The sequence below is a fragment of the Eschrichtius robustus genome, chromosome 4 (genome assembly GCF_028021215.1).
Source record: "Eschrichtius robustus isolate mEscRob2 chromosome 4, mEscRob2.pri, whole genome shotgun sequence".
Classification (NCBI taxonomy): domain Eukaryota; kingdom Metazoa; phylum Chordata; class Mammalia; order Artiodactyla; family Eschrichtiidae; genus Eschrichtius; species Eschrichtius robustus.
In genome coordinates this window covers 151,605,774-151,673,618 of record NC_090827.1, presented here as the reverse complement: position 1 = coordinate 151,673,618, position 67,845 = coordinate 151,605,774, and the positions used below count along the sequence as shown (strand labels likewise).

General features: G+C 59.4%; 3 protein-coding genes and 1 pseudogene across 10 annotated transcripts; 1 reads left to right on the top strand and 3 right to left on the bottom strand.

The window, feature by feature from the left end:
* Window positions 1–7,839: 7,839 nt before the first annotated feature.
* Window positions 7,840–23,407, top strand: FGFR3 (fibroblast growth factor receptor 3). 6 transcript variants are annotated; one of them, XM_068543590.1, is made up of 18 exons: window positions 7,840–7,916; window positions 8,286–8,496; window positions 13,945–14,211; window positions 14,370–14,423; window positions 16,075–16,244; window positions 16,328–16,451; window positions 16,528–16,718; window positions 18,357–18,501; window positions 18,947–19,137; window positions 19,488–19,633; window positions 19,984–20,105; window positions 20,182–20,292; window positions 20,366–20,556; window positions 20,653–20,775; window positions 20,855–20,925; window positions 21,135–21,272; window positions 21,434–21,539; window positions 21,661–23,407. In XM_068543590.1, the coding sequence occupies exons 2-18, from the start codon at window positions 8,385–8,387 to the stop codon at window positions 21,805–21,807; spliced, it is 2,409 nt and encodes an 802-aa protein (XP_068399691.1). In that variant the 5' UTR covers window positions 7,840–7,916; window positions 8,286–8,384; the 3' UTR covers window positions 21,808–23,407. The 6 variants fall into 6 exon arrangements, with proteins under 6 accessions (XP_068399691.1, XP_068399690.1, XP_068399693.1 ...); XM_068543589.1 differs by having other exon boundaries at window positions 19,485–19,633; XM_068543592.1 differs by lacking the exon at window positions 18,357–18,501 and adding an exon at window positions 17,526–17,676.
* Window positions 23,408–29,177: 5,770 nt separating this feature from the next.
* LETM1 (leucine zipper and EF-hand containing transmembrane protein 1) lies at window positions 29,178–61,291 on the bottom strand. Of its 3 annotated transcripts, none has more exons than XM_068543584.1 (14): window positions 61,009–61,291; window positions 56,994–57,054; window positions 50,792–51,203; window positions 46,623–46,766; window positions 45,812–45,949; window positions 44,950–45,153; window positions 38,342–38,461; window positions 36,855–36,986; window positions 36,388–36,537; window positions 35,817–35,951; window positions 32,683–32,817; window positions 31,606–31,796; window positions 30,423–30,561; window positions 29,178–29,467 (listed from the first exon to the last, which is right to left on the bottom strand). In XM_068543584.1, the coding sequence occupies exons 1-14, from the start codon at window positions 61,085–61,087 to the stop codon at window positions 29,318–29,320; spliced, it is 2,190 nt and encodes a 729-aa protein (XP_068399685.1). In that variant the 5' UTR covers window positions 61,088–61,291; the 3' UTR covers window positions 29,178–29,317. The 3 variants fall into 3 exon arrangements, with proteins under 3 accessions (XP_068399685.1, XP_068399686.1, XP_068399687.1); XM_068543585.1 differs by having other exon boundaries at window positions 35,817–35,948; XM_068543586.1 differs by lacking the exon at window positions 50,792–51,203 and having other exon boundaries at window positions 61,009–61,211.
* On the bottom strand, window positions 41,211–42,239 carry LOC137763914 (ADP-sugar pyrophosphatase). Its single transcript, XM_068542357.1, has 2 exons — window positions 41,625–42,239; window positions 41,211–41,494 (listed from the first exon to the last, which is right to left on the bottom strand). Exons 1-2 carry the CDS (start codon window positions 42,118–42,120, stop codon window positions 41,331–41,333), a joined length of 660 nt encoding a protein of 219 aa, XP_068398458.1. The 5' UTR covers window positions 42,121–42,239; the 3' UTR covers window positions 41,211–41,330.
* Window positions 61,292–66,919: 5,628 nt separating the features above from the next.
* Window positions 66,920–67,400, bottom strand: LOC137763913 (small ribosomal subunit protein uS12-like; annotated as a pseudogene).
* Between the last annotated feature and the right edge of the window lie 445 nt (window positions 67,401–67,845).

Genomic DNA, 67,845 nt, shown 5'->3' with positions numbered 1-67,845 from the left:
TCTGATCCCGTTTCCCAGGCTTGGCCTGGCCCTCGGTGCCGGGGCAGGCGGGCGGGTGGCACTGGCAGGAGGAGCTAGCTGGGCTGGTCGGCAACGTAGAGGCCCGGGGCCCACGGGAGCTTGACGGGGGCACCCACTGGCTCGACGGGTTGAGGGCTCAGACCCAGGCTGCTCCCTGGGGAACCGTGCACGCGCGCGCACGCACACACGCACACACGTGCACACACGCACGTGCACACACATACACACACGCACACACACGCACACACACACACTCGCATGCAGATGTGTGCGAGCGTCCGTGTGCATGTGGGCAAAGCCCTGAAGGCTCCAGGCCACAGGGGGAGGACCTGTGTGGTAGGGGACACTCCTGCCTCACTCAGGCCACCTCCAGGCCCACCTGTGTCCTACCCTTGCGCCTCGACCTCCTGCTGTGGTCACCCACTGTGCTGCCCACCCGGTCTTCTACCTGGGGGTGAACCGACCCATGGTCCACAGATCAAGCCCTGTGGCCTCCACTACCGACGCTGCAGGGCGCTTCCCTGCCACCCGCTCCTGGAGGCCAGTCATGGCTAGTCAGAGACCGGGACCCTCGGGGGTTGTGGATTTGGGGCTACGCCAGAGAGCCACAGGGGCCTGGAAGACCTCCAAAGATGTCCCGGAGGAGGGGCGGGATGGGCAAGGAGGCGGCAGGGCCACTGTGGGAGCAAAGGGCTGGGGGGCGGGGAGGGGGAGGGTGGGGAATGGTGGCATGGGAAGGGAGCCCTGGCCCGATAAGCCCCCTTGATCCGCGCTGAGGCAACACAGACCCTCCTCCTGAGAACCTTGGCCTGGGGACGCTGGGGCTCCAGCTTCTGGAGGGCTCCCCACCCCCACCCACTCTAGCCCTGGGCTGACCCTGGCCCAGAAGGTGACTGGTCCTCAGGGCAGGGATGCTGGAGGCTGGGGTGGGGTTTGCCTGAGCCAAGATGCCGCAGGGACCCCACGGAGTGGGCCTGGCAGCGGGAGGGGAGCCCGGGCTGTTCCCCTCCCACCTCGGAGCTTCCTGGTCCTCACCTGGCCCACGAGGCCACCCCCACCCTGACCTCACGGGATCCAGCCCTCTCTGGCCCCGCCTCTTGCTCAGCTCCCACCCACTTTCACCCTGAGCCTGCTGGGTGGTCCTGTCTGACCTGGGTTACAGACCAGGGTGGGCACAGGTATGGACACGGCTCTGTGGGGGGCGGTGGTCCGCGTCCCCCGTGTCTCGGGAGCTACCCTGACCACAGCCTCAAGTCCCTGCAGGGCAGGCCAGCCGGACAATAAAGCTGTCAGCGGCCTCGGGCTCTGGGGCAGGCACGCAGGGGAGGGGGGCTTCGGGAGGCCCCTCAAAGACGTCTCTATTAGGGGGCTGCAGAGCCTGCCCTGCCCGGGGCCTCTGAGAGCTGGGAGGAGTGGACCAGCATGGGCAGAAGTGGCCCTCAGGCTCAGGGCAGGCAGGGGACTTACTGTCCACCAGGGCTCCCTGTCGGCCCCTAGGAGGGCGGGCCCATTAGGCAGAGGAGCAAACCGAGGCTGGGGCCTGGGTGGTGACTAGGTGTCAGGGCACCTGCTCTCCCTGCCCTGAAAGACCTCCCTCTGAGGGGGCTGCCCTCGGTACCACTCTGCCCCAGGCCCTGAGCAGACCCTCGGCAGACAGCGCTGGGATAGACCCCTCGTGCGGTGCTCCAGGACGCTGCACCTGTGTCCCCATCTGCAAGACAGGGCAATGCTGACGGCTTGGGCGACTTTGAGGCTTAACTCCACATGCCACCCCAGTGGCCACGTGTGCCCAGGCTTCCAGGCATCAGGGTTTGGGGAAGCTCAAGGCCTGGGGGTACCCAGAGAAGCGCCAATTTCCCGGGAGGATGGGACTAGAGCAGCCTTCCTGAAGGAGTGCGGTCTCGGGCCATCACTCTGCCCACGCTACCCAAGACCCCACACGAACTACAGTCTCTCTCCTTAAAGCCCCAGCAGCTGGGCTCGGGGAGAGGTCCCCAGGGACCAGCCACTCCCCATCTCTCCTTCCAGGGGGCTGGAGGTGGGAGATGGGGTAACATGGGGGTCCTGGATCCGGATCAGCAGAGCCCAGCCAAGGCCTTCTCTCCCAGATCCCCCAGAGCCAAGCACCCCGCTCTGGGATGCCCAGGACCCCCACGGGCCCACATCCCCCCACCCCCGTGCCCCCTCTGAGCACTTTCCCAGCACCCTCGGAGCGGGCACTATTAGTGTCCCTGGACAGATGGGAGACCCAGGCCCTGGGTGAGCGGCCACTTGCCCAAGACCGTAGAACTGGGCTGCAGGGCTGCTGGGCCTGATCCAGGATTCTGCCCCAGACACCAGGCTTTGACCTTTCACCCCCAGCCCACCCCCAGGCCAAGAGCTGCTACGGCCTCCAGCCCGACTGCTCAGCGTCAGTGGTGTCAGCTGGGCCTCGGGGCAGCCTGGAGTGTCCACCAGGCTGCGTTCTCCTGAGCAGAGGGCCCAGCCAGTGGCGGTGGAGTGATCGTGGCTCATGGTGGGCTGGCTGAGGGGTGCACACGGAGAGTGGGACCCCTGACAGGGGCTGCTCGGCGAGCCGGTGGTCTCTGCCCAGTGTCAGCAAGTTCGCTCTGCAAACAGCCCCTCCTCCACGCAGCTCTGCGCAGCCTGTGAGCCCGCATCCGGCGGCCCTCCCTCCGACTGCGGGGCACCTGCCTGAGGCTGGAGGGTCCAGCCCGCTCTCTGGGTGCCCTACACACTGCAGAGAACACCCACCTCTCCCAAGCTCAGCAGAAACCTCCCCAGGACAGGGCAGCTGCACCTGGTCACAGTGTCCCTGGGCAGGCCATGTGCCTCAGTGTCCCTACCTGTCAAATGGGGCTGATGACGGGGCTGGTGTGAGCGTCCGGCCCCTGCGGGTTCTTTGTCAGGAGCCACCATCACCTGAAAATTCAATCTTTCTGTTCCCAGACCCACAGGATGTGGGTCGCCCCAACCTGAGCCTTGGGGGGATGCCCTGGCCCCAGCGTGGGCTGGATGGTGTCTCCAGCCTCCAGCCAGCAGACGCTGAGGCCCCCACTATCCACTGGACCCAGCTGGTCACTCTGACCCCGCAGGCTCTGGCGGGAAGCATGGCTGAGGTTTGTCCACGGGTGACCCGTGCAGGGGCTAGCAGGGGCAAAGCGCAGGGGCTCGAGGCCCCGGGGAGGGCATCTGGCTGAGGCTCAGGGCACAGCTCGCTGGGGTTCCTGGAGCAGGTGACACCCACCCGGAAGGGTCAGCAGGACCCAGAGGAAGGGGCATTCCAAGAAGGGTAGAAGGCTGCTCAATGGCGGGGAGGAGGGCATGACGTGGGGTTGGCCTGGTGGCCTAGGCCTGGATTCCTGATTCAGCCGGAACCTGTGGAGTCAGCCTTGTTTATTCTTGGCAGGAAGGCTGGTGCTGAGGGGTGGGGATGGGGGGGGCGGGTAAAGCCTTTTCAAAAAATAATAATCATAAAAACGCTCATTTAGAAGGCTCCCAAGATGTGCTGAACTCCAAAAGGGTCCTGGAAAAAATGCTGAGAAGGTTTAAGTGTAAATGGACCCAAAACACCATAATTAAATTTCCCTTAAATTTACCAGAGTTTGGGGTCAAAGAAAAAATAAAACTTAGGGAAAATACACTTGAGGTTTCAGGCAAATGCCAAGTGCTTAGGAAAATAGATTTCTGAGCTGCTCAGCGGCTACCGGCCTGGCCCCCGCCAGCCCCGGGAGCTGTAGAGGCCTTAACCCCTCCCTGGCCAGCGGTGGCCGCCTCTCCACTGCCCTCATTCCCAGGCCCACCCCCTTGGGGGCCTCCCCCACACCCTGGCTGGCCCTCCCCACCCAGACTCTCCCCCCACCAGCACCTCCTGCCCTTCTGCACTGAGGAGCAGCCCTCTGTGCCAGGCTCCAGGCCGGGAGGTGGGCCCCCTCCCTCCAGCCTGGGGTGGTGCCCAGGAGAAGCCTGAGCTTTCATCCCCACCTCCCCCACACCACCACTCTCCTGTGTCTACAGACAGCACTGGTCTCCTTTTTTTGCTCAGCTGGGAGCAACCACATTTTCCAAACCTAAAGTCAGGATTTGAGGTCTAGCGATCTGAGTGAACCAAGGGGCAAAAAGGCCAGAATGTTTGGACTGGGGCTGTCAGAGCGCATCTGAGAAGACAGGCTCCCGACAGCACATGATTCATGGTCTTGCCCTTTTTGCTCAGCCTGCCAGGAAGCTCAGAGCTAAAATTAAGGCTCTTGTACAGCAGTTAGTGTTGGCCAACGGACCTCGGAATATTTTCTCTTCTCCGTGTTCTTTAAAATTTCTGTTATAATGAGCAAATCAATCGTGCTTTTTCTTTTAATCCTCCTCAGATTTTCTGAGAACGAATCTAAAAAGCAGAAATTACCCACAATCCACAACAGTCATGGTGTCTCTCAAATCTGCTCATTCTTCTTTGGGGGGAGGGGGCCGCCAGCTCAGCCCAGTTCAGCCGGGGGTCCTCTTCCTCCACCCCTTGGTGACATGCCCTGGTCCCTGGGGCCCAACCCCTGGACCCTGACAGTAGGCAGGGGTAGCAGTGGTTTCCAGAGAAGGTGGGGACATGTGTTGGGAGATGGGGAGCTCCAAGAAGACCAAGCAGCCCCCACTGGGGGTCCCAAGAGCCTCCTGGAGAAGTGGACTGGGTACAGGAGACCTGAAGCCCCCCTGGGGCCTGAGTCTCCCCCATCCCTGCCCTGAGGCTTGTGGCAGGGCAGAGAGAAGCTCCCACCACCAGCCCCTCCCTGGGCCAGGCACTCCATCCTGAGTCCCTGATGGGGGCTGAGCAGGAAGCTCTGGCCAGGGCTCCCCCTGCCCCGGTTCCCAGGCCTGGCTCTGGCCTCAATGGGCACCCATCGGGCACCGTGGCAGCCGTGGCCTGCCAGGAGTGCTGAGGATGGCAGGCAGGGTGGAGACTCACGTCCACACCAGGAACATCCCCATTGCTGAGTGCACCTCCCCGCCGTGATCCCAGCAGCCCAGGCCTGGAAAGGGAGGTAAGGAGGGGCGGATGCAGGGCTGGCTGTTGACAGCCTGCTGTGATCCCAGCGCCCAGGGCACATAGCAGCCCCCGCTCACCAGCACAAGCCCCAGCAAGCCGGGCCGCCCAGCTCTGACTCACCGACCAGGCTGGGCTGGGCTGGGCTGGGCTGCCCGTCAGACCCCCACTCTTGCCTCGCCCTCAGCCTCACCTTCACTCCCCGTGCTGCGGTCCTTGGGAGATGGGGTGGGAGTTCGGGGGGGAGTGGCGGGGGGTGTCAACACCACACCTCGGGCTCCAGTGGGCCCGAGGAGTGCCTACCGCACCGGGGTGCCAGGAGGACTGAGCCAGGCCATTCCAGAAGGGTCTTGGGGGAAGTGCTCTGTCAAGAGGGCCATGATGAAATAGTGGCTACTAACGGCTACTTTAGAGGCAGCTTCGCCCAACTCTGGGAAACAGGGCGCAGGCGCACTGAACGACGGCTCGCCCCGCGTCTGGGGAAGGCCCCGCGGAACAACTGGCTCCAGCTGAACGGGCTGACTTGAAAACAGTAACTGTGAACAATAAAATTATTTTGTCAAGAATAATAAAACTGCCTTCAAGCAATTCCCTCCCCCCAGTGGCGAAGGTGGGACAAAATGGGCAGCGACTCCTCCGGGGTTCACAAGAGGCAGTGCTCAGACCCTCTGGAAGTAATTGGGCAGAGTCAGCAGCCGAGAGCCGTGCAAATGCGCCTGAACTTCGACCTAAATGCCACCAGACAGTGCCACTGGAAACAGGCCGTCGTGAAGGGGACACTTCAAACTGTGGGCGGCACCAAAGAAACCAGCCACTGTGGGGTGTATGAAGGGCAGGATTGGGGTCCTCCAAAAGGGAGATCCATGTCCTGACCCCCAGAACCTGGGAACGTGACCTTATTTGGAAAGAGAGCCTTCTGCAGTCATTATATTAAGCTCTTGAGATCAGGAGATCAGCTTGGATTATCTGGGTGGCCCTACATCAGATGACAAGTGTCCTTATAAAACAGAAGAGAAGCCATGTGACCATGGGGGCAGAGATTGGAGCGATGCGACCACAAGCCAAGGGATCCAGGAACCACAAGAGGCAGGAAGAGGCGGGAAGGATCCTCCCCTAGAGCCTGGAGCGGGGCCGGGGGGGGGGGGTGGGGGGTGAGCAGGTGGGAGGAATGGCCCCACCTAGATTTCAGACTGCTGGCCTCAGAACGTGGGAAGACTAAATTTCAGGCAACTAGTTTGTGGAAATTCGTGACAACAGCCCTAGGAAAGGAATCCAGGGTGTCTAGTACCCAGGGGTCAACCGAGGCCTGTCACTGGAGGAAGAGGGGGGCTCACGCCCACCCTTCAGGAACAGTGGAAGTGCCCGTCTCCCTCTCCTGCCCATTGGCCAGACCCACACAGAAGCTGATGATACCCCTGGCCAGTCTGGGGGACATGGGTTTGACCAGAGCAGGCAACGAGGGCAGCATACAGCAGAGGCGCTCATCTGTCGGGTGGGCACAGAGGAATGGGAACGTCCAGGGTCCTGAGGTCTAGCCTCAGAGGCTGGGGTGTCTCCAGGCTGCACCTGGAGCTGTGGGATGGCAGGAGCAGCAGTTCACAGAGGGGCTTTCATTGTCCATTTCCCTGATGAGCAAACTGAGTCCAAGAAGCCACAAGCCCGGTGGGCCAGAGGCAGTTGGCTGGGGCAGCCCAGAGCCAAGCCAGGTCACCCTCTCCCCTGTCTGGCTCCTGCAGGTCCCCGCCCCCCTGGGCTTGCCTGAAAGTGGGAGAAGAGCTCTCTTCCTTGTGAAGGGGGACACAGAAGCCACAGCCACATTGGGTCCTCCTGCCCTGCAGTGCCGCAGGACCCTGCACATCCCTGGCAGCTCAGGCTCTGCCACCAGCTCCCCCCTCGGCCTTCCTCCGATCCCTAGGGTCGGCATCCCCCACCCAGGGCCCCCCAGCGCTGCTCTCCATTCTGATGTCTGGCGAGTACCCCATCTCCAACCTTTTTCCTCCTGGGGTGGTGGGGGTAAGTGAGCCTCTCTGGCGAGGCACTCACGCAGCTGAGCTCCGCGTGTGCAACAGGCGCTTAATAAACGCAGGGGCGAGCTCGCAGCTCCCGGAGTCCCCTAGCGTTTCAACCCCAGGCGGGCAGGCAGAAGTGTCCTTCGTCCCCAGGCTTTCTGTGCTGCTCACGCCTCCGGGCTCAGCCTGTGCAGCTCCTTCTCTGTGAAGCCTCCCTGACACGTTTCACCCACAGAGACCACCCCTCTCTACACCGCCCCCTCCTTCCTAGCCTTCCGGGGCCTGAGCCCCTGGTGGGCGGCCGGGTGCTAACCGGGACTGCGCGCTGTGCAAATAGAAGCCTGCGCTCGGGCTCTCTGTGCGCCCGCCCCGCGCGGGGCCGCCCTCAGCGCCGGGCCCAGCGGTGCGACAGGGGGCCTCGCCACGGAGCCGGGCTCCCACGCCCTCCGAGACCGCCGGGCGCCCCCGTCCCGCCCCGCCCCCTCTAATCCCCTCCGCGGGCAGAGGCGAGGCAAGCCGCGGCCCCGCCCCCGGACCGCCCCAGGGGAGGGGCGTGTCCCCGCGCCCGAACGGGCCAGAGCGGGCGTGGCCGGGGCGGGGCGGGGCGGGGCGGGGCGGGGCGGGGCGGGCGCAGGCCGGCCCCCACTGGCTGCCGCGCGCCGGGCAGCCCGGGCTCAGTGCGCGGTGGCGGCGGCGGCGGCGGCGCGGGCAGCTGGCGCCGCGCGGTCCAGCTCGGCCGGGCGCACGGACGCACCGCCGAGCCGACGGCCGGAGGGACGGGGCGCAGGCGCTGGGCCGGCGGGCAGCGAGCGCGAGCCAGAGCCGCGCTCAGTGAGTCGGGCGCTCGCGGCTGCCAGGTCGGTGCGTGGGGACCCGGCGGGCGCAAGGGGTCCAGGCGGGCGCGCGGCAGGTCCAGAGCGCGCGGCGGGCTCGGATCCCGAGTGGTCTCTGCGGCGGGGCCCGGCCGGGGCGCGGGCTTCCAGCTCTGGAAAGTTTGCAGCCGCCGCCGCCGCCGCCCTGGGAGGGCTCTGCAGCAGCCAGGGAGGGAAGGGGGAGGGAGGGACCGCGGCGGGGAGGCCGCGGCCGGCGCCAGGCGGCCCGGGAGCCCTGGGCGGCGGCGGCGGGCGGGGCGGACGGGGATCGGAGGGGCCGGGGCGTAGGAGCCCTGCCACCGCCGCCTCCGCCCCTGCGCGCCCGAGTAACGAGTTGCCTGCCTCCTCCAACAGACTCCCGAGTGGCGCCCTCCCGCCGGTGCCAGAACCGGGCCATGGGGGGCAGCATGCTGGCGCGCGCCGCCTGAGGACGTCGTAACACCCGCCCCAGCTATGGGCGCCCCGGCTTGCGCCCTCGCGTTCTTTGTGGCCGTGGCAGTCGTGATGACCGGCGCCGTCTCCGGGTCCCCGGGCATGGAGCAGCGCGTCGTGCGGAGAGCAGCAGGTACGGAAGGACCCGACGGGTACTGGGGAGGGGCATGGGGTCCCGGCAGGCAGAAGCGTCGGGGCCGGGGAACGGGCGCCTGGGTGGGTGTGGGGCGCCGGAGATCTGAGTGGGCCCCAGGGCTTGCTCTGGGCTGGCATAGCGGGGCCAGCGTCCGGGTTTCTGCCGCCCTCCCTCCCCGGGGATCGGGGCCAGAGCTGGCGCGGCAGTTTGTGGGGCGCCTGGAGCCGCAGGGCTGCCACCCAAGTGCGAGGCTGCGACGGCGAGCCGGGCACCGCGGTGGAGTCCGCAACCCCCGCCCCCAGCGGTTCCCCAGTGGGGCGCAGCCTGCGCCCGGGCGCTGTCGGGAGGGCTCGGGGACTGCGTTTCCACGATTCCCATTGTTCCGCGGGTTCCGCGCTGACGGACAGTTTCTGCTGTTGGTGCCTCTCCCCCAACCCCCTTCGGGCCCCAGTTCACGGCCAGCTTCAGCCAAAGCAAGAGGTTGGACTTTGCAGGGAGAGTATGAGAGTGCGTCAGCCCGGGGCCGGGCCCCAGCCCCTCAGTGGCCTGCATGACCAGGTGACACCTAGTGCCTCCGTTTCCCCCCACCCAGCTCTCATGCCCTGTGAGTTAAGATGACTGCCCCCAGGGGTGCGCACCGAACGCCAGGCGGGGGCCGGGAGGTGAGAGGGCGGATGTCCGAGCAATGTGGAGCCGCGGAACCCCGCTGGCGGTCAAGGTCCAGCGGGACGTCGAGGGTCTGCGAGGAGGGCCCGTAGAGCGTGGGCAGGGGCGGGGCGGGGCGGGAGCGCATCTTGGCACCGGGCCCTGCCCCGCACACGCGCAGGGCCCTCGAGGTGCAGCGCGCGCTGCCCCCCGCTGCGCCCGGCCGAGCGCTTCGGGTGCCCACGCCCCGCACACGCCGCCAGGTTAACGGCCGGGCAGAGAGGGGAGGCCGGGTAGGAGACCGTAGGGAGCCCGCCCCCTGGAGACCGCCAACTCCGGGGTGCTGGCGAGGACCGGCGCGGGCGAGGGGGCTGCGCGCACCCCTGTCCCCAGCCCGGCGGCCGCGCGGAGGGAGGCCTTCGCCCGGTGAGCTCACGCCCCACCCGGGCGAGACCCGAACAGCCGCTCCTTTGTACCTCGGCGCGGCCACAGACCGCGCATTGATGGCGGCCGGGCCTCGCGGGGAGGTGTGAGTCGAGCGGCTGCGGGCGCGCAGTGCCAGGGAGGCGGCGGCCGCGGGCTGGACGGAGGCAGATGGCTGCCCGCCCCTCCCTGCGTCCCCCGCGCCCCTTCCTCCGGCGGCGGCTGCGGCCTCCCGGAACAATGTCATTTTTTTATGAATGAAAGTGGGCCCGGCGCTTGAATGTGCGTGTCATTCAGCGGCGTGACAGAGGCCGTCGGGAGGTCAGGGCGCGCTTTTAGCGCTTGCTAGGGCGGCCCCCGCTTCCAGGGGCGCAGAATAGGCGGCCACGGGGGGAGCCCCGAATTAGCATTCGCATTCAGATAAAGATATTACTCCCTACGGCCGGGGAATGTCAACTAGCCCCGGGGGAGGGGGCGGTGGGCGGAGCTCCAGACCTCCCGGACCCCCTGCGGCGCGGAGGTGGGGCAGTGGCCCCCTCCTTCCCCGCCTCGGGGAACTGGCAGCGACCCCACCAGATGCGGGCCTGGGGTAGAGCGTCCTGAAGACCCCCCCCAGGGGCTGGGGTGCCCGCGCACCGGGGCCCCTGTCCCCGCAGTAAAGTTGGTGAAACAGGTAGTGAGTTGATAGGTCAATAAACCTAATCCGGTTCCTGAAGGAGCTGGGCCACCGGCCAGGCAGTAAAAATACAAAGGCCTCGTGAAATTTACAAAGGTCCCAGCCTGGCACTTTCCTGGGGAACATAAATTACGGAGCCGGAGCTGGCAGGGGTCACGGACACTAGGGAAGGTGTCCGCTGCTGGACGGCCCTGGCCACCCCAGGCCCCGCCAGGGCAGCCTCCGTCTCCACAGGAAGCCACTGGTGGGGGCCCCTAACAGGCAGGAAGGTTGATGGGGACCCACCCAGCCAGGAGGGGTCTCTGGGGGGGGGTGCAGGGCACTTCCCAGGAAGGCACTGGCTGCACCCTCCCCCACCTGCTCCTCATCAGGGCTGGACTTTGAGCCCCACGGGCCTCTGGGTGGTTCATTAACCTGGGCTGAGCCTGAGGCTGGACTTCTGGCCTCTGAGCCCCTGCACGGAGCCAAGGATGCCCCCGCCCCCCCAGGCCGTCAAGTCCCATTTGGGGCCCTATCTGGGGCCTGGTGCGCCCCATTTTACAGTTGAACCTAGAGAGGAGCTAGGGGTCTCCTTGAGGAGGTAGGCCGGGCGTCTGCTCAGGCACTGGTTTGGGGCAGCGGGTGGCCAGGCCGGCCTGAGTGATTTACAAGTGAATGAACGGTGAGGAGCCTCTTCAGGCTGGGGGACCCGGGCGGGGGGCGGGGGGGGGAGGCTCCCTGACCCCAGGCCCTGCTGGGCCCGAGGCTGCTGGCTGCCCACCCTGGTTCTGGTTGCTTTCCTGCAGCCTCAGTTTCCTCGCCTGTGCAGGATAACAGAAGGGTTGTTGGAGGATTAGGCTGGATAATCCTGTAAGTCCTCATTAGCCCGCCAGGCCTCCGGATCCCACCCCTTTCTTTTTCTCACTTTGTTACGAAACTTTTCATATTGTTTCCGGGTGGAGAGGTGACTGGGGAGGCGGGAAGGCCATGACTTCAGAGTCCCTTTGGGGCGCCCCTCCCGGCTACTTAAAGCATGTACCTGGCATCAGAGAGCTTCACGCACATCCAGAACCAGAGGGCTTTGCTCTTCCTCTGTCGTCAGCTCCAGGCGGCTCCTTTGAATTGGGTCTGGATTTGATGCTTGTTCCCTGGGGTCTCCTCCAGGCCCCTCTCATGGAGGGTGGCCCAACCGCTGCACACCCCATATGCATTGAGTGGGTCTCAACTGTAGTGACCCCAAACGGGGAGCGAGTTTCCCCCAGCAGGGGTAAAAGCCCTCCGGAGCAGACTGGCTCCTCTCCGGCTGCGGCCTGGTGGACATCAATCCTGGGGTGTAGCCCCGGGGCAGGGGGGGTGTCTCGCGCCCCCTATTTTCACCGGCTCCAGTGCTTTAACTGCTTCTGGTGGCCCCCGTGGCCCGCCAGTGGGGAAAACTGAGTCACGGGGCCCGTGAGTGGCAGAGTCAGGAGGATTCTGGGCCTGGGGGACGTGCCCGAAGGCCCGGCTTGGCCCCTCCAGGACACAGTACCCCTTGGCGGCCCCCTCACCGAGCTCAGGCCTTTGGCGGGGGTGCAGGCTGGAACAGGTGCTGTGGGACCCACAGGGGCGGACATTCCGCCTCTTCCCACCCCCGCATGGCACGTGGGCACCCACCATGGCACAGAGGACATTTGTCTTCCGACGTGTGTGGCCCCAGTGCCTGTGTGGGTGTGGACGGGCCCCCTTTTGTTGATCAAGAAAGCCTCCTTCCTGAGGCCATTGTGGTGGGAGCTGAGTAGCCCACAGCATGTGCCCTCACCGCCCCCTAGGCAGAGTGTCCCCTCGGGCCCTGCCCATCACTCTGTGTCCCCCCGCCTGATGCCACCGCCGCCCCCTCCTTGGCGTTGCCTGGTCTCCCCCGGGTCCTCTGTGGCGCAGAGTGGATTGGATCTGCAGGAAGTGGAGGTGCTACTGCCGTCCGTGCCCTGGTCCGGAGGTCCCTGGCCTCTACGGCCACCTAGTGGGTCAGGGTGCTGGGCAGGTCAGGGGCCGGCCCTCGGCAGAGTGCAGGGCCCTCTGCGCCCCAACACCGGCCAGTGGCTGCTGGCCCCGGGGGCCGTGCTGGGTCCTCCCAGCCCCCTGCTGGACCAGGTTGAAGCGAATACTTGTGTGGATGGCTTGACCTGCCTTCGCCACCCAGACCAAACTGGAACCAACCACTGTTGCCCTTGGGCCGGGGCCTGGGGCTGAGGCGGCCACAGCCAGCCTGTTCTCGGCCTTCTGGGGGGCCTCAGCCGGCTCCCGGCACTGGGTGGTCCCCACATAACACTGTGGCCAGGACTGGGGGTCTGGAAGTCAGGCCAGGAGCCCCCTGACTGTGGGGACCCTGGGGATGCAGACCCCATGGGCACTTCAGGGACCCTTCTGGTGGGCGCCGAGCTTGTGGAACCTCCTGAGGTGGGGGGCAGAATGGGGTCCGTCTCAGGAGCCAGGGACTGGCGTGGCCAGAATGGGCAGCTGGGCCCTCGAATCTAGGCCGTGCGTCGGCAGAATGACAAGTAACGGTGTGACCAACCCAGCTGGGTCTGCGTGGTGGGACCACCCACCCCTGTCCCGGGCCCAAAGCCCAGGCTGCCTGCCTGCGCCCTGCATTGTCTGGCTCTGGCAGGGAGACCTGGGGGGCTGGTCAGCCCCTGGGTCTCAGGCCTTGTTGGCCCCTTGGGATCTGGGCAGCCACTGGTCAGGGGAGGGCGCAGGGGCCACAGTGGACATCCACCCTCGGCAAGGACCCTCCACCCCAACTTCTCGGCACCTGCGGGGAGAGGTGGGCCGGGCCTCCTCAGCCTGGCCTGACGGTCCCTGCTCTGGCCTCTCCGCCAGCCGAGTCTGCAGTCTTCCTCCCCTCGCCTGTGTCCTCATCTGTAAGATGAGGGGTCCTAGGTCCCCTCACCCCACTGGCCTGTGAGGCCCCACTGGCCAGAACTGGTACCATGTCTGTATTTCTAGTCTCTTTCTGGGTATATGTTCTCTCTAATTTACTGCTGAGGCGTAGTCTGAGTTGGGGTTCAGGCTGTTCATGCCCCTGAGAGCCCCCACTCCGGGCTGGCCTTGCCTGCATCAGCGTGGAGCTGTTCTGAAAGGCTGGGGGGTGTTGTCTGACTGCGGCGCTCCCTTCTGGTGCTGGGCAGGTCCCGAACTGGTTTTGAAGCCAAGATGAGGGGTGGGGGGCACCAAGTGGGAACCCCCTCCGGGGATGAATTGTCTTGTCACTACCCCGGTCATTCCCACCTCTGAGCCTCTGTTTTAGCTGAGGTCGGCCAAACACAGCACGCCCACCTCCTGCTTTGCTGCTGCCCATGAGGTTGGAGCGGATGTTGCATTTCTAAATCACTGAAAAGAATCAAAGGAAAATTGGACACTCTGACGTTGGAGTGTTCAGTGTCCCCAGACAGTGCCGGACTGGAGCGGCCCCTCCCGTTTCCTCGCGTGTCCTCTACGTAAGCGCCACCACGGCAGGGTCGTCCTCGGGACGGAGACCTGTTGGCACTCCGAACAGTGCCCGCGCCCCGGCCCTGTGGGACGGTCGGCAGGACCACGGGCTCTTCCCTCCCCTGGGGCCACCTCAGCCCCACCCAGGCCCCAGACGGCCCCCGGCACGTGCGGTGCCACAGTGCGGGGTGCGGAGCGCCCGGCGCCCCTGGTTTGGGGAGCGCCTGCCTCATGGGCCCCCATCTTGCCCGCAGAGGTCCCAGGCCCTGAGCCTGGCCAGCAGGAGCTGGTCTTTGGCAGCGGGGACACCGTGGAGCTGAGCTGCCACTTGCCCGCGGGGGCTCCCTCAGGGCCCACGGTCTGGGTGAAGGACGGCGTGGCGCTGGCGCCCTCAGACCGCATCCTGGTGGGGCCGCAGCGGCTGCAGGTGCTCAACGCCTCCCATGAGGACGCCGGGGCCTACAGCTGCCGCCAGCGCCTCTCCCAGAGCGTCCTGTGCCGCTTCACCGTGCGCGTGACAGGTAGGGCCTGCTGGGGCCCGCGACACTCCCGAGCAACACCGTGCCCTAGGGTCCTGGTGGTCACGGGCAGAGGAGGCCCCCGGGAGGCGCCGTCGGAGGAGGGGCACCTGCCTGCTTGCAGGGCCACCTCCCACATTTCCCTCTCGCCTGCGCTACAGACGCTCCGTCCTCGGGAGACGATGAAGATGGGGAGGACGAGGCTGAAGACACAGGTGAGACTGGGTTCCAGGCACGCAGGGCTGCCCAGGGCTGGGGACCGACCTCCCACCTGGGGCCCTGCTTACCAGGCAGGGGAGAGACCGAGGTCTGGGGGCCACCTCCGTGGGGTCCCCTTAGTGTGGGGTGGCGGCGATGCGTGCCCAGCTCTGGAGTCCGGGTGGCAGGTGACGGGTGGGATGGGGCACCGTGCTGTGGGGAGGGGACCGGGGCCCGGGACTCCAGGAGCAGCCGGGGGGCCGGTGTGGTCGGGGCTGGGGGAGTGAGGCCGGTGGGCGAGGTGGCCCGTCCCACGTGTGACTGAGACAGGGCAGGCGGCAGCGGACAGAGGGGTTAGGGCCGGTGGGGGGCGACGGAGACAGTGCGGGTGGGAGAGGAGGGTGGCGCTGAGCACCAGGGACAGCAGGTCTGGGCGTATTCACTGTGAAGGGGCTGCCAGCGGTGCTTTCCGGTGACAGGCTGAGGGTGACAGCGCCCAGGTACTTGGGCCTGGAACCGTGAGCAGGGTGGGCTTTGCCCAGCGGGAGGGGCCGGTTCAGGGAGGTGGCATCTGGTTTTGGAGGAGCTGAGTTTGAGATGCCCCGAGATGCGGGATGGGGGTGAGGGCCCCGGCGGGTGCCCCGCCACCTCCCGCCTGTCCCCTGCGTGTCCCGCTCACTCTGGCCATCCCAGGCAGGGCGTTGGTGTTCTTCTTCCGGAGTGGGCTCAGGGACACTGAGCAGGGTTGCTGGCAGAGCTGCCTTCCTGAAGGCCTCGCGGTCTCCAGCCCCAGGGACCAGCCCCTCCCTGCCGGGCTCCCTGGGCCACCCTGGGGTCTCTGACACCGCCCCCCGGAGCTCTCCCCGGCGCCTGCCCACACTGCTCCCCACCTGGGCTTCAGCACCCTCTCGGAGATGGCTGCATGGATGGCAGCAGGGTCGCGGGGAAGGGCTCCCTCCCTCCTGGGGACACCCACCCAGCCTCCCCGTGGCGGGAATGCAGCCTCACCCCAGCCCCAAGGGGGAAAAGCCAGTTGGGCTGTGAGGGTGGGGGTGGGACGGTCCTGGAAAACAGGATGGGACTGGAGCGGCCCCTCCCGTTTCCTCACGTGTCCTCTACGTAAGCGCCAGACACCCTGTCACCACGTCCCCACCTGGTGCCCAGGGTGCGGAGGGTGGTCCGGGGTCTCGCAGATTCTAGCGGCTCCTGGCCGGTCTCAAGGCTCCGGGTTCTGCGGGTGGCTGGGTCTTGCCTCCTGGTAAGCTCCCTCCCAAGGCCTGGCCCTGCCCGTGCATCCAGCCGGGCTTCCTAACCCGGCGTGACCTGGTCTCTCTGCGGGCTGCGTCTCCCCTCTGGTGGGCCTGCCTGGGTGGGTGGGTGCTCCCCTGGAAGGACACCTTTGCGTCGTGAAGGCTCCTGGGCCGTGGTGTGGCGCACGGGGCCCTCTCAGCTGGAGCAGGCGCTTGAGGGAAGTGGACGGAAGGGAGGGGACCTGGCTTTCGAATGCCGGGAGGTGGCACTGAGGCCACCGAAGGCTTGTGCGGCCCAGGCAGGGGTCTTCAAAAGGCCGACGTTTCCTACACAGGAGGGGAGACTGAGGCTGGAGCGGGGCAGGCAGGCCGCTACTCCCGCCCTGGTCACAGCCTTCCTGGGCCCCTCTGCCAGCAGGCGCCCCTTACTGGACGCGGCCCGAGCGGATGGATAAGAAGCTGCTGGCAGTGCCGGCTGCCAACACGGTTCGCTTCCGCTGCCCGGCCGCCGGCAACCCCACCCCGTCCATCTCCTGGCTGAAGAACGGCAAGGAGTTCCGAGGCGAGCACCGCATCGGGGGCATCAAGGTGGGCCTGGCGGGGGGCGCTGGGGCCTCGGCACCGGCCCGCAGGGCACAGCCCGCCGTCCGCTCACCCGTGTCCACCTGCAGCTGCGGCACCAGCAGTGGAGCCTGGTCATGGAGAGCGTGGTGCCTTCGGACCGCGGCAACTACACGTGCGTCGTGGAGAACAAGTTCGGCAGCATCCGGCAGACGTACACCCTGGATGTGCTAGGTGAGGCCCGGGCTGGCGGGTGCGGGCGGCGAGCGGGCGCGGGTCAGGCAGCCTCTGAGCGCCCACTGCCCCGCAGAGCGCTCGCCGCACCGGCCCATCCTGCAGGCGGGGCTGCCCGCCAACCAGACGGCGGTGCTGGGCAGCGACGTGGAATTCCACTGCAAGGTGTACAGCGACGCGCAGCCCCACATCCAGTGGCTCAAGCACGTGGAGGTGAACGGCAGCAAAGTGGGGCCCGATGGCACGCCCTATGTCACGGTGCTCAAGGTGGGCCCCGCCGCTGGCTGGGTGGGGCAGGCGGGCTTGGGGCGGGGGGGCTCCTTGCAGGTGAGCCATCAGGCCTGGCCCTGCGGGGACCCCCTTCGTCGGGGATGGTGAGGGCATCCCAGGCAGGAGGCCTGTCGTGTTTAAGGGACGGGGGTCGGGGCACAGGCTTTAGACCTGCGGGGAGAAGCAGTGGGGGGTCGGCTCGGGAGGTGGGGCCCAGCCCAGCACGCCAGGACCTACAGTGAGTCCTGTGTGCTTGCGCCCTTGTCTGCCTTCAGACGGCCACCCGCCCACCTCTCCGGGCCCTCAGGGCAGGACCGCCTGAGCTTTGTTCCCACGGCCCCAGGGGTGGGGGCCCCCCGAGTTGGGGTGATTGCGACACTTGCAGCCCAAAGAGAAACATCTGTTTAGAGACGAGATGGGCCTGCGGGGCGGGAGCAGGAGTCCAGACCAGCCGTGGGGTGGTGCCGGGTGCTCTCGGCCCAGCGGCGTCGCAGCCGGGGCCCCCGCGGTGGGGAGCTCGAGTGCCCTGGGAGGGCCTCTCTGAGCGCCACCAGCCAGGGCTGCGAGCCGGGCTGTTGGGGTGGATGAGGGGAAGGCGCATCCGCTGAGACGACAGCCGCCGCTGTGAGGTGCCTGCAAGCCGCCTCCAGGCAGCCTTCCTAGCCGGCACAGCCTAGTCCGCCCATCAGTTCCTTGGGGGTCTCAGCGCCTCAGAGCCTGGGGTCTAGACGGGCCCGCGCCTGCGCGGCCATTTCCATGCCCGGCGGGGCTTCCGCGCCTGAGCCGGGTCTCTTGTCCCTGCAGTCGTGGATCAGTGAGAGTGCGGAGGCTGACGTGCGCCTCCGCCTGGCCAATGTGTCCGAGCGCGACGGGGGCGAGTACCTCTGTCGAGCCTCCAATTTCATAGGCGTGGCTGAGAAGGCCTTTTGGCTGCGTGTTCGCGGGCCCCAAGCAGGTAACAACTCTGTCCCACGCCTGCCTGGCACGCCGAGCTCCAGCTCCGACGCCCTGGCCCTGCGCCCACCTGCACGCCCCGCCGCTCGTGCCCCGTCCCCGGCTCACACCCTGCTCCTGGCGTGGCCACATCTGCGCCGCCTCTGCACCACCGCCCCTCTGGCCTCCGCCGTGACTGCCTGCTTTGAGCCCCGTGGCCTGTGCTGACCCGCCTGCACCCCCGCGCGCACCCCGCCGCCCCCCGCCCCGCCCCAGAGGCCCTCACCCCCGAGGCCGGGCCCTGAGAGCCCGCCTTGCACTGCCCTCGCTCTCTCGCTCTCTCTCCATCTCTCTCTCTCTCTGGCCCCGGCTTCCGCTGCTGCTCACTTCCTGCCCGTCTCTCTGTCGCCTGCCCGCCCGCCCGCCCGTCTGCCCCCTCCTGGTGCACGCTAACCCCTCCTGCTGTGCTGCCGGTCGCACGCCTGGCTCACCTGGGACAGAGGACTTGCCGGTGGAGGGACTGGCTTCGGGCTCGGTGTGGACGCACGAGGCAGAGGGCCCTCGGCCGCCGTGGCCGTGGCCGTGGTGGCGGTGGCGGCGTTTTCCTTGCAGCCTGGCTGGATTGTCGCCGCGTGGACTCTGGCTGTGGTGCCCGCGGGAGGTGCTGGCGCTCTCCTATCGCGCTCTGTTCTCTCTTTGTAGACGGCGGGCGCTAACACCACCGACAAGGAGCTAGAGGTTCTGTCCTTGCGCAATGTCACCTTTGAGGACGCGGGGGAGTACACGTGTCTGGCGGGCAATTCTATCGGGTTTTCCCATCACTCTGCGTGGCTGGTGGTGCTGCCAGGTACCAGCTCCTGCTGCTGTCGCTCTGCACCTGTCCTCTCGGGGCTGCAGCCCGGGACACGCCAACGCCGCCGGGGACAGGCAGGGGACTGCCGAGCCCTCGAGCCAGGCCCTGTGCCTGGTATGGGGACAGAGCCCACACGGCCCTGTCTTGGCCCAGAGGGCCTCCCTCGAGTGCCCCATCCCAACGGGGTCCCCAGCAGCCGATACGGTGGCTTTGGTGTCTCCCGGGTGGCGGGTGAGGGTGCCGCTGGCTCCGCTGGGCTCTTTCTGTCCTGGGTCTGCCCCTCCTGGCCCAGGCGTTTCTGGCTGCTGGACCTTCAACAAGTAGGCCCTTCAGGCCTCAGCACCCGCATCGGGGGAGCTGAGCCCCCGGCCCGGCCCAGGGCGGCCCGCGGGGGCTCCTGAGAGGCTGGGCCAGGCCCCCAACGCCCGTGTCTTTGCAGCTGAGGAGGAGCTGGTGGAGGCTGGTGAGGCTGGCAGTGTGTACGCAGGTGTCCTCAGCTACGGGGTGGGCTTCCTCCTCTTCATCCTGGTGGTGGCCGCTGTGACCCTCTGCCGCCTGCGCAGCCCCCCCAAGAAGGGCCTGGGCTCGCCCGCCGTGCACAAGGTCTCCCGCTTCCCGCTCAAGCGACAGGTAACAGAAAGTAGATACCAGGTTCCGAGCCGCCCGTGCCCCTGCCCCGGCCTCCCGGGCTCCCATGCTCAGTCCCCTTCCTAGTGTTGGGGCCTGGGGCCTGGGGCCTGCCCGGGGACAGCCCCTCTGCTGTGGGGGGCTCCGAGCCCGCCCTGGTCTCCGTGGTCACCGCACAGAGCCAGGTCACTCTGGGCACAGAACATTTTAGAAGTCTTCGCTCAGTGCTGCACAGAGTCAGGCAGCCACCCCGGGCCTGGCCTTGGCCTACGGTCCGAGGGGGCCGCACCCTCGCCCCCGCGCCCTGGTTGTGCGGCCCCGCGGCACCAACCTGCCCCTGCTGACCCAAGCAGGTGTCCTTGGAGTCCAGCTCCTCCATGAGCTCCAACACGCCACTGGTGCGGATCGCCCGGCTGTCCTCGGGGGAGGGCCCTGCGCTGGCCAACGTCTCTGAGCTCGAGCTGCCCGCCGACCCCAAGTGGGAGCTGTCCCGGGCCCGGTCAGTGGTGTGCGAAGGCCTGGGGCCCTGACCCGGGTGGGGGGTGGGCGCACACACGGTGGGGGCCCAGTGGCGGGGAGGGGCCCCCACTCAGACCCGGCTGCATTCAGATGGGAATCAGGTAGGCCACTGCCGGAGATGGGGCTGGGGCGCAGCGGGGAAGACCCACCCTTGGAAAAGTGCTCTCACTGGCCCAGAGGCGGGGGGGCAAGGTCCTCCACCAGCACGAGCAGGGTCGCCGGGGTGAGGGTGGCGGGCTTCCTGGAGGTGGTGGCACTGCCCCTCAGGCTGCCTGGGACAGGGCCTGGAGCGGGCGGGCGTGCTCATCGCTTCTCTGCTTTTGCCACCAGGCTGACTCTGGGCAAGCCACTCGGGGAGGGCTGCTTCGGCCAGGTGGTCATGGCGGAGGCCATCGGCATCGACAAGGACCGGGCTGCCAAGCCCGTCACGGTGGCGGTGAAGATGCTGAAAGGTGAGGGAGGGACGTGGCGAGGGGAGCCTGGGCCAGGCTGGGCGGCCCTGCCTGACACAACCCCTTCCCCGCCCAGATGACGCCACAGACAAGGACCTGTCGGACCTGGTGTCCGAGATGGAGATGATGAAGATGATCGGGAAGCATAAGAACATCATCAACCTGCTGGGCGCCTGCACGCAGGGCGGTGGGTGCTGGGCCTGCGGCGGGCGGCGGGCGGCCCCCAGGCGCAGCGCCCTCTGAGACCCCAGTGCTCGCAGGGCCCCTGTACGTGCTGGTGGAGTACGCAGCCAAGGGCAACCTGCGGGAGTACCTGCGGGCACGGCGGCCCCCGGGCACGGACTACTCCTTCGACACTTGCCGGCTGCCCGAGGAGCAGCTCACCTTCAAGGACCTGGTTTCCTGCGCCTACCAGGTGGCGCGGGGCATGGAGTACCTTGCCTCGCAGAAGGTGAGCACCGGCGGGGCCGGCCGGGCGGGCGGGCGGGGGGCGGGGGGAGGGGGGAGCGGCCGGTGGCGACCGCCTCAAGCCCGGTCCTGTCCCCAGTGCATCCACAGGGACCTGGCCGCCCGCAACGTGCTGGTGACCGAGGACAACGTGATGAAGATCGCGGACTTCGGCCTGGCCCGCGACGTGCACAACCTCGACTACTACAAAAAGACCACCAATGTGAGCCCGGCCCTGGGAGGGTGGGGGACTTGAGCCGGGAGGGCGCCTGGCGGTCAACAAGCCCCCTTCCTCCTCCCAGGGCCGCCTGCCTGTGAAGTGGATGGCGCCCGAGGCCTTGTTTGACCGCGTCTACACCCACCAGAGTGACGTGTATGTGGCCCCCGAGCCCGGGCGGGGGTGGGGTGGGGAGCCGGGCGGGGCACAGGCCACACCAGGGCAGGGGCCGGGGAGCTGTGGGGCAGAGCCGGCACCATCAGTACCCCCTGCACCCCGCTGGGGTCTGTTCTGGGGCTTCCGCGTGCACGGGGGCCCGTGGGCGGCAGGGTGGGCTGACGGTGCCGCGCCCCCGCCGCCCACAGGTGGTCCTTCGGGGTCCTGCTCTGGGAGATCTTCACGCTGGGGGGCTCGCCGTACCCCGGCATCCCCGTGGAGGAGCTCTTCAAGCTGCTGAAGGAAGGCCACCGCATGGACAAGCCAGCCAACTGCACGCACGACCTGTGAGTGTGCGCGCCCGCCTGTCACCTCTGGACCCTGCTGGGCCCCCACTGAGCCCCGCCCTGGGCAGGGGGAGGGCCGGCCTCGAGGCTGTTCCCAAGGGAGGGGGACTGGCGCCGGGGCGCGGGGCGCAGGGCAGGGCCCACCTGAGTGCCGCCCCCAGGTACATGATCATGCGTGAGTGCTGGCACGCCGTGCCCTCCCAGAGGCCCACCTTCAAGCAGCTGGTGGAAGACCTGGACCGCGTGCTCACCGTCACATCCACCGACGTGAGTGTGGGCCCCGCTGACCCCCCGCCCCTTCCCCCTCCCCCCGGCCTGGACGGCTCGGGCGTTGGAGTTGGAGGTGGCATAGCACTGACCGCAACCCCCCCCCCCGGCCCGCCCACAGGAGTACCTGGACCTGTCGGTGCCCTTCGAGCAGTACTCGCCGGGCGGCCAGGACACCCCCAGCTCCGGCTCCTCAGGAGACGACTCCGTGTTCGCCCATGACCTGCTGCCCCCCGCCCCACCAGGTAGCGGGGGCTCGCGGACGTGAAGGGCCGCGGCCTGCGGGCCAAGCCCCCATCAACGTGAGAGCGGACCCCAGCCCGCCGTGCTGCCGCTGGTGTGCCGTGACCAACGGGTCTCACCGGCCTGGACTCAAGACCTGGTACGGGTGGACAGATGGACAGACAACTTCCACATGTGTACGTGTGCACACGTGTGTGCTCTGGGGTCCCCGGCATGCCCGCCCTGCTGTACGGTGACCTCCTGGCCACCTGGGCCGGCAGCACCGGTGGACCGGACGTAGAATGTAAGGGGCTCCTCCCGTGGGGCTCCTCAGGGCGGGGAGCCGGGCCCCTCCCCAGGCTCCCGTGACCCCCGCTGCCACCCCACAGGGAGCATCGGGGCGGGCCGGGCTCCGGTGTCCAGAGTGGGCTGAGGCCCCCCCTCCAAGTGCCCAAGCTGAGCTTACAGGGAAGCCCCCGTGTGGCATACCTCCCACCCAAGTGGCACCTTGCGCCTGGGGTGAGTGTTAGCAGCTCCCCACCTCCAGGCCTCCCCACTTCCCACCCTGCCCCTCAGAGACTGAAATTACGGGTACCTGAAGGCGGGAGCCTTTAACTTCTATCCGAAAGGTTTATTCCAGAAATGAGTGTACATTTATATAAATAGATGCTGTGTATATGATATACACATACATATATATATAAATATCTATATGGAAGAAGGAAGGCTGGTACAACTGAGGCACGGGACGCTGAGGGTGCAGGGGCGGGGGTGCCCTAGTCGGAGGAGGCCCCCTGGGGGGCTCGCTGTTGAGACACACAAAAACCCGCAGAGGCTGGAGGGGCTTTTCTGGCACCGCAGTTTTGTTTTAAAAATTGTTCCTGGACCTGTATGTTTGTAAAGCTATTTATCGACCCCCAGAGCCCGTGTCCCCATCTCTCCCCAGGCTCCTAGTGTTCAGCCAGCTGCACGGCAGAGGTTTAAGTTTTAACTTATTAACGGTGAGATGGTTTATGCTTTGTTTAGGGGCATTGCTGAGGGTGTGTCCAGCCCACACCCCAAGGCCAGAGCCAGCCCCCTGGCACCCTAAAGGGTCGTTAATAGTTTGAGATGATTCCGTGAGGATATTTTATTTCCTTTGGCCTTCTTTTGCAGGAGAAGTAGATTTCTATAGGATTTTCTTTAGGAGATTTATTTTTTTAGACGTCAAAGCAAGCTGGTATTTTCATACAGGTTCTTCTAATTGCCATGTGTTCCAGGCGGGGAGGCAGTTTCGGGAGGGAGGGGGCCAGCCCTGCATGCAGGTTCAGATGTTATTAGATGTTACAAGTTTATATATATCTATATATATAATTTATTGAGTTTTTACAAGATATATTTGCTGTAGATTTAACACTTCTTACGCAATGCTTCTAGACTTTTGTAGCCCGGACTGCTACCTTTCAAAGCTTGGGAGAGAAAGCCACAAATTCAGTTTTGTTACTTTTTGTACTGTTAATGGCCCTGAGTTTGGGCGGCTATTCTCTGCTTGTCAGTGGGCTCAGGGTGGTCTCTGTTCTCAGGGCCCCCAGCCTTGTGGGGGCCAAAGGTGTTGGCCCAAACCAGCAGACGTGCTTTCCAAAAAATAAACAGACAACTGGTTCAGATCCATGCTTTCTTGTCTCCTGTCCTGGAGTCCCGGGCAGCTCCCGGGTGCTCACTGCCCACCTAAGACAAGTCCTGTCATCTGTCCCCCGAGGAGGGAGGGGTCACTAGTTGCTGCTGGAGCAACAGCTGCAGGGGTGGGGGCCCCAGACTAGACTGGCTGCCTGGGTCTTGCACTCTCCAAGGCTTTCCAGCCCAGGTCTTTGGCTCAGAGAGGATGTGTCCTAGGCAGAGCTAGGGTGAAGGTGATCTGGTGTGCCCAGCTGCACGGGGGCCTGACGCTGGCAGGGCGGAACCTCAGGGTCACCAGTGGTCTTCACTGCCTCGGTCGGGGGTCTCCAAAGGCAGGGAATGCAGGTGATGTGTTTGTGGGAGGGGGCAATGGGGAAATGCTCTGGGCCTGCCCATCCCCCATCTGCCCCCAGCTCGTGGAGTTCAGGGGCCCTGAGGGTCACGTCCAGGTACCTGTTGCTGGTTCCAAGGCCTCCCTCTCCTCACCCTGCCCCCTGGTATCTGCCTACCCTGTCAGCTGGGGAGGGGGACGTTTCTAGGTGGGTCCCCCCATGGAGCCCCATGTAAACAAAGCCCTCACCTGACGCCCTGATTCAACAGTCTGCACTCCTGGCCACACTCCTGCTCCTGGCTGGCTTCCCACCCCCTCCCAGGCCTGCCACCCGCCTTGGGCCCCACCATTGCCCCCTGCACTCCGCCGCCGCCACTCCTTCAACTTTGGGCAGGTGCTGCGTGCTGACGCTCGGCTCGTTGGGGTGCTGAGGACCCAGCGACAGCATCTGGGCCCATCTACTGCACAGTCCACAGCCTGAGGGAGAGGGAAGACAGAGCAGGGCACCCACCCAGCAGTGGTGGGAGTAAGTCTGGGAAGGCTTCATGGAGGAGGCAGCGGTGCCCAGGCCAAGTGGGGGACTAGGGTGGATGCAGGGACAGGTGGCTATGCAGACTCACGTCCTCCCTGGGACCCAGTGCTGCCCAGGGCTGGCTGTCCCTCCCCCGCTAGCCCCTGCTTTGCCACCTGGTGCCCCTCCCTCAGTCCCTCGTGCCTCACGGTCTTGAGGGACTAACCAGCCTCTGGACGGTGTGAACTTTTACTCTGGCTTCTAAGAAACTCGCTCCCCTTATTGCTGTGTCCAACTCACCTTCCAACTGAGGGGGTTTCTGGGGCCTCTTTCTGGAGAGCAGGAGGGGTTGCTAGGGGCTTGGTTCTGGATAACGATGCCGCCCAATACCTGACCCCACTCGGGAAAGTGCTCCCGGCCCCCAAGCCCCTCCAGCCTGCCAGAGACCCCGTGTTTGTGTCCATGCGGCGATAGTGACGGAGAGGGCAAGGAGGCCAGCGAAGGCCAGAGCCTGAAGGGAGGCCAAGGCCGGGAGGTGGGGAGGCGGCGAGGCGGGCGCAGTGCGGGCGTGGCGCGGGGCCCTCTAGCGCCGGCCAGGCCGAGTCCCAGCTCTGCCCTCGGCCTCTCTCCTGCCTGGACCCAGCTGGGCTCCGGGTGCGCGCTCTGGACACTGAGGGGACTGGCTGCAGGCGAGGCGCGCGGCTTTCTGGGACACCGGACGGAGACCCGGGGCGGGGCGCTGGCCGGAGAGGGACGGGCCCAGGTGGGCAGGTTGGGGCGCCCAACAGGGGAGCTGCTCAGTCCTCCCCGGGAACCTCCCCGCCCCTCACCCGCCCGGCCCCGCCCCTCCCCACCACTGCCCCGCCCCTCACCCACCTGGCCCCGCCCCTCACCTCGGCCCCGCCTCTACCCGCGGCCCGGCGTCTTCTCTGAGCCCCAGGGCCGGTGGGGTCCGGCCCAGGCCCGGGGCGGGCTGCTGCTGGGCTTAGGGAGCAAGGCGCCGACACCCCGCCTGCCCTCAGAGGGTCCGGAGCCCCCATTCTCGGACCTCTAGGTCCGGCCTTGCCCTCTGCCTTCCCCTCGCGGCCTGCGGTGACTCACCTGGTGTGTGCGTCTGCACCTCCATCCTGGCCCCCTGGCCTCCGGAATCTTGTTCCCACCCTGTAGTGTCGCCAGGCTGGACACCGGCCTCTCGGTGTCCTCTTCCCCAGGCGGGTGCCTGAATACACTCGGACGCAGCTGTCTACCTCTCGGCCCCATGGTCTTCAGGGGGGCGCATTGCCACGTGTAAAAACACGTGCCGCCACCCGGAACGGAACATCGCCAGTCGCCCCCCACCACAGTTGACCTCCCCCTGCGTGTGGCTTTTGGAGGGGGACGGCCATGGACATGCTGGTGGCTCCTGTGGGGTCATCAGACTTCCCCGGCTGGGTGTCTGGGGCAGTGCCTGGGGCACACAGCCCGTGGCCCCGCACACCCAGCTCCCCGCCCCCGTGACCCCAGGGCAGCCATCCAGGTGGGTTCCAGCGTTTCTCCCGTCTGTCCACCAGCTGGAATTAATTCCCTGAAGAGCTTCCTGGGATGGGCTCCATTTCCTCCTGAGAAGACAGGGTAGTCCCCAATTCTTTCCTGTCACCTGTTCTCGCTGTTTAAGAGTCTCCATCAGCAGGGAAAGACTTTCCTGAGGATCAGCTGGGTGTGTGGATTTCTCTTTATGATCGATTTTGTCTTTACTGTTTTTGCTACTCATTCTGTCCTTGCTTTGGCCAGAAGTGTCCCTTTAGGTTGGCTGTGGTGTCTCTGGACTATATATAGCCCCATCTCCCGCCCCCACCCTGGGTCAGCCTTGCCAGAGCCCTTGGTGACCCTCGATGTGACCTTCTGAACCACGGAAGTGAGAAGCCTCACGTCCTGGGGCACCGGCTTGTACCTGAAGACTCGCACGGCCCCGACCCCAGCCACCTTCTCCCGGAGCCCGGCCTGAGGAGGGTCCAAGTACAGTGGACACATTCAGTCCTCAGCATGAGGGGACTGGGTGCCTGCCGGGGGTTAGATGAACCTGGACAGGGGCCACTGAGGCCCAGCAGCCCCCTGCCCGTGCCTGCACCCCCAGGAACGATCTCTCTTCCACACAGGTCACGACCTGCGTGCGAGCCCGCAGAACCCCGGGGGCAGACTGTGGCCAAGGCCAGGCTCAGGGAGAGATGGGGTGCAGGTGAGGACGTCCCTGGGCAGGGGGTCGGGGCTCAGCAAGGGTAGAAGGAGCCCCCACGGGACCTGGGGCCGGGGCAGGGGTGAGGCCGCCTGAGACGGGCTGGACATCCCAGCTCACAGAGGGCGGTCTGTCCACGCTGGGAGGATGGGGAGGTAGGACGCTGCGCCTGTCCTGCTGCTCGGACCCTCTGCCTGGCGGCCCTCCCAGCTGGGCCTCAGCTCTCTGCCCAGGGTAGGGCCCCCCCCCGCCCCCCCGCCCCCCCGGGGCCCAGAGATGAGGGCCGCGGAGGCAGTGCTGTCCCTGACCCCAGGGGCCCTCAGTCTCTCAGAACAGAATCCCACCCCCCAGGGCTGGCCAGGGTCCCAGCCCTGCCCACCAGGGACCACCCCGCACCCCGGGGCCACTGAGGGTCGGGGAGAGGAGAGCCTGGCCAGGCAGTGGCTGCCTCGCCGACCTGACAGACAGACCATCACAGGGCAGACAGGCCATCACAACAGCGCTTTATTCAACCTTCTCCTTACAGCAACTCGACTGCCTAGTCACCAGCACAGTCTGAGGGGACGGGCAGGGCACGCGGTCACAGCACAAGGGGACACCAGAAGCCAGGCCAGAGCGCTGGAAGGCCCTCTTGTCACGCTTCCTGCCGCGAGGCTGGGACCAGACGCTCAGACAGCTCTGCCGTTTCCCGCCCTGACTGCCGGTGGGCCACACAGTTCACAAATCTGGCTTTCAGCTGTTCCAGGAACACGAATTTGATATTTTAATAAAAACACTATTTCTAAAAAAGGTGTTTACACACAGCCCGAGGAGGCGGCCCTCAGGCGAAGCCGGCCCTGGGCCCCTGGCGGACACGGAGACAGAGCCGCCAGCGGCCCAGGGCCCGCTGTGAGGATCGCCGCCCGGAGGTTCTTCTTTGCAAATTACGAGGTGCCCTTCCTTTTTAAAGCCTGGATTTTGATATTCCAAAGCGACTCTGGAAGCCACTTGCCAATTTCCTGAATCCCTAATGAAAAAACGGGTGCGAAGAATTCCCATTCCGCGTCACAGATCCCGAGGACGCAGGCGCCCTCCTGAGAAAGCTCGGGAAGGCCGGGCGCAGGCCCAGGCGCTCAGTCAACAGACGGCGGCCCTGACGCCTCGCTCGCCACACGAGACTCTCGTTCCCACACCTTACACCTTACACCTTACGCCACGTTCCTTACACCTGCACCCGGGCACCCCTCTCAGCGGCAATAAATAAAGTTCAGGACAGTAAAAACAAGCACCGCGAAGGGGGAAGCCTGCAGCAAACCGTGGCCCACGGTACAAACACCAGCGAAGGGTCCCGCTGCACTGGGGGCGCAGACACGCACGATCCGGGAGGGCGGGGGGGCGGGCGGGGTGTGCGACGGCAGCGACGGGGACACCCCAGGCGCCTGGCAAAGGCAGCGAGGTGAGGACGGAGGCGGGAAGGACGACCCCGTCCACGGCACGCCGGCTACCACGAAGTTCACGAGCAAGCACACTTCCGCAGCGGAAAAGCAGGCCACTAAAACACACGTGAGAGAACTCATAAATATCGACTAAGCATGGGGAACATGCCTCTTGAATAACTGAACTAGGAACCCTTTAGAACCCACTGTCCCTTTACGAAGGTTTACATCTGAGAATATAGAATCTTCTTATTTTGTCTAGTTTCTTCTTTAGCGGCTGAGTAAAAAGTTTCAAGTAACTTGGAAGCTATCATCTCGTTGTCGTCCTCCCTCAGCTCATCTGGCCACTCTAGGCCCACGTCTTCCGATTCCTATGTTTGTTTTCCCGCAAAGAACGTTCTTGCCGTACCTGACCCAGCCTTCGCAGGAGCAGCCGGACAGAGCTGGGGCTGCAGGCCGCCCCCCGCCCCCCCACCGCCCCGCCACGGAGCACCGGCCTCCCCGAGCTGCCGGTTGTGGACCCGTCACCGGACGTGCAGCGAAACCCGCTCCGAACACCCACGGGGGCGGTGAGGCGCTAACACCCCAAATGAGGAAACTTTCTAAAAGCACAACAAATTACTGCACACGAGATGCTTCATTTTCCAGGGCTTCATTAGCACCTCTCCCGGCATAATTTACGTTGGATTTACTCAGGTAGGCAGACTGTCATGTGAGGAAATTCTGTACCAGTTAAGTGGTTAGGGTTAGGTGAGAAAGGGAACTCAAGAAAGAGCTCGGATACACACGTTAAGAGCGAACTTGCAGGAGACCTGACATCCACATCAGAGAACGCGGCCCTCCAGAGGCCACAGGGACGACGGGCATGTTCGCTCACTCGCTACAGGTGTGAGCTTGGGAGCGCGCACGAGTGGCTCCCATTCACGCTGATCTGTGGGAATCCAAGCCCACGACGCACGAAGTATCCTCTCCAGGCCGAGGCGGCTGTGTCTGCACAACTCCAATCCCACGCCTGGGGCTCCACGGGCACAGGGAGTCCACGCGGCCGGTCCTCTCGCCTCCCGCAGCAGACACCGCCAGGGGACACGCGGGGAGGCCCGAGCCGCCTCAGGAGCCCAGGGGGCTGTGCAGGGCCACGACGCCCCGCTGCCGGCAGGCCGCACGCTTGCCTGCCACAGCTGGGACCGCGACAGCACCGGGCCACCGCATGAATCCAGAGCAGACTCCCTGGAGGGGTTCAGGGATTCCAGACTGACTGAATCTTCGTGGAATGATGAAAACTAAAAATGACTGATTATGAAGTTTCTGATTTATTCCAGACAAAATATTAGACCTGTCTCTAAGAATCACTTCAAAGCAATCACCGTCACGTTAGGACTGTTGCGGCAGACGCACGAAGGGCCACCAAGGCACCTGAGAGCCGGGCGGGCCCTAATTCTTCACTTCCGCGGCCTCCTTCTCGGCTTTCTCCTTGGCCTTCTCCTTCTCCTCCACCTTCTCCTCCTTCCCCAGCATGGCCACGATCTCAGCCACCTGGCTGGTGGAGATGTGAATGTCTTCTTTGTCCACCAACTCGATCACCTGCACACACGGGAAGGGACAAGGGCCTCAGAGGTGGCTCTGCCCCTTCACAGCATGAAATCTCCCCTCAGGACACGGAGGGCAGACGGCACACGGCCACCAGGCTGGGATGGCCTTTGGCGCCCATCCGCCGTGCTGTCCCGCCAGGGGCCCTGGGTCCTCCATCTTCCCCGGTCTTCTGAGGGCCAGACCCCCACCCGCACGGAGCCAACAGGCTCCACAGCCCCAGACCAGGCTATGAGCTGCCAGGGAGCGGGGCTCGGAGAGCAGGAGGCCCACGGTCTGCAGGCCCAGGCGAGGGCGCCAGCTGTGCCTCCCTCGGGTCCCAGGGCTGCAGGAAGGTGGGCTGGACGACACAGAGAGGCTGCCGGGCCGGGCCCTGCTCGGGCAGAGCACCATGAGCGCCAAGGAGGGGCCCCAGACGACGGGCCCCGCCCAGCCACTGCTGCCGCTAGGGTGACGGCGCTCGGCCCACGAGCGGGGAAGGCCGTGCTCCCGACCAAAGTGACGTCCGCTGACATTCTGGGTAGACGTTTGAGTGGAAAGTCCCCGACGGGCTGGAGACCCTGGAGCCATGAGAGCCGCCGGCAAAGGTGTGCTCTCCACAGCAACGCCAGAGCCCACAGCCGTCCTTGTGAAGGCGGAGCCCCGTGCAGGTCTCCTGGGCTGCCCAATCCCGGCACCCTCTCAGGCCTCAGGCGGCCCCCAGGGGTCCCGAGGCCCAGCCCCGAGGACCGCACGCGTCCCCTCCGGGTTGCCACAGCCCAGCCACCCCAACACCGTGCTCTGCAGACGAGGCCAGGCATCCAGGCAAGAGCAGGTGGCCTGCTCCGGACGGACGGCCTCACTGCCCTGCCTCCACTCTGTGTTTGCGGCGAGGGCGAGACCAGCCCCAGGGGCCTCTCGGGTGGACGCACAGGTGGAAAAGGCTCCCAGCAAGACCCCCACGACCCACCTTGACAAGGTCGTCGATGTTGACCTTGCCATCCTTATTTTCGTCCAGGGCCGAGGCCAAGCTGACGAGCTTGCTTTCGGGAATGTGCTTGATTTGCTTCATGGCACTGATGAGCTCAGCGACGCTGATGACGGTCTCCCTGGGGGACACAGCCCGCATGCGGCACAGCTGGCGACCCCTGCAGCCTCACTGGGGCCCCGTGGGTCAGACCTGCCCCAGACAGCCCCTCCCTACAGAGCTCCCTCGCCCCGTCCTCTGGGAACACCCAGCTGACTTGGACACAGAAACAGAAACCACCGCCCCATCCAGGGTCTCCTGTGCGTGCGCAGCCGCCCAGCAAGCCCGGCCTCTCCAGTGGGGATGAGTGGGTCCCTCAGGCCTGCCTGCGCCCTGGTCAGGGTGGGAGGGGCTGAGTACGGCCACACTGCCCTCCGACCAGTGAGGGCAGGTGGGCCCACACAGCACAGCAGGTCAATCCAAGAGGGAACACTGGCCTCACCCAGGGGGGAAGGGCCGCCAACCTGAGGACAGCAGGGCCCTGCAGCCAGCCCGCCCGCCTGCCCCCTGGAGACGTGGGCGCTCGCGGTGCGGTGCCTGGCCCACAGGAGTGCCGAGCGTCAGCTGCTACCGCCTGGGGGGGGTTTCATTCGCCCCGCAGCCACTCACACGACGCTGGCCCCCGCCGGCCACTGTCCCAGTGCAGAGCCGGCCCCCCGCGCAGGGGGTCATTATTGAGTTGCCTGCGTGTAGGGGTTCAGGAAGAGAGAGGAGGCTGGAGGGAGGGGAGAAGGGACAGGGAGAGGCTGGCGGTTCCCAAGGGAGCTGTGATCCGAAGGACACTCTGGAAGGACCAGTGACGACAGCCTGGAGAGAGCTGGGGGCAGGGGGGTGGACACAGGGAGAGCAGGCAGCCGCAGCCGAGGTCCTCCAGACGTGGGCTAACAGCGCGGCACCGTGTGTGCGTGCGCTTATGTATGTGAGCACGCGCGCGTGCAGGGAAGACCCAACTTGGGGCCGCTTCAGTGACAGTGTCGTGGAGAAGTGGGGACACCTTGGTTCTGGCTGCAGCCGCTAGGTCAGAGGGGAGGGGCGGTTGGTCACCAAAGCTGAGAAACGCGCTCTGGTCAGAAAGGCCCTGGGCCTCCCGGACCCCAGGCCCACGGCGGCCACGTCGCCCACTCACCCCGCAGGCGAGCCCTCGGCGGCCGGGCCTAGCCTGCCAGCCTTCTGGTCGGCCTCCAGCTGCGTGAGCAGGCTGTCGATCTGCCCGATCATCTGCTGTACCCGCTTCGTCAGCCTCTTGCTGGCTTTAGACTCTTCCACGTAGATTTCTTTGCCAGTCTTTGAAAGTTCCTTCTTGATCTCCTGCAGGTCCTAATAAAATTATTTGCTTGTAAAAAGACTGCCTTAAAACTAAAAAAGAAACCTTCAGTTCACCTTGCAGAAGTAACTGGATTAACCCAGACGCCATCATCAAGGTGGGAAGGTCTAGGCTGTGCGCGGAGCAGTCCCATTAACCCGAGCCACAAAGCAGCAGGCTTACTGCCGTCTATCATGCAAACTGGTTCTTATCTTTGCAAACTCAAGCACTGTTTTTGTAGCAAAGGAAATGAACTCTGTCCTGAACCCCGACTTTCTTCCTGACAGTGAGAGAATCCAGGAATGGTGAGTGCCTTCTTAAATTCCAACTTGTGGTTTTCCCTATGAGCAAGCGTTACAGGGAAGAACGGGAGGTGAGGTGGGGACTAGAGAACCCACACAAGAGGGCTGCCACGACAAAGTTCAGAAAATAGCAGATTATTTTTACCAATCTTAGAATAAATAAATAAATAAATAACTAACTAACTAACTAACTAACTAACTAACTAACTAACTAAATAACTAACTAACTAACTAACTAGTATGTAAGAAAGAAGTCTCTTTTGGGCAATCATGAACAAAAATAAGATTTCATATACCAAGTGACCAGACTGTTCATCTGATACCTTCATAGATTTAGAAACTAAAAAGATATATGCGTGTCATCGACAAGGGCGAATGGCCAGCATTCCAGGGGAAAGTGACCCAGTGGGATGACTGGAAAAGCTACTGAATAAGATTTACTTAAATTCAGTTTTCTCCCCAAAGACCATCTGGCCAGCTTATCCCTTATCTGATGGAGGCATCACTGAACACTCGGGGGCCCGATGCAGCCTGGGTTTACTCTTGTCTGTAGCCGCAGCCCTGCCCCGCCATCCCCGCCGTCCCCGCCCCGCCGCACCTCGCTGTAGTCCTGGACGTCCTCCTTCAGCAGCTCCAGCTCCTCCTTCTCCTTCGTCAGGGATTTCTTCTGCCCCTTCAGTTTCGAGCAGGCGTCACTAAGTATGTCAATTTCCTCCTGAGTTATTTCCTCTTCCTGGCAAGAAAATAAACAAGCAAACCGAAACCCTACATGAAGGGGAGTAACTGGCTTTCCCCCGAAGGCTTGGCCACTTTTCTATCAGTGTCCTGTGTCCGCAGTGCGCTTGCCAGTCTCGGGCTCTGGGCGAGGCGACAGGCACGTGCAGTCACCGTCTTCACTCTCCGAGGGGCCTCCTGCACCCGAGCGCACCTGTGCAAATGTGTCCGGCGGATGTGTATACCCACAGAGCCACCACCACCCGACAGAGAAGTATCATCACCCTGAAGGTTTCCTCGTGCCCACGTCCCCACCCCCACTGGCCTGCCTTCTGTCACGACAGCCCCGTTTGCTTGAATTCTGACAAACGGTGTCAAACGGCTCGAGCTCCGTCACCCTGAGATTCACCCACGTGACGGTGTGTTCCTTCTGACCACCGTGTACGATTCCATCCGCAGATACACCAAACCTGCTTCTCCATCGTTGTGGCTATTCTAGGTCCTCTGAATTTCCATATATGTTTTAGAGTAAGTTTGTCAATGTCAACAACAAAGCCTGCTGGGATTTTGATGGTCTTGAATCCACAGATTGGCTGGGGAGAATTAACATCCTACCAACACCGAGTCTTCACATCCACGAGTGCAGTGAAGCTCTCCATTTATTTACTGCTTTAATCTACCTCAGCAACATTTTACAGCATCCTGTACAGGTCTTCATATCTACTTTCAAATCTATCCCTAAGTAGTTCACTTTCTGGATACTATTGCGTGATACGCTTCTTAGAATTTCAACTTGACTGTTCACTACTAGTACAAAGAAGTACAACGACCTTTTAGGTGCTCATGTCATCCGTGAATAAAGAGTTTCACTTCCGTGTGATTTTACTTGTTCTTTTCTAACCATCCTGGCCAGACCCTCAGTTCGATGCTGAACCGGTGGTGAGAGTAGACGCCCGTGCCACCGTTAGGGATCCTATGACCACAGGTGCCACTCTGGCTGCTTTACGTGGGGTTGAGAAGGTTCACTCCCACTGGTTTGCTGAGAGACCTTTTTAATTGAGAAGAGATGCTGGATTCTGCCAAGCACTTTTTGTGCATCTATTGAAATGATCATACATGGTTTTTCTCTTGAGGCTGTTAATGTGTTCGTTAAATTGACTAATTTTTTTGTATTCCTTGGACAAACCCCATGAGGTCACAGTGTATTATCCTGTCTACAGAACAGCTGCATTTCACTTACTAGAAACTTGTGGAGAATTTCACACCTGTGTTCAGAACAGATACTACTGGTCTGTAGCTGTCTCCTATCCATCTGGTTTTGGCATCAGGGGATGCTCATCTCAGAATATCCCCTCCTCCTCAACTTTCTGCCAAGAGTTTGTGTAGCACGGGAAGGATTTATTCTTTACATGTTTGGACTCACCAGCAACTTCACCCCTGAAGCCATGTGGGTCTGGGGCTTTCCCTGTGGAGAGGTTCTTCAGCTACAAACTCAATTTCCTAGAGCTATTCAGGTTTCTGTCCGAGTGGATGGTCAATACCGATAAGACCCAGGCTTGCGCTACAAATAGGAAACGGTGGTGCCCCCACTCTCTGTGGCATCTTTCCAACAAACCAAGGTTCTTCAGTGTAAGTTTTTAAAGGTTTGTGCTCCTCGCTAAGAAATCCTTGGTGGTCCTTAGTTCATAAGCTCTCCGGAGAGTTTAACTGTCCTTTCACATCTAAGTCTTTAATCCACTGGAAATGGGACGCATCCGTTTCCATGGAGACAACCAACCATCCTGGCCCTACTGCTGCCGAGTGATCCCTTCTCCCAGACCACGCTCCATGGGCCCAACCAGGCCCCGCCTCTGTTCAGCTTCCCCGCCTCAGCCCCAAACCGCCTTCAAAATGACCCTGGTACCTTGGTTCCTGACCCTTCCCAGGGTCACCCTTCAAGCCTAGGTCAGCCTGGGCTCCCGGGACCCTCCTCCTCCCAGCCTCCTATCAGTGACAGAGTGTGTGGGTCTTTGTCTGTCTCCTGGGCCATCACCAGGTGAACAGAGGCTCACCGGGCTTATCCCAGGCTATGCCAGCCCCCGTCCACCACACCCCACCAGCCCTGCAGCCCACAGCTCCCTTCACCAAGACCCCCGGTGTTGATGCTTTATGCTTTCTCTTCTCATACGAACAGCCTGGCTCCTCCCCGAGACCTGACCTCCCCGCCCTGCACCCTCTTCAGGGTCCCCTCCTACGCACAGGATTGGAGAAGGCTCCTCCCTGAGGCCCTGCAGTGGGGCCCTTCCCTCCACCTCCAATGACCCCACGGGGCCCATCAGGGGTCAGTCCCCAGGCCACATCCACCCGGCCCTCAGGACACGTGACGAGGCCCACCCCTCTACCCAGGTATCAACACACTCGACTGCACACGCACCCCCCACCACGGCCTCGTCCCCCCTCCGACCTCTGAATGCGGTGGTCCCCTGCCCGCCCCACCCCGTGACCTCGCTGGGAGTCCCCAGACATCAAGATGCCGTCCTGCTTTCTGTCTCCTACCCCAGCTGCCCGACGCTGCCGCTGCCCGTCTAGCAAACACATCCTCCACCCAACACGCCTTCAGAAGCTGCTCTGCCCATCATGCTCCGTGTGCCAGGGGCCACCTGGCGGTTCCCCCGGCAGAAGGCGTCTCACGAGGAACATGGGCTACGACCACGACGGTGAGGCTGCCAGACGCGAGCACCCCCAGCGCGCACAGCACGTCGGGCTCCCTGCGCCGGGCAGCTGGGAAGGGGACAGCAAGGGGGGGCTTCCCCGCTGGGTGCCCTGCCACGCAGAGCACAGGGGCCGGAGCCAGGGCAGGGCCGCCTCCCCCTCCCCGGCCTCGCTCTCCTCGCCCCACGACCATCCACCGTCACCCTGAGAAGCCAGGCTGCGGCCTTCCTTCCGGCCCCGCTTCCTCGGGAGCCCCCGCCCTGCAGGCGGGCCCGCTGGCCCTCCGGCGCGGCTCCAACACCGCTCCCTCCAGGCGGGCGCTGTTACCTTCAAGCCTTCCAGGACGGGCGCGCTGTCCGTCAGGGCCTCGGACGGCAGGGTCACATCAGGCTCTTCCGGCTGCGGCTCGGCCACCAGCCTCCCGGGGGCACCTTCTGCCACCACTTCAGGCTCCACTTCCTTCTGAAACGCAAGGCCGCTGCCGGCTCAGCACCACGCGTCAGACCGCGGCCTTCCCGGGAATCCACACCGGCAGACGTGCCGCTGGCCAGAGGGCCGCCAAGTGAGGGGCAAGGTCCACAGAGCCCGGCCGGCTGGCAGCGGGGTCTGCCTCCGCCAGGTTTCGCCGCAGGACCCTCCACGCGGGCGCAGCGCGTGATGAGCGCAGTCACGCAGCTCCTGCATCCACGCCCCAGCGTCTACAGGGCCGCCGGACGCCTCGGTGAAGTCGCCACAGCCTCAAACCTCAGCTTCAGGGCCTCAGGGCCGGGCTGGCCGCTTGCACTGACTGGCGCCCGAGCCGCAAGAGTGAAGAGTGCGTCCGCCTCGCTGTGCCCCCACCCCACCCACGGGCCCCGCCCCGCCCCGCCCCGCCCCGCCCCGCCCCCGGCCCGCTCACCGCCGCCGCCGCCTGGGACCGCCTCTGCAGCTCCTTCTCGCGATGCTCCTGCCGGATGGCCGCCTCCTCCTGCAGCGTGGCCTCCAGCTTCGCCTTGTTGTCCACCTGCTCGCCCTCCACCTCGGCCACCTTCACCTGGGCCTCCTTCGCCTTCAGTGAGGGGACGCCCGTGAGCGCGCTTGGAAGCAGAGCAGGCGCGCCCCCGCCAGAGCGGCCCACGCGGCGCCCGGCCCGGGTCTCGGGGCGTCGTGGCCATCACGGCTTGCTCTCCGAGGAGCAGGAGCCCCGGCTGCTGGGAAACGCCCTGAGGACCCCAAGGGCCACCTTCTGCACGCACCGCAGGGCCCTCAGCGTGCAGAGGACAGACGAGAAAGAAAAGAGGGGGCGAGCGGCGGGTCCGGGGGCTCCCCCAGAAGGGAGAGGGCCCCTGGCAGAGTGAGCAGCAGAGGGGACCTCGCAACACGCACCACAATCTCCGGGAGGGTCTGCAGGGTGGACGTGAGCTGGTCGGCGGGCGAGAGGGTGTCAGGAAGGTACATGGCCCGGGACAGGACGAGCAGCGACGTCGGGACCTCCTGGTGCAGGTGCAGCTCCAGCCACTGCAAGTGGGAGGCGGAGACCCGGACTCACCCGCCGGCCCCGTCCCACCCACGTCTCCTGCGACCTGGGCAAGGGCTTCCGGTTTGCGGAGGGGTGGGGGAGGAGGAGGAGACTGGTGGCAACCACCACAGCGGCACCTGAGTGGGCGGACCCCTACGTCCCCCAAGCGAGTTCTCCCGAGAGACACCGCAAGCTCCGAAAGGCCTATTTACTGCTGTGCTAATGCCCGCTGCCCACCTCGGTCAAGTGAGAAGGAGACACCCCCGCAGCGAGGCCGCAGGGCTTGGAAAACACTGAGCGAGACGGCCAGGTTCTGTTCCCAAAGTTCTTCACTTAACAATGACACAGAAACTCCAAAGGTGGCACTGGTGAATTCATGTGGCGTTTGAGGTTTGCACAACTACCGTGAGCTGGGCGCTGTTTGAGGCTATTTTAGTGACACAAAGACAATGTTCAAACTGACAAAAAGGACCCCGACGATGCTGGGACACAAAGTAGACACAGGACAAAAGATGGGATGAGAAGAACTCCCAGGACGGGGAGAAAATGCCGAGCACGGGTTAAACGATGAGAGAAGGAAGACACCTGAGTCCTTGGAAACCAAAATACCCCGATTCCTGACATCCCTTGGCACAGCGCCCCGCACTCGAGTGCCCCAGGTGTGCTCCAGCCCAGGCAGACCCAGGGTGCCCCTCACAGAGGAGGGTCTGCGAGGGGACCCTTTCGGAGACAAGGTCAGTGAAGACAGGGACAAGAACGTACTGCCCACTAAGCACCGTCTGTGTCAGCAGGGGGGCAGCGGGTGTCAACAGATCTTTGTCTACACTGGGAAGACAACCCGAGGGGGCTGCCCAGCTGGCGCCCTGCTCCTTCCGATATGAAGGCTGAGTTGCTGTGACTGTTGCCTACCCATCATCGCATCCACTCAGACCCATGCCGGCGGGGCAGGCCTGTGGCCCTGCAGAGCCAGCCCCTGGCTTCTGCCCGAGGGCCCCTCTGAGCGGCCGGAGAAGGCAGGGTCACTCAAACCCAGGCTGCCAAGAGCAGGGGCTTTGGAGGTCGGCCTGGCCTGGGTCCTACTTCCCCAAACACCCCTGGCCTCAGTTGAGAGCCGTACTGGAACTTCAAAGGAAGCTGACCTCGTCCTCGTGTGTCCACAGAAGACCGGGCGGAGGGAACAGCAAGCACACCAACAGCAACCAAGAGCCAGGAGGGAGATCGGAGCGGCACCCAGGAGCGGCGGGCAGCCCCCGCGTGTGGAGCGCACACAGGCCCCGGCCCAGGTGGGAGCTGAGCCAGAGCAGCCTCCCACCTCCTGCTGGGACGCAAGGGCCCCCCACCACGCCGCACGCACCTGCTTCAGCTGGTCCCGCAGACGGTCTTCCGTGACGCCCAGGGCCCGCATGCCTCGCGCCCGACACGCCGCCTGCAGCTCCTTGACGTTGAGGCTGTCCACCCCCTCCTCAGCAATCAGCTGTCAAAGGAAGCCAGCCAATTACCTCCTGAAGGGTCACTACGGGTCTGTGCTGTCTGCATTCACACGCTTGGGAACTAAGTGTCTGATTAGAAACCACCTTCCTGGGCTTCCCTGGTGGCGCAGTGGTTGAGAGTCCACCTGCCAACGAAGGGGACGTGGCTTCAAGCCCTGGTCCAGGAAGATGCCACGTGCCACGGAGCAGCTGGGCCCGCGCTCTGGAGCCCAAGAGCGACAACAGCTGAGCCTGCGTGCTACAGCTGCTGAGGCCTGCACGCCCAGAGCCCGTGCTCTGCAACCCCCCGCTCGCTGCAACTAGAGAGGGCCCGCGCGCAGCAATGAAGACCCAATGCAGCCAAAAATAAATAAATAAATACATTTATAAAAGAAAGAAACCACCTTCCTGTTATGCTTTGCCAAACACAAGATAAACCCCCACTACCAAGGCCCCGGCTCCAGGTTTGCAGTGATCAGACCATCTGAGAGGGTGGGACCCTAGGGTCAACAGCCAGGACCCACCCCGAGATGCGAAGACACCCACTCAGGGCCTGCTCTCTGCCCAGGGAGCTGCCCTGCTGCCCGAACCCCATGCTTCTCCCGTCCTGCACCGTGCAGGGACGAGGGGAGAGGAGAGGAGGAACAAAGGGCAACAGTGCCACCTGCTCCCCCCATTTAAACCCCCCAGTGACCCTGTGAGGAGGACACGACCGCTACCTGCATCAATTCTGAGACAACCGTAGATGGATGTGCAGTCCTACGGTTCCTCCCCATGGTAACACCTTACAACGTACAGTATCAAACCACCGCCGGGATGCAGTGCCGAGCCAGTCCAGGCAGAAAACATCTCTGTCCCCACGAGGACCTCACAACGCCCTTTCACAGACACTCCCACCCCCTCCTGACCCCTGGGAACCAACCACCAGTCTGCTCTTCATCCCTGTAATTCTGTCATTTGAAGAGCATTACAGGAATGGGACTGCACAGCACATAACCTTTTGGGACTCCTTGAGGACCCACGCAGTTGTGTGTAGGAATAATCCACTCCTTTTTATCAGTGAGTACACTGCATGGTACAAACGTCCTGGTTTTACCGTTCACCCCGTGAAGGACATCTGGGTTGTTTTTGTTTCCTTTCCCCATCTTCCCGTGGGGCACGTGGATCCCATCTGCACTTGTCTCCTGCGCTTCTGAGCACATCTCTGCGTCCATTTTCAGGGGCTGCTCTGGTATCACATGACACACCTACCTCGTCATGGAGGGGACGTGGTGGCCTCCCCCCTTTATCCTCCCCCACTTGTTGAGCTCGTCCTAATGTCACCTACTGACACAGAGCCACATCACACAGTGCCCCATTTTTGCCTCCACCATCACACTTTACTTAGAAGACACACAAGCAGAAGCAAAGCCTGGTCCTTGTCGTGTTCTTTCTTCCTGACGCCCCAAGGTTCCTCTAGGGCAGCTCTGCTGGTGACAAATTGTCATAGTTTTCCCTCACCTGAGAATGCCTTGATTTCTCCCTCGTTTTTATCTTTAATTTTTATTTTCGCTCAATCTAGGATTGAATTGACAGTTCTTTTTTTTTCAGCACACAAAAAATACTTTCCAGTTCCTTCTGGCCTCCATGGTTTCTGATGAGAAATGCACCGTCATTTGAATTGTTTTTCTTGCAGGTAAGATGCCATTCTCTCATTGCTTTCAAAATTATTTCTTCTTCATTTTTTTTTAAAATAAATTTATTTATTTTTATTTTTGGCTGCGTTGGGCCTTTGTTGCTGCGCGTGGGCCTTCTCTAGTTGCCGCGAGCGGGGGCTGCTCTTCGTTGCGGTGTGTGGGTTTCTCACTGCAGTGGCCTCTCTTGTTGCAGAACACGGGCTCTAGGCACGAGGCCTTCAGTAGTCGTGGTGCACGGGCTTAGTTGCTCAGCGCCATGTGGGATCTTCCTGGACCAGGGACCGAACTTGTGTCCCCTGCACTGGCAGGCAGATTCTTAACCACTGCGCCACACCAGAGAAGTCCCTCAAAATTATTTCTTTGTCCTTCACGTTTGTTCATTTGACTATGTGTCTTCGTGTGGATTTGTGTTTATCCCGTCTGAGGTTCACTCAGTTTCTTAAATCTGTAGATGTATGTCTTTTACTGAATCTGGGAAGTGGCCAACGGTCAGAATGATCCATTTTCTCGGTCCTCTCAGCACTAGCCCCCACTGATTGTCTTTTTGCATTCACTTTGGGGTCCTCCTGGTTCTCAGCGTGAGGAGTGATTTTCAACTGAAGCTGGACATTTTGGGTATTATGCGATGAGATTCTGGAGCTCACTTCAATCTTCTATCCTAACTGGCTTCCTCTTGACAGTGCTCTGGCATGGGGGTGTACTACCCAACGTTTACAGGTTGTGTAATTGACAATCTGGCATCTATTTTTTTTTTTAAATAGAACTTTTTTTTTTTTTTTAACATGGATGACCACAACAAAAGCAACAATGATTGCAATTACCAAACATGAAACACACTCATACTATGTCATAATATTGACATTCAGTCCAGTAATCCTCCACTGTAACAGCTCCTTTACTTTGCAGTGAAAATTGATTTGTATATTCTTTGCCTCTGAGTCCTTGTGGGATTTTTTTTTTTTTTTTTTAAATTCAGACAGAAAGTCACAAAAATTATACTCATCCTCATCAGTTCACTCAGTCCCATGTAATTAATTTTTTTTTTCATCTTTTTTTTTTTTTTTTTTTTTTTGCATTCTGTGCTTTTATTTTATGAAAAAACTAATTTCAAATTTCCATTGCAACTAAGCTGAATACAAAGTCTTAATGATGGAGGCCTGTGTCCTGGTTACAGAAACACGGCGACTGTCCTTTGGCCTTAAAACTTCAGGAAGGGCACTTCAAACGGCTTCGTGTTTGCATGTTTCAGCGCCAGAGCGTAGGAATAGACTCTGGCGTCCACTGTCAGATGTTCATCAGCTACCAGAGCATCAAGTCTCTTCAGCAGGTCATTCTTTGGTAAGGAAATCACTTCCACAAATTCTAAACAAACAAAGTGCAAATGAAAATAAAGCCGGACACCAGGCGAGCCCACCTGAGCAATTCACAGTGCCATGGCCGCTCCCGCTGCACCACACGGCACTCAAGGCCAGCCCCCGAGCGGGACACGTACCTCCATCTCCTGGCTTTGGCTTAGGCCTTACGTTTTCAGCATCGTCTCCATTGATAGTTACGGTTACGATATGTGTGGTACAGTTTGACAAGCCTGGATCCATACAGACAGCTGGGGAACATTCAGCAACATCGCCCTTGTAGCCAGTTTCTTCCTCGAGCTCCCGAAGAGCAGCTGCTTCTGGGCTTTCGTTCTCATCGATGAGACCGGCGGGGAATTCTAGGCAGTAGCCCCCCATCGGGGGTCGGAACTGCTTCACCAGAATGATGCATTCATAGTGAAGGGTTCTTTGCAGCAAGGGGATGACCGCCACACCATCAGCCGACTGGCCTTTCCTTGTTGTCCGCTTCACAGTTTCCCAAGTTCTTGTTTTACCAGTAGGATCTCTGTAAGTTGTTTTTTCAAGCTTGACCCATTTTCCTTCTGAAATTAACTCCTCTGAAATAATGGACTGCTTGGTATTTTGAGAAGACTCTGCTGGTTCTTGTTGCGCCATTTTCACTTTATAGTCCCCAGGTCCCAGGCGTGGGGCGAAGGGATGGGTACTCCTTTAGGAAGGGGGAGGAAAGGAGAAAGCACGGGTCCAAGGTAGCAGTCTCAGGAGATGCGGGGCTACTGCGGGGCTACTAACAAGACTAAAAATTGGGGTTATTTTAAATAATGCTGGAAGCTTGATTAATGTTAAATATATCAAAAAGCCTATGTCATAATAAAGAACTTGGTTGTGTCTCTTAACCCCTCTGATAACTAGAAAATTATACATGTTACGTATCAAAAAAAAAAAAAAAAAAAAACCCGTCTCCAGCTGACCACTCCCGCCGCACCAGTGATGAAGGCCGAGTCTCGATTCCTCCCTTCCCTCACCTCCTGGTCCCCGTTTCTGGGGAACTGTGAGCACAAGTTCCTTCCAATGGCCCTGAGCTCTCTGTGACATCACTCAGTCATGGCAAATCACATCCCGGGTACGTTTTGGAACAGATGAGATCTGGCCTCCACTGAGGCCAGGGGCAGAGGTACTTCTGAGTCGGCTGGGAGGGGTGGGTGGAGTCTGGGCTCCCCGCTAGGCTCCGCACGCCTCCCTGGCTGGGAGGGGCAGGAGAACCTCTTACCGGCCCCTCCTGACACCACTCCAGCAGGGAAGTATGGAGAGTGTCTTGGGACTGTCAGGTGCGGGTGGAGGCCAGGCCCCCTGCTGGTCTCTACTGACACCACAGGGGGCGGGGGGCCGGGGATGAAAGAGCCAGCTCCTCGAGGCCTTCCCCGATACCATCCCAGCTGCTACAGCCTGAGGGTGGCGGTCCCAGCCCCGCTGCCACTGTGTGTGTGTGGGTCTGGGGGGGGTGGTCGGGGTGGGGAGACACTGTTTCCTGTGGTGTCTGGCTGGAGCAGAGCAGTCACTCTCTGAAGTCTTCTGTCCTGCTAGGTGGCCCCGTTCCTTTCCTTTGACCACAGGATGGGATTCTAAAGTCTGTGCTCGTTGGCGATTCTGGCTTCTTCAGCCCCATGGCTGGATCTATGAGGCACAAAGACCTCCTGTGTCATTCCTGGGGTCCCAGGGACTTCTCCCCACTTTTCAGAATCTTCTTATGTATGTTTTTTACCATTTAACGTCCAGGGGAAAGTATGCCCCCTCCACCTTCTCAACAGCAGAGGTCTGGCCACCGCCCCACCTCATAGGAATCTGAAGCATTGAGGTGAGGTGACTTGTTCAAGGTCACAGAGCTAGTGAGTGGCCAGGACACAACCCAGGCCTCCTGCCTTCATGCTGCCTCTCCTGAGGAGGGGCAGCCGCAAGGCAGATTCTCCAGCAGAGCAGAGAGACAACTTCTTTTCATCCTTACAAAATGCAGTGATGATCTGCTTCTGGAGAACAAGAGAGACAGTTTTACCTGCAGACGGAAATCTCGGAGGATGGGTTTAAGAGTGATCAGACCAAGAAGAAGAGAGGATAAGTAAACCAAACATACAAAAGGATGTAAAATACGGGAAGAGCATATGTGATGCAGGGGCCGTGAGCAGTCTAAGGGGAACATAAACCACGTCGGGGGTGGGTGGGGGTGGTATTTAATACAATGATGGAAGCGTCACAACCAGGAAACAGGATAAGCACGGACACAGACACGCCTAGGGACGTTACTGTAGAGCTGCTAAAATCCAAACAAGATGTAACAAAATCCAAACATCTCAGATGCTGCCGGAGAAAGATGGACACCTTCAAAGGAACCGTAATAGGCCTGCCAGCTGACATGCACTCAATGGCATCTTTAAATGTAGAAAAAAGAACTGCAAGCCTGGAGTCCTATACCCAGCAATACCCTGCAGAATGGAAGGTTAATACAGACAAATCCATACAAGCAGGAACCGAGGGGACTCCTCAAGTGGAGGAAACGGCCTGGGTGGAAATGCAGGAAGGAAGGAAGGGGGTCAGGAGGGTAAATACGTGGTGCACACACATCAACTCAGGAGCAAAAGCGTATGCAACGCAGAGGCGGGGGAGGGCGAGTGCAGCTGGGACATGGCGCGTGGCAGGAAAAGCACTCAGTCCCATTAGACTCCTGTGTGTCGAGGAAGCTCACTGTAAACTCTAGAGAAACTGCTAAAACAATACATAAGGAACAAGCTAATGGAGAGGGGATGGAAGAGTAAACATTTGATTAATCCAAAAGAAGGCAAGAAAGGAGATTAAGTGGAACATAAAACACATAGGACAAACAGGAAAAGAGTATGGACTAAATACTCCAACTATAAGACAGAGGGTCGTCAGAGCAGATTAAAACAGTAACAAACACAAGGCAGAGAGGATTCAGGAAGCCTGTAAGTAACAAGAGGGAAGATCAGCCCAGAGGCAAGCTGGTTCAGCTATCACAAGACCAGACGCCACAGACTTCAAGGCAAGAAGCGTCACTAGGGAGAACGAGGGACGCTTCGTGACTTCTTCAGACACACACACTCGGGGTGCACGCTGCACGGGGGCAGGCAGGCGGCACAGCTCCGGAGCAATCTGGTCACGGGCCAGGACTTGCTTTTGGCCTCCTGCCCTTTTTACTCAGGAGCCCCAATTCTAGGTCACTATTTTTATAGGTCCTATCGAAGATCTGGGGCAAAATTCACGTTAATAGGTATTTATTAGAGGGTTCTTTAGGGTAGCAGATTAGCTGAAGTGACGGTTAATAAACTAGGACACGTTCGTATAATGAAACATTAGGCCGTCTTTAGAATCCACCTTTTCAGCGACTACGTCCCACCACGGGAAGGTGTGCTGTCATGGCGGCTGGAGACCGTGTGATCCCAGCACTCACCCCAGGAGCGGGCTGTGGGCGCTCACCTTGTCGTCGGCCTTGATGGAGCGCAGCCGCATGGTGAGCTGGAAGCGCAGGAAGTTGTTGGTGCCCATGGACTGCAGCTCCAGCAGCTTGCACAGCGCCACCAGCTGCAGGCGCGTGAGGTTGTCCAGGGTCAGCTCGTCCTCAAACAGTTTGGAAAACCGCATGATTTCCTCATTGCTGGGTCTCTCACCCGTCTCTCGGATCTGCGGGAGCCATCGTAAGGGTCACCACGGGTGGGCTGTGTCCCCCGCACCATGGCCTCGGGCCACACGCCTCAAGTCAGGAAACAAAGCAGAAGGGGCCACCCACACCCTCCCTCAGCTCCGCTCACATCTCCTACCGGGAGTGGCCCCTGCGACCCAAAGCCCTGGGCGCTGCCTGGCTGGGCTCCTGCGAGCGAGGCGTCCGCGCAGTGCACGGCATCCGGTCCCTGGACCTTGTCTGCTACGCCAGCGGAGCCGAGGCAGCTGGCCGGGAGGAGGCCGGGGCCTCTCCGCGCTGGGCTGGCGGGCGGCCTTGCCTTCCTCCCGCACCGCGGACGTGGCTATGGGGCAGTCTGCCCCTCCTTCCCAGCCCAGCCCCCTGCTGGTCACAGCTGTGGGGTCTTAGGTTCCTGCCAAACTCTACCACCCCCAGGGCTTCTGCAAAGTCTGGAGACCCAGGCCAGGGCTTGTGAACGTCAGTTCACGTTCTCGGGACAGCAGGCTTGACCTCCAGGAGCCCCACCCCCATCGTGCACAGTAAAAAGGAGGGAAGAAAGGAGACAAGGCACGCTCCCCAGATAAGGCGGGCAGCCCCGAGGCGCTAACCAGCACTGGGGACCCACGGGGCAAGGCCTCAAGGGGCGATGCATCACAGCACCTTCTGGAAAAACACGGAGAAGTCTTTGGTGGCATTCCCCTTGGCTGCCTTGTTCTTCAAGGCCATCTCCTCGATGGTGTCCTGAAGAAACTTGGCCAGCTCCAACTTGACCCGCAGCTGCTTCTTCAGCCTCTCCTCCTGCGAAGTCAGAGAGGGCACTGCACTCCTGGGTTCCCGCCCCACGCGGCTTCCTGGACGGCGCCAGTCCGGCAGCTGCTTCGAGCCCCAGCACGGACTGCAAGTACACCCAGCCCAGCGCCGCCAGGTGCCTCCTGAACAGCACTTCCTCCACCCACGAGCTCTGCGTTTGGAAACTTTCTATTTCACAATTTTAAAAAATTTGTGTGACCCTCCCCACCCCCCACCAGAGAAGGGGCCAGCAAACTCCATAAAGAGCTGGCCTGTAAAGCTTTTAGGCCCTGTGGGCTGAGCCATGTGAAACACGAAGGCCATCAGACAATACATACACGACAGGGCATGCATGTCCCCAGAAGGCCTTACTGACCAAAAGGGGCAGGGCTGGCATGGCCCGTGGGCTGTAAGTCTGCCGACCCTGCCCTAGACCCGTCTCGCCCCCCACGAATGGGTCTCGACCTGTGGCTCAAGGAACACTGGTCTAGAGAAACTAGAATTTAAGACACATTTAAAGAGAAGCAAACCTGAAACCAGCATCTATTAAATAATCATAGCACAGCATGACTGAATTATGAAGAAAACATAAATTTAAAAACATCTAACATCAGAAATGTCAGTCATAAAACAATGCAGCCTTGTAACTGCTTTCAAACTGGGTCTGAAACGAGCCGGTCACCTTGATGGACTGGGTCTCGAACGTGGACGGTAACATGTTGGGGAAGAGCTTTACGGCAACAGGAAGCAGGAACTCCATGAAGGGCACCACCACGAAGACCAGGAAGGGCACCAGGCGGAAGAGGTCGGCACAAATCCGGAGGAACTGGAAAGGGGTGGAGGAACCAGCAGGTGACCGGGGAGCATGTCTCGCGCAGGCGTCCGCAGGAGCAGGAGCGGGCGCCTCGCAGGGAGCAGACAGCGCTCCGGAGGCGCCCTGAGGCCAAACCGCAAGGCGGCGGCCTTCACAAAAGCTGGGTGGAAGCCACCTCCCCGCGTGGAGTGGCACCCATCACTGGATGCTGCCAGTGAGCCGCCCCCCAGGGCGTCTGCCAGGTGCCCACTGGCCTGGCGGACAGCTGGACAAGACTGACAGACGGAGGACTGGCCACTGCTGGCAGCAGCGAGGGCCTCCGGGGAAGGCTGCGGCCACACCACGCACTCCAAACGCTCTGCGGAAAGGAGGGCCACGTGCTGGCGGGGCACTTCTCTTGTGTTCCCTGACACAATCGGTTAGATTTAAGCCTATGCTACACAGCAGTGATCAGGGAAAAAACCCAAGTGCCTCACTGATGTAAGCAAACCACTGCTGATGACATTAAAGAAATCTGCGACTTGAAATAATCGACAATCCCTGAGAACAGTGGACAATCACTGCCGGGTCTCCGGCAGCTCACCTGCCCCCTGCACCAGTGCCTACTCAGCACATGCTCCTGCCCCTCGGAACCGCCTGGGTGCACAGCAGCCAAGACTACACTCCCCGCGTCACCAGCTGTGTTTCCACCGTGACTGACGAGACTGTCTTTGGAGGGGTGACGTCATTTCTATTAGGGGCCTCGTTTCTGGCTGGAGCACCACTTTCCATGATGGTTGCCCTCCCGGGGGTCAGGCGTCACCTACCCTGCGACAGTGGTCACTGTGATCCCCTGCACAGGGTGTTCTCTCCACTCGTGAGGGGACGTCCCAAGAGCACGCAAATAAACACCCATCTCTCTCCCCAGACACACTCATCGCGGTTCCTCCCAAACCAGCCTCTACTCTGATGGTCACAAAACAGCAATTTCGGGGCTTCCCTGGTGGCGCAGTGGTTGAGAATCTGCCTGCTAACGCAGGGGACACGGGTTCAAGCCCTGGTCTGGGAAGATCCCACATGCCGCGGAGCAACTAAGCCCGTGCGCCACAACTACTGAGCCTGCGCGACTGGAGCCTGTGCTCCGCAACAAGAGAGGCCGCGATAGTGAGAAGCCCGCGCACCGCGATGAAGAATGGCCCCCGCTCGCCGCAACTAGAGGAAGCCCTCGCAAAGAAACGAAGACCCAACACAGCCAAAAATAAATAAATAACAGTAATTTCCCAACTCAAGCCCATCTCCCCATTTATCAACCTCGCTTTGCACCTTCATTTTTCGATTTATTATCAAAATGGACTCAAGGAATCCCATGTTTTTCATTTGTTTATAATTCATTATCATTTATATTTTTATGCTCAAATGATCCCGGATATGACCCTTCAAGTTGGTGCCTATGTTTTTTGACATTCCTCCATTAAATTATCTTTAGCAGTTCTATCGAGGTTTAATTTACGAACCATAACATTCACTCATTGTAAGTATGTAATTCAATAAATTTTGGTAAATTTATAGACTGAAACCATCTCTAAAATCCAGTTTTAGAACATTTTCATCGTGACAAAAAGTCCCACTGTGTCCATCTGCAGTGCACCTCCATTTCCACTCCGGGGTCTAGGCAAACAGGGATTTGATTTGTTTCTACAAATTTGCTTTTTCTGTACATTTTCCACGCACGGAGTCAGTGTCCAGCTTCTGTTACCAGTGTATAAACGTCTAGGAGCATCATGTCCTCTTGGCAACCTGACCCTCTCGTCACCGTGAGTGACCTCTTCTGCCCTGGTAATCCTGGCTCTGTCTGATAGACTTTGTCTGATATTAACGTTGGCTTTCCTGGACTAGTGTTAGCACCACTTACGTTTCTCCGTTCTTTTACTTTTAACCTATTTGTGTCTTTACATTTAGATGTGTTCCTTGTAGAGTGCACAGAGTTCAGTCTTGCTTTTTTATTTAATCTGACGATATCAACCATTTAGTTAATAAAACTAGAAAAAGAAAAAACCATACGACCATCTAAATAGACACAGAAAAGATAAACAACAAGAATTTACTGTATAGCACAGGAAACTATATTCAGTATCTTATAATAACCTGTATCATGAAAAATAATCTGAAAAATATATATATATAATTGAATCACTTTGCTGTATACTTAAAACTAACACAATATTGTAAATCAACTATAGTTCAAAAAAATTAAAAATAAATAGTAAAAAAAATAGATGCAGAAAAAGCATCTGACAAAATCCAAAATCTGTTCCTAATAAAAAGTCTGATGGAATTTACAAAAAAGATACTAGAACTAAAAACTGAGTTTGGTAAGTTTGCAAGATACAAGATCAATATATAAAAATCAACTGTATTTCTATATACGAGCAATAAACAAATGGAAAGCGAAATTTTTAAAATTCTATTTACCTACAACAGACAGAATGTGGAAGCAACCCAAGTGTCCACGGATGGATGATGGATAAACAAACTGTGGTCCATACACACAACGGAATATCATTCAGCCTTAAAACAGGAAGGAGATTCTGACACCTGCTACGGCGAAGGTGAACCTTGAGGGCATTCTGCTCAGTGACACCAGCCAGTCACAAAGGACAGATCCTGTGTGATTCCACTGATATGAGGGCCCTGAAGGGTTCAGATTAAGAGAGACAGAGAGTAGATGATGGATGCTGGGGGCTGGGGGCAAGGGGTGGGGAGCTGTTATTTAACAGGTGCAGTTTCAGCTTAGGAAGATGACAAGCGATGAAAAGAGTTCTGGAGACAGATGGTGGTACCGACTTTACCACAGTGTGAATGTACTTAATGCCACAGCCTGTATACTTAGAATGCTTAAAGAGGGTAAAATTTAGGTTGTGTATTTTACCACAATGAAAAAATTCCATTCACAATACCATAAAAAATATGAAGCCACACACTATTGCTGAGGGAAATGGAAAAAGTCCCGTTTTATTCCTCACTGGCCATCCCCAGAAGTGCCCCCATTGTTTATTTTCCAGTCTTTTCTTATTTTCTGACACACGTTATTCTAGTACCACTGCTGTCCCAGCCCTTGACCAGTTATGCTTCCAAACAGCCCCGGTTCCTCTTCGTGGGGGTGGTTAGACGCCAAGGGCTGGGAGTCAGGGGTGCTCATTGCTACTGGGGTGTCACTGCTGCTAGGCCGGGTCCCCAGACTGAAAGGGAGCAGGAGGTTTGACAGCATGAAGGACCAAGGATCTGATGAGAGCAATTTAACAAAGGCAGAAACTAAGTCACGAAACAACAGCTTCATCTGTGACAACTCAAAGAAACCGTGGGGTAACTTTCAACAATGCACTTGGCATAAAAGGATGGATTAGCAGTTCAATCATTCTAAAAGAATCACTCATATGGTGAGGGTGTCAATCCTTCAACATGCTACACCTTAAGCAAGCAATTAAAGCTCCAAAGGAGGACTTCCCTGGTGGCGCAGTGGTTAAGAATCCACCTGCCAATGCAGGGGATGTGAGTTTGAGCCCCGGTCTGGGACGATCCCACATGCCGCGGAGCAACTAAGCCCGTGCGCCACAACTGTTGAGCCTGCGCTCTAGAGTCTGCGAGCCACCGCAATGAGAAGCCCGCGCACCGCAACGAAGAGTAGCCCTGCTCACCACAACTAGAGAAAGCCACTCGCAGCAACGGAGACCCAACGCAGCCAAAAATAAATAAGTTTTTTAAAAAAAACAAACAAACAAAATAACCCCCACAAACTCCAAAGGCGGAGCCGTGAGCACACTTCAGGCAGAGAACAGAGCCCCGCGGAGCCCACCCACGCGGTTACGGCTGCACCTTCTCTACAGAGCTGCATCAGCCACACACTGTCCCAGCGGAAAATCGGGGACCCTGAGGCGTCTGAAAGAAACATTCAGCTAACTCAGGCGAGAACTAAAGCTACTGCGGGACAATCTCTTGCTGTGACTTTAGACACTTAAAGCAACTGACAGGTGAGCCCAGCAGGGGCCCACGCCCATTACCTGCCTGCGCTCTCGGCGGGTCAGGCTGTGGCCGTGCAGGATGCGCCAGAGCATGCGCGCGGCGATCTTGGTGTCGATCCAGAGCAGGCGGAAGCCGTGGTAGTAGTGCTTCAGCTCATCCAGGACCCGCTGGCCCAGGGGCTTTCTCCCGGCCGCCTCTGCGGGGGGGCTGTACACGGGGCCGCCTTCTTCCAGCTTCTTGTTCTTGTCTTTTAGGGACCGCAGGGACTTCTCCACCACGGAGTCATCGCCCAGCGGGGGCGACGAGCGCCAGCAGCGCACAGGAAGGAACCTTGGGGCTGCGACCACCACGCACGTGTGCCGGGGCCTCAGAGCCCAGCGGCCGAGGGGATCGCCTCGCGAGGAAAGGCACACGGGGTGGACGGGACTGCAGCCGCCAAACGGAAGTTTCCTTGAAGAGGGAAAAAAGAAGCCAGGGGTGAGGGGCCGGCCTCGCTATGACCTCCCGGCAGCAGCACAGACCGCAGCCGGATCCAAACCTCACACCCAACGTCCCAGCGTGTGGGACAGACTCCCTGCCCCTTCCTGACGTCGGAGAAACACACTCAGGGGAGCCGGTCCCCACAGTCAGAGGTGAAGGGGCTGCTCGCAAAGGTCTTGTGAGAGAGGCCAGTGGGGGCTGGCCAGTCCCCATGGCCTCAAAGGAGCAGGTCAGACACAAACAACCAGCAAAGGCTTGCCTTCCAGACAAGACAGACCCAACCTCTGGGTGGGTCTCCCAGGGCAGCCCTCTCCCCTAGCAGTTGACTTTCTACAAAGACCTGCGGCTCCTGAGCAAGTCATGAAAACCAGGGAGGATGCTGCAGTCAACGGTGCCCCGCATCTGTGCAGCAGCCGAGCAAAGGCCTCTGTGCAGCAGCCGAGCAAAGGCCTCTGTGCAGCAGCCGAGCAAAGGCCTCTGTGCACCAGCCGACCAAAGGCCTCTGTGCACCAGCCGACCAAAGGCCTCTGTGCAGGAGGACACAGACCCGGTGAGTACAGCCAGAAGCCCAGGCCTCCCTCTCCTCCCCTGCCGCCCACTCGGCTCCCACACTGGCCTCCTTGCCCATGCGCAGCGGTCGACCCCAGGCCCAGAGCCTCCGCAGCCATGCCTGCCTGGACACCCCACAGGTGCCGGCTCCGCCCTGGGCTCCCTTGGGCCCCCTGACCTGCGGGGCTACCCTGGTGCCCACCCCTCTCACATCCTCACACGTGGGCCGTCTCCCACTGGACCATGGGCTCCATGAGGCCCAGTGGGGAGCCGCCTCCACACCACAGCGGGAAGCTGCAGGGGCTTCCGGAAGTGGGAACCTCAGAGCCCTCTCCATCGGCACCATATCAGGCCTACAGGGCTGCCCAGACCCCCGCCGCCAGAGAAGGCCAGTCTGCTCTTCTGGGCCCCAGGCAGCTGTGTCCTCGGTGTCTGCCTGCAGGACAGCCGCTCGAGGAGGGCCACTCGCTGCAGCCTGAGTTTCTGGAGCCTGGACCCGGCCCTCCCCAGCTCTCGGTGCCCACTAGACCTGGCACAGCCCAAGGTCTGGGCACGACGAAGAGGTCCCCTTCCAATGGCAACACGTGATGGAAGGCCATTTACAACCCAACATTGGAACAATTTACCCACACAATTCTCCTTCCGTGTTTCACCATCTTCTCATCTCACGTGTCCCTTCAGAAACCCCTCCCTGCTCACGCACAAATCCACCACTGGGTGGCCGAAGGCCCACGCACTTGAGAGGCTGTTGATCGCTGATACACCCCAGCTCCTTCCCACCTGCCCAGTCCTCCCTGCGCACCTGGCCTGCTGCCAGCAGCGAGGACCCGCGCTCTGAGCAGACCATCCCAGCTCAAACTCCAGCTCCACCGCTGACTGCTGCGTGGCCTCGGACGAGCAACCTCTCTGCTTCAAGAGCATCCCTAGCGGATGTGTGCGGGCTAATACACAGCAAGTACCCAGAACAGTGCCTGGGGCACAGCAAGCCCCATTAAAGCAGTTGAGAAGCCACCAGTCAGGGCTGGAAGAAAGCTGGGGAATGTCTAGTTTAGCTGCTCCTTTTATACACGGGGAACACTGAAGGACAGGCCCACCTTGGCTCTGGCCTGTATGGGCAGAGACAGCTGGCAGATGGCACCCCCCGCCGGCCTCTCTTCTGTCCCGAGCCCCTCGGCCCCGCAGTCAACACCTAAGCCAGGAAAGGCGGGTCCCTCGAACCTGCCCTGTCCTGAGTCCTGGCGGCTGGGTAACAGCCTTGCCCAGGGCACGGCAGCACCGCTGGCTCAGCCATTACCCTCTGTGCCTCAGTCTCACCTCTCAAAGCGAGAGATGATCATGCCCACATCTCCTGTCTTCATCAAGCTTAATTATCCAATTTTCCAACACAGTTACCAAGGAAGCAAGTGGCTTCCTCGAGGTGTGATGTCAGTCACGAGGGGCAGCCAAGGGGCAAGGACATAGACCCAGGAAAACAGACCAAGCAGAGAAACATGGGGTGCATCCAGCGAGGGCCATCAGGGCCCCAAAATCTGGCTGTCTTCATGCATGTTAGAGAGATTATTAACGATCTAGCCAGAGAGATTTAGCTATATTCAAAAAGCACAAAATTGCATAATTATTAAAAAATTTCCATCAAAACAAAACTAACGTGGGCACTGTTGCCTTTCCTCGGGGAGCTGGGACAGACGGCATCTTCGAGAAAGCAGCTCCCGCTCTGCCCCGACCCACCAGAGCCCAGGCGTCAGCAACCTGGAAGTGCCGGCTCCCCTCACCTGCCAACACGTGGGAAGGTCCCTTTCCCAGGGGGACAGCATGCCAAGACAGCAGCCCGAGGCTGGGCCAGGGAGGACACCAACCCTCCACGTGCCCCCTCAGCTCCTCAGGGCAAACAGGAAAGGGAAGGCGGGGCGGAGCAACAGGCACTGTGACCCAGAGGGTGTTCCGGAAGTGCAGGTGCCCGGAGACAGGAGGGGACCCCACGATCGCCTGCAGGACAACGTGCCCCTCAGCCGGGACCTGGAGCCCTCGGGGCCATAGGACATCCACGTGAGGGCAGCACTTGTCACCAGCAGCTCAGCGTTTGCGCTGCGAACCTTACACGCGCTCCCGCCAAGGGAGACTTGACAGCAGAAGCAGCTCACCAGCTCCGGTTTTCCCACTGAATGGGGTTCGGCGCTTGCGGGCGGGTTCAGAACCGCCTGCTGTTTTACGGTCTGAAGGCTCATTCAAGTTGTGGGTGCTTCCTCTCTGCCTTTGTTTCTATGATAAGGGAGGTGAGAGCAGCTAGACAATGTCCACGATGTTATCTTGGATCAGAAACTCTCCCCCACTCACCCTTCAGGGGTCTGGACGTTTCAGTTAAGACTGAGATTGCAGGGCTTCCCTGGTGGCGCAGTGGTTGAGAGTCTGCCTGCCGGTGCAGGGGACACGGGTTCGATCCCTGGTCCGGGAGGATCCCACATGCCGCGGAGAAACTAAGCCCGTGTGCCACAACCACTGAGCCTGCACTCTAGAGCCCGCGAGCCACAACTACTGAACCTGCGCCACAACTACTGAAGCACGCACGCCTAGAGCCCGTGCTCCACAAGAGAAGCCACTGCAATGAGAAGCCCGCGCGCTGCAAAAGTAGCCCCTGCTCGCCGCAACTAGAGAAAGCCCGAGTGCAGCAACAAAGACCCAACGCAGCCAAAAATTAAATAAATAAATAAATTTATATATTAAAAAAAAACTGAGATTGCGAAATGACTGTCAAAAAAACTAATACAAATGAGTACCACTTACAACTACTTATCTGTGTGACTCAAGATTTCTTATACTATGCGATCAAAATAAAAAATAAAATTTCCTGGATGCTGAGACTGACATAAGACTTCAACTCTCGTCTATAATTCCTAATCTGAAGTGTATGAGTTCAGGACGACAGCTTTACAGTTCTCACTGTTTAACTTTCTAAACACTGTGAACTTAGAAAATACTAGAGTCTCTGTTTTTTGCTGTCGTGATAACGTGTGAATGACAACAGCTCTCTGATAACACAGCTGGCTACTGAGATTAAAAAAAACTGAAAAACTGAAGCAAACGCACTGGGAAGGAAGACACAAAAAATCACTACTGTGCGCTAGGCAGGCAATTAACTAAAACTGTGCTACCTTGCGAGCTAAAAACAATCAACGGAGCTGTGTGAAGTGGCCAGGCACAGGAAACTGTACCCAAATCAGTAACTTCCACGCCGCCAACAATCACTTAGAAAAGATAATCAAGAGTGAGCCCCCTCAACCCCACCAAATACAGCACATCTGGGAACTGTCTTAAATTTAGGCCGTGCACGTGGCCTACATAAGGAACACGACAGACCCTTTTCCGAAAGAGAGAAAACAACTAACAGGTGGAAAGACCACGTGTGATTTTAAAAGTTAATATTCCCAAATGATGTTATGGGTTTAATGACATTCCAGTTACAATCCCTAAAAGACCATTCTAGAATGGAAATAATTCAAAAGTTGGTCTAGAAGGACTGTGGAGAAAGGAGGCAGGGGAGGCCTGGCCCCCGGCAAGTGACAGGTGCAGACAGCCCCCTGCAGGAGAGGCAGGCACGCCAGCCCTGCAAGCGCCGGGGTCACTGACCCACGCGTGGCGCCGCCCCACCACCTGAAGAACCAGACCACACAGCAGAACTAACCTGCCTCAGCGCTCAGTACTTTAAAACCAGAGACTTCACACCAAAACCCAGACTTCCAGCTTCTCCTGAAAAACCCTGACATCTGACCCTGCGGGACCACATCCTTCATGGCAGCCACGACCGCATCCCCAGGTCACTGGTCACCCGTTTCCAGCCACCCACTGGGCCCCAAGCCCCTGAAACGCCAGCCGCCGATTACAGAGTTCACTTAGACCTCTGAAATCCAGAAAAGCACACTTCAGCAAGAGTAAAGATGTTCTACACTCATACGTTAATGCCTCCACATCATAAAAGGAGGTTTTGTGGCGACAAAGTCTGGCGACTATCAGAAGAGGAACCTAATTAAAATCAAAGCCCAGAGCTGGCTGGGAGCACGCTGGCAGCAGGTGGGGGCCTGCAGAGGCTGCTGCTCGGAGGGGCTTTTGAAAATACTTTGTCGTGTCCCCGCCAAACACTGCCCACGCGCCCATTCCCCTCCACGAAGACACCTGCTCACGGGTGGAAAGGCTGGGCCCAGCTGCTCATTTTAGGACTATATAAGAGCCAGAAAACTGGAAATACGCTTACACACACTTCTGCTTTAACAGCAATCGAGTTTTCCTGTGCAGCTTGTGTACTGCTTGTTTTAGGGAATTAAATCTGTCCCAGGCAGCATCCTCCAGGAAAGTTTCATGGCCAAGATGAGGCAACAAATCAACAATCTCAAATGAATAAGAAAATCCGAAGAGCCCACAGCTCCATGGACAAGGGGTCGTAAGGGTCCAACACTCTCACACAGGAAGGATCGGGGGTGTCGAGAGGCACGAGCTCCACTCCAGGCACCCGGGGCAGGTGGACGTGGACCCGGCGCCGACAGCAGTCTGGGTGCCCCATCACACAGGTGAGGGCGTCAGGAGACTAAGCTCAGGGGCGTGGGCAGGGATGATGGCTGGCGAGGAGAGTACAGCAGCCCCGCGGGAAGCTCAAGTCCATGGGTGACAGTGGACAGAGGAGTGTGGGTGCCACTCCCTCCAGGAAGCCCTCCAGCCTCTCAGCAGTACCACAGACCTCCCACCACACTCCAGATATGTCCCCAGGACCAGCAGGGCAAGCAAGCCCCGTGGCCAGCGATCGATCCACATGGTCTTCTCCGAAGGACCGAGCGCAGTGCAAGGGAAGGTTTGTCTGTGTGTTCATACGAAAAGCCACTGGAAATGGCAGCTGTGTGAGTGTGGAAAAGACTCAATACTGTATGCAGACTGTGGTTACCACTGCATGTTTCAAAAAACAGATACATAAGGAAAAAAGACCAGAATAAAATACACCAAAAGGCTAACAATTTCTGTAAAAGGTACTGGGATTACGAGTGTTTACTTTCCCAATATTCGCTAATGTACGTGGTTACGTATTTCAAGATGAAAAGATACAGGTTTAAAAGAACACAGAGCAGGAACGTAGGCTATACCACCTCCCCAAACCGAGAGTTGCACGTCACTTGAGCACTTTCAAGCCCCCACCTTCAAACAGGCAGAGGGTGACACTTATCTACTTACACGCAGCTCGTCAGCCCCGCGGTGCTGGCACAACTGAGGCAGGCACAGTCCCCCGCACGACCTGCGATTAAAACAGAAAAAACAAAGTCAGCCTCCAGCCAGGAGCTTCACGCTGGCACGGGCTTTTGTAGGCTGAGTCTCCGGAAGCTGAGCGAAGGCGCTGCCCCAGCTGGAACGCGGGGTCTTGGAGGCAGTCCCTGGGCCCACGCACCCCACCTGGGGGCCCAGGCCCTGGCGGCCCTTCAGGCCTCCCCAGCTGGGACCACCCACCCCCCCAGCCCCGGCTGCCTCTGGCGGGCAGACGCAGGGCGCACGTGATCCCCAGCACACATAGCAAGCCAGGGCCCCGTCCAAATGTCCCAACATGCCCCCTGCCCACACGAGCGGTGGGGGCCGTGAGAACTGCCAGGACGACCGACGCCAAGAGTGAACCAGTTCTTGGATAAACAGTACTGAGGAGTGCGCGGCACGTTTTCAGGATTTTCACGCGCTTTTGATGCTTTCTCTAACGCTAGTTCTCAAGCCCTTCCTCCAGCTGAGGCAGATCCACCTTCCTTGTTCCCCCAACAGAAGCCCCCCACCTCGAGACCTTAACTCAGAAATGGGCCCCGCGGCAACCAGACCAGCTGCCGCAGCGCCCAGAGCCCCCTGGCCTGCCTGCCCCCTGCACACCGCCCTGCCAGCCCCTTCCCACGCCCTCCCCACTCTGAAGGCCTGCAGAGCAAACCAGGGGTGGGCTCCAGGCTCTGCCCGCCCCACCCCCCGCCCCGGCACAGAAGGTGGTGGGTGTGCCACCCCCTCCTCCCAAAGCCCTTCTGTTGTCTCTTTCCTGACAACCACCCTGAACTCTGACCCCAGCTGGGTCTCCTACAACTCACTGCTACCCTAACTCCCCAGAGTTAGTCCTGGGCCCACAAGACGGCCCCCACTTCAAACGCCAGTTACAAGTGGGGTCCCCAGGCTACCCACACTCCTGCCAACTACAAATTCGGGGTATCCATGACCCTCTCAGTTTTGATAATTTGCTAAAATGGCCCACAGAACTCAGAGAAGTACTCTATTCACTACTGCAGTTTATCATACAGGATACAGATGAACCGCCAGGTGGAAAAGTATATAGTGCAAGGTCTGGAAGAGTCCTTGGGCACAGGAGCTTCTGTCCCCATTGACTGGCATGTGCCACCAACTCAAAAGCTCCCCAAGCCTCCCTGTTCAAGAGTTCCTATCTTCACTGCCTAGGCATGATTGATTACATCCTTGGACACTGGCAACTGAACTCCATCTCCAGACCACCTCCCCTCCCTGGAGTTTGGGTGTGGGTCTGGAACGTCCAACCCTCTAATCACAGGTACTTCATTAGTATAAACTCTGGGGTGTGGGAAAGGGACTCATTATGAATAACAAAAGATATTGTTATCATTCAAGAAATTCCTAGGGTTTTAGGAGCTCTGCCAGGAACCCACGATGGGGCAAAAGAGACCAAACTTACTTCTTCCTATCCCATACCTTTCTTCACCTGGCTTCCAGGACACCAGGCTCTCTGGGGTCTCCCCCCTACGCTGCTCCAGGCAGGATCCTCCCTGCCCCATCTCCAGATCCTCCCCAGGCACTCTGTACCTGAACACCTGTGGACACACGAGACCCAGAAGTCCGACGGGCCCTCACACTCAGCAGCTCCAAGAACTCCCGGCTCCCCCAGCCTGCTCCTCCCTAGTGCTCCCTTGTTTCAATAATGGTCAGAGGCCGGGCCCGCTGCTCTCACACCCAGTCCTTGGCACATCTGGTCAGCCCACCTCTACAAGTCCCAGCCCACTCCCAAGTCCGCGCCACACACAGCAACTTCCTCCCAAAGAGTACAGGGTGCGAAGGGCAGGAAGTAACTCTGGAGAAGACACCACCTTAGCCAGTGATCGAGGTCAGCACAGCCATGGTCCTACATCTGCAGGCACCCTTGACAGATGTGATAAGAAGGACACACTTCACCTCTGGGGTCTCCCTCCCCAAAACCCTTAACCCCGGTCTAACCATGACAGAAACATCAGACAAATCCCAATAGATGGGCATCCTACAGTATATCTGACCAGTCCTCCTCAAAACTGTCAAGGAGAGTCTGACAAACTGTCACAGCCAAGAAACCAAAAAGAAATGGTGACTAAATGTAATGGGGTGTCCTGGATGGGGTCCTGGGACAAAAAAAGGACATCAGAATAAAGTATGTGCAGAATAAGGGAAATCTGAATACACTGTGGACCTCGGTTAATAACAATGTATTAACGTTGGTTTACTGATTATGACAATGACCCAAATTGATGTAAGATGTTAATAATGGGGGAAATGTGCTCTAGAAAAGGGCTGCCACACCCAGCTGGGAGCATCATTTCCAAGGGTTCAGGGACTGGCTCCCCACGGTCCAGCCCTGGGTCTTGCAGGCTCTGGATGCCCTGTAGGTCCTACAGCAAATCAGCCGTCTGACCAACACTCAGCCCCTTAGTGTCTGTATAAAGAACAGTGCTAACTACGGGACACACCTGTGTTCCTGGAATGATACAACCACAAAACAAATTCAGCTGATTTTTAAACTGTAAACATGCTACAGAAATCTGTGTGGCGGGGTTTCCCTCGTGGCTCAGTGGTTAAGAATCCGCCTGCCAATCCAGAGGACACGGGTTCGAGCCCTGGTCCGGGAAGATCCCACATGCCACGGAGCAACTAAGCCCGTGTGCCACAACTACTGAGCCTGCGCTCTAGAGCCCGCAAGCCACAACTACCGAGCCCACGTGCCACAACTACTGAAGCCTGCACGCCTAGAGCTCGTGCTCCGCAACAAAAGAAGCCACCGCAGTGAGAAGCCTGCGCACAGCAACGAAGAGTAGCCCCCGCTCACTGCAACTAGAGGAAGCCCGCGCAGCAACGAAGACCCAATGCAGCCAAAAATAAATAAAATAAATTTTAAAAATATATATATCAAAAAAAAAGAAACGTGTGTGGCCAAAGTATTTTTATCACCATACTTCAGAGGCAAGACATATAGAGAGCCCTGACAGCAGAGGGAAGGACTAAAAGCTGGACTGGGCACCCAGACTATCGTTCACACAGGAGTGCTTGCTGTTTCATGCCCTTCTCTTGGCTCCAAAGGTCTAAGCAGCTGATCAACCATTATTGTTAAAAAATGACAAGAACCGTGTCATCCAGGGTGCCTTTACAAACTGTGAACACCTTGAAATACATAATTTTACTTGACAACCTCAATCTCATAGGACAAATAACAAGCCAGAAACTCAGAAACGTTAACGTAAAAAGAGACATGGAGTGAGGGTCACTGCAGGCGCCCTACATGCGGGCCCCTAAGAGCCCCGCGTTATGTGTGATCTCCGTGTCACAGCTAGGGTCACTGAGGCTCCAGGTACAGCGGGACCTGCCTGAGGCCACGTGAAAAGGCCTGGGGACCCTGCACGACGCCCGTAACACCATAAAGGTATCGGTCCCAGGGAGGTCCGTCCTGCAAGCCGGCAGGGCCTGCTCGCCAGTGTGTGCCAGACCCCGCCGTGCCCCCCGCCATCTCTAGAGCCCCGAACGTGGCCCGAGGGCAAGAGCGTCCTCGCGAGTGGGCGCCAGGTCCACGGGTCTTAACCACGAGAGGAGCGCCGACACCGTCCCAGGGGTGGCTGTCACCGCGCTCCCTTCTAAACTTTCCCAACCCCGCTCCCGACGCAGCGGCCGGCGGCAGGGCGACTAAGGTCACGGCACGAATGAGTCACACGCGGTCCCCGCGGGCACCCACGGCCCGGGCGCTACCCACCCCCGGCGACCGGCCGGCCAGGGCGGGGCGGACGAGCAAGGCCGCGCAAGGCCCCTCCCGGCGTGACCCCGGCTCCGGGCTGGGTCCGAGCGCCGCGATCCACCCAGCGGGGAGTCGCCCGGACCTGGGGGTGGCGGGGGGCCGGCCCCGATGCCCTCCCCGGTCCGCCCAACACGGCCCCGGCCCCGCGTTGTCTGCCGAGCGCCGGCCGCTTACCCATCGGAGCGGCGGCGCGGGGCGGCGGGAGGCGGGCGGGCCCCCGGCCGCGGCAACTCCTCAGTAAAATGGACGCCATGTGCCCTGCGCGGCGGCCGCCGGCCTTCTGATGCTGCTGCTCCTCCCCCGCGGCGGCCGCGGCGCCTCCGCCCGCCCGCGGAAGGTTGAGAACGGCGGTTGGCTGCAGGCGGCTGGCGCTCAGCTCAATGACCCGGCACCGGCGGCGGCCATGTCCCGGCACCGACGTCCGGTGGCGCGGGGCGGGGCCGCCTGGCCGCCGCTCCCATTGGACCCTTAGGGCGCCCGGCGCCGGCCAGGTGAGGGGCGGGCCCGCGCCGCCGCGGACTGCCCGTCCCGGCGTGCCCCGGGCGGCTGCCCCTGCAGCGCGCTGCATTCTGGGTCGCGGCTCGACGCTTGGCCCCGCGTGCTGGCCTCAGGGACCCGGGGAGCCGGCGGCGCATGCGTGCTGGGTCCTTCCGCGTCCGGGCGGCGGCGGCTGCGTGAGGCTTGGTGTGCGGCCGAACCGAGCCCCGCACCGACTGGCGGTAGATACCTCCGGGACGTTTGGGGACCGTCCCCGCCGGGGGCTGAGGGGCGTCGGCGGCCGGGCCTCTCTGGCCGAGCCCCCGGTCGGCCTCCGCCCAGTCCCAGGCCGCCGCTCGCAACACCGAGGGCCCCGGCTTCCGGGCGGCGCCCCCAGTGCCGCTGACCGCTCGAGCGTCTGCTCCCGGGCGGGAAAGACCCGGCAGCCGTGACCTTTGGGCCCCACCTTCCCCTTCCCTAAATGCGGTCATTTGGTAGTGGAGGGTCGATGAGGTGACGCAGGGAAAGCAGGCTGGGGGCATGTGGGGCTCGGCGGCTCGTGGGGCCCCGTGGTCGCCTCCCCAGCAGGTCACGCCCACCGGCCTGCACCTCAGTTCTTCCCCGGGACTCCCCACCCTGCTTCCCACCCGACCCCGGCCTTTCCCGCTCTCAGGCCCTGCTCCGCCTGGAAGTTCTTTGCAGTCCTTCTCGCGCCCTCTGCCTGTCTGTCTTGTTCGCGGATGTGACCCCAGGGCACTGCTTGGCGAGGTCCTGCAGTGCACGCTCAGCGCGCATGTGTGTTGTGCGGTGCAGGAGTGTGGAACTCCTGATCGCAGCAGGCGCCCGTCTTCAGGGGCTGCTTGGATGGCAGTCTCCCTAGGAGGCTCCCGCAGCACTCAGCCCTCACTGTCTGGAGGAAGTAGCCTGCCTGCGGTGGTTTTCCTGAACCTGCCTGAGCCAGAACTGCCAGGTGCTGGACCGGGATAGGCCTGGAGTCCCCGCCTCAGGTGGAGCCGGTCAGTGCAGGGCACTTTGAAGATGACATGAAGTGCCTGTATTGGCCCTGGGCAGTGAGCGCTGTAGACTTAGAATGCAGGGCTAATCTAAGCTCACAGATGCCTGACACCCAGGCCTCCACTGCCAACAAACCATAAAGCCAGGCTCCTACCCGTGCCTCGGGAGGGGGAGGGGAAGGGGGGTCACAAGGAAGGACAGTCCTTGGGCTAGGCCTGAGCCAGGGCCAACAGGCGCTCAGGGTTGGACAGGACGGGACTTTTAACGCCCAGAGTGTAGGAGTATGCTGGTCTTAGTACTAGTAACTGACATTGACCCTGAGCTCCTGAGGGCTCTGTCCCAAAGCTGTCGAGGGGCAGAGAGGGAGGCCGTACAGGGGCCCCGAGGATCAAAGTTGGTCCCTGATAGTGCTTCAGGGTTCCAGCTGGCCCGAGACAGGGCAGAGCAGGAGGCAGTGACCAACCAATGGGCATGAGTGTCCGTCTGTTTGCAGGACTTTGAATAGCAACACTGCTCACTGCCCTTGGGTGGCTCTCCCCTGGCCCAGCCAGGTGGGGTGGGAAGGAGAAACCAAAAATCAGGTCTTCGTAGAGCGGTGAGGGTGCTGTGTCTGGGGCTTCTGGGCAACCTGGGCAGGGTGGAGTTTTAGAGAAATTCATTTTTCAACAATCAATAACTTTAGTGGGTTTCCTGGTTATCAGAAGAACATATGCTCACTGTAGCCATTCAGGTCTATAAAAATAAGTATAAAGAAATGAGTAGAAATCTGGCATCCTGCGGGCTTGTCATGCACACCGTTAAAGCCAGATGAAAGGCTGCCTTCCTGCCCTGCGTCCCTTCATGCAAGAAGAACGCAGTACAAGAACGCAGAATCATGGTGCAGCGAGTTTGTTTTAAAATTATGAACTCTTTCTGCCTTTTTTTTTCTCTCTTTTTGGGGGGCTCTCTTTTCCTCTTCCCTGTGCTCCCCACATACTGTACATAAACTTCCATAGTCACTGCGCATTTACACAAGTGACAGAGTCGAGAAAAACAAGGTGGGATGTCCAGGCAGCACAAATGCCCCAGTTAGGGAGGTTAGAGAATCGGGTTAGGAATCAGGTTAAGGAGTCAGGTTAGAGATCACGTAAGGTTAGGGATGAAATTAGGGACCCGATTAGGGGGTTCAGATTATAGATCAGTTTAGGGAATCAGGTTAGGGGGCAGGGTACCAGAGGAGGCCTGAGCAGGGCTGTGTGCTGTGCTCCAGCCACGCCTAGGTGCAGGGCAAGCAGAACTGGACTGGACCATGTTGGGGTTTGGCCCAGAGGTGTGATGAAGGAAGAAAGGGACAGTGGGGTCAAGGTGTGTGTGCAATAGAGTGGCTTATATAAGGCTTGACCAGGAAGCTCAAACTGGGGAGGAGGGGAAGGGGGGAGGAGGTGGGGGCGGCCTGGGACAGTGGAAGGTGGCAGGATCATCGGCCTGTGGGGCCTGCTGGGCCTGAAGGGAGTTTGGAGTCGGGTACCAGAGCAAGTGAGCTGGCCAGAGAGGGATGCTTACAACAGGGGTGGTGGGCGTGGCTTGAACCTGTGGGCCGAGGCAAGGGGTAGGGTGTGAGCCCAGGAGAAGAGCCCGAGGTGAGGCTGGAGGGCAAGGTCCTTGAGGAGAGGGGCCAGGTGCCTTAGAGCACCACGGGGAGGGGCGTGCCTTCCCCCAGCAGCCTCAGCCAGGTTCGTGCATGGAGCGCACCCTGATCAAGCAAGATGGTGGCTGTGGGCTGGATGTGGGAGGGACATGCATTTGAGTCTTGAGAACCCAAGGATGGGGTCCATGGACGAAGGTTGCGCCTACTGGTTCCTCACAGCAACACCCACCCTCTCCTTGCCTCTTCATAGCGGAACCCTGGGTTTACTGAAAAATCTTTTTGCAAACCTTTAAAAGTTTTAATATTAAAATTAAAATTAATGTTACTTCAATGTGTGTGTAGTGAAGCGGCCACGTCCCAGGTGTACACACACCCGTGCCGCCCTCACTCCAATCAGAGCAGAAGACTGCCAGCCCTGCAGCAGCCCCCCCACACACCCCCATGTCCCCCCTTCTCAGAGATAAACTCTACTACGACTTCCACCTCAAAAATCACTTCTGCCTGTTCTTTCACTCTATATAAATGGAATCAAATTGTGTGTACTTTTCTTTTAATCTGGCTGCTTTCACTTAGCATTATGTCTATGAAATTCATCAGCACTGTGGGTAACGTTAGTTTGCTGTTCGTCATTGCTGTGCAATGCCCCATTGTATGACTATACCACAGTTTATCAATGCTGTGGTTGACGGACCCTCCATTTTTGGCCATTCTGACTAACGTTGCCGTTAATATTCTCACACGTGGCTTTGCTGCACACACGTATGCCTTTGATAGTAGAACTGCTGGTCAGAGGGTGTGCTTAAGTTCAACGTTAGTAAGTACTGACAGGTGGTTTCCAGGGTGTTCCTACCAGCTTACCCGGCCACGTCCCCGCAGACCCTGGTGCTGTGGTTACTGTGATGGTAATCACTCCCAAAGGTGGGGGCCTAGGGTGCCTTCGTTTTGCATTCCTTTCATGACTAAGAATTTGGAGGCACTTTTTCATATGCGTTTGAACATTTGGACCTCCTCTTTCATGGAGTGCCTGTGTAAGGCTAGTTTTTTATCCCTTTCTCCATTGGGTCCTCTGCCTTTTTCCTTTTGATTTGTAAGAGTTCTTTGTATACCCTTAGATTATATGCATTTCAAGCATTTTCTCCCATTCAGGATTACCTTTTAAATTCCTAATGGTGTATTTTGATGAAGAGAAACTCTTGATTTTAATGCTTTAATATCTTTTTTGGTGAATGCTTTTTGTTTTTTAGTTTTGGGGTTTATTTATTTATTTATTTTTTATATGGTGAATGCTTTTTGTGATTGAAGAAATCTTTGTTACCCCAAGGTCCTGAAGATATTTTCATGTTTTATTCTAGAAACTTAATTGTTCTCTCTTTCACATTTAGGCTTATGATAATTTGGAATGGTGTTTGTTTTGTGTGTTGTGAGGCAGGGATCAAGGATTATTTTTCCCCTCTGGTTACAGAATGGATCCAGCACCGTTTATTGAAAAGACCATCTTCCTTCCCCTTCTGTAGGCAGAATAATGGTCCTCAAAGATGTCCACATTCCATCCTAATTCTGGAATTTGTGATTATGCAACTTTACACAGAAAAAGGGATTTTGCAGAAAAAGGGATTATATGAAGGATCTTCAGATGCAGTTTGCTCTGGATTATCCAGCTGGGCCCAATGTAACCATGAGCGTCCTTAGGAAGGGAAGGTGGAGGAAGAAGTGAGGGGCAGAGGGAGGTCTGACCACAAGGAGGAGATCAGAGTGACACGGTATGAGGGGACTCAAGCAGCCATTGCCAGCTTTGGAGACGGAGAAGGGGCCTTGAGCCAAGGAACGCAAGCAGCCTCTAGAAGCAAAAGGCAAGGAAATGAATTCTCTCCTAGACCCTCCAGAAAGGAATGCAGCCCTGATGACACCTTGATTTTAGCGGATTTCTGACCTACAGAACTTTACGATGATAAATTTGGGTGGTTTTAAGCCACTAAGTTTACAAGAATTTGTTGCAGAAGCAAATAACTAATCTGTCCCACTGAATTACACTCGCACTTTTGTTATAAATCAGGTGGCCACGTGTGCATGGGACTCTATTCTGTGGCTTTTTGATAACTTGAGCAAATACCAAGTGGTTTTAATTACTGTAGCTTATATCTTGGCTTGAAATGTGCTGTCAGACCTGCAGCTTGTTCTTCAAGCTTGTTTTGGATGTTCTTTTTTTTTTTTAATCAGACTTTAGAAATTAATTTTTAGAACACATATTAATAGCATTCATATGTGCAATATAACTTAAGTAGTATTTGTTTTTTTTTGGTTTTTTTTTGGTTGCGCCGGGTCTTAGTTGCAGCAGACGGGCTCCTTAGTTGTGGCATGCAAACACTTAGTTGTGGCATGCATGTGGGATCTAGTTCCTTGACCAGGGATCAAACCCACATCCCCTGCATTGGAAGGCGGATTCTTAACCACTGCACCACCAGCGAAGTCCCGCAATATAACTTTAGAAGTTTTATTATCACTTATTTGATAATGCTTCCCTGTAACTTAACATGCCAATTAAGCTTAATTAGTTTAATATCTCTCTTTGAGATGTTTAAGGGGCCCTCTGAAAGCTGGATGTTCTTGATGTCCTTTGATGAACGGAAGTTCTTCATTTTAGTACAGTCACATCTTTCCTTTGATAGCTAACAGGTTTTTCCCCTGTCCTTTTAGCAAAATCTTCCCTGACCTAAGGTCAGAAGGGTATTCACTTATATCTCCTACCAAAAGATTTAAAGATTTTCTTTTACTATTTAAGACCTTGATCCATCAAGAGTTTCCAGGAAATTTTGCATGTAGTGTGAGGTACAAGCCCAACTTCATTTTTCTTACCCTACAGATAATGCAGCATTTTCCCAGGCCTCCTTACTGAATGGTCTCTCCTTTCCCCCAATCGGCCGTGGCCCTCTGTCATGTACCCAAGTTCCGTCTGTCCTTCTCTTTTTTTTTTTGTCATATGGAAATTTATTACTATCCTGCTTTCATCATCAAAACTTATGATCTTGGTCTTTCCTTCTTGCCTTTGTATAAGGCCAAAAGAGAGACATTGGCTACTTTGACAACCTTAAAGCGGACTCCAGGAATGTCACCAACAGCATGACCTTTGTGACCAAATCCAGCAACCAGAACTTCATCATTTTCCTCAATAAAATTCAAACAACCATCACTGGGTACAAAGGCTGTGATTTTTTTTGCCATTCTTGATTAGCTGAACCCTGACACACTTCCTGATGGCAGAATTTGGCTGTTTGGCTTCAACCCCTACTTTTTCAAGCACAGTTCCCTTGGCATGAGAAGCACCTCCAAAAGGGTTGGCCTTCAGGGCTGTGCCCAAATGGGCTTTCTTGTACTGTTTATCATGCCACTTCTGGTCTTGTCGGTGGCTACGGAGCTTCCTGGCAGTACGAAGACCGCGACACTTGCCCATCCTGTGGGTGCCACGGGCCTGAGCGAAAGCTGTCCTTCTCTTTCATTGGTCAGCTGTTCCCTGTACCACTACGCCGCTCATGGTGGGTCCCCATCAGAGGCACAGCCACCCGGAAGCTAAGGAGGCCCCTGCATGAGACCCAGACAGATCAGTGTATTCACACGGCTCTTTTCTTTTTTGGATAAGTGGGCAAAAGAGTGATATTTGGATTGCTATTGTTTAAGTCCACTGTCTCTTTCCTCCCTGCCTGCCCCTCTGGTTTGACTATGAAGTGCTTACGTGTGGTTTGCATCCCAAGAGGCTGAATCCTGCTTGGGGCTCACTGAGCTTCTTGGATGTGTAAGTCAATGTTTTTGTCAACTTTGGAAAACTTTTGGCCATCATTTTGGCAAATTTTTTTTTCTGTCCCATTTCTACCTTTTTCTCCTCAGATTCCAACACACGT

Bases quoted from the DNA above. Each gene is read 5' to 3' on its own strand.
- FGFR3 (XM_068543592.1), top strand. From the start codon at position 8,385: ATGGGCGCCCCGGCTTGCGCCCTCGCGTTCTTTGTGGCCGTGGCAGTC. The intron at 20,106-20,181 runs GTGAGGGAGGGA...TTCCCCGCCCAG, and splicing joins GGCGGTGAAGATGCTGAAAG to ATGACGCCACAGACAAGGAC. The intron at 20,776-20,854 runs GTGAGCCCGGCC...TCCTCCTCCCAG, and splicing joins ACTACAAAAAGACCACCAAT to GGCCGCCTGCCTGTGAAGTG.
- LOC137763914 (XM_068542357.1), bottom strand. From the start codon at position 42,120: ATGGCGCAACAAGAACCAGCAGAGTCTTCTCAAAATACCAAGCAGTCC. The intron at 41,495-41,624 runs GTACGTGTCCCG...TTGTTTGTTTAG, and splicing joins GCCAAAGCCAGGAGATGGAG to AATTTGTGGAAGTGATTTCC.
- LETM1 (XM_068543584.1), bottom strand. From the start codon at position 61,087: ATGGCGTCCATTTTACTGAGGAGTTGCCGCGGCCGGGGGCCCGCCCGC. The intron at 36,987-38,341 runs GTGCGTGCGGCG...TCCCACTTGCAG, and splicing joins TGCGGGACCAGCTGAAGCAG to TGGCTGGAGCTGCACCTGCA. The intron at 35,952-36,387 runs GTGAGCGGGCCG...CTTGCGTTTCAG, and splicing joins GGTCCCAGGCGGCGGCGGCG to AAGGAAGTGGAGCCTGAAGT.